At 47.1% G+C, this 72,089-nt stretch overlaps 3 protein-coding genes and 1 long non-coding RNA gene across 4 annotated transcripts; 1 reads left to right on the forward strand and 3 right to left on the reverse strand.

The window, feature by feature from the left end:
- The first annotated feature begins 14,934 nt into the window (after positions 1-14,934).
- Positions 14,935-17,558, forward strand: LOC139838501 (uncharacterized). Its single transcript, XR_011755521.1, has 2 exons — positions 14,935-15,308; positions 16,491-17,558. It is a non-coding gene; the product is annotated as an uncharacterized lncRNA (long non-coding RNA).
- A 9,704-nt stretch (positions 17,559-27,262) lies between these two features.
- On the reverse strand, positions 27,263-29,815 carry LOC127327069 (peroxidase 72). Its single transcript, XM_051353853.2, is given in 5 exon segments — positions 27,263-27,340; positions 27,343-27,653; positions 28,114-28,279; positions 29,116-29,307; positions 29,385-29,815. Coding segments are annotated over 5 exon segments (945 nt in total). The 5' UTR covers positions 29,598-29,815; the 3' UTR covers positions 27,263-27,277.
- Positions 29,816-44,505: 14,690 nt separating this feature from the next.
- Positions 44,506-47,310, reverse strand: LOC127327071 (peroxidase 72-like). The gene is made up of 4 exons (XM_071828225.1): positions 46,859-47,310; positions 46,590-46,781; positions 45,587-45,752; positions 44,506-45,127 (listed from the first exon to the last, which is right to left on the reverse strand). Exons 1-4 carry the CDS (start codon positions 47,069-47,071, stop codon positions 44,712-44,714), a joined length of 987 nt encoding a protein of 328 aa, XP_071684326.1. The 5' UTR covers positions 47,072-47,310; the 3' UTR covers positions 44,506-44,711.
- A 14,684-nt stretch (positions 47,311-61,994) lies between these two features.
- LOC127327070 (peroxidase 72-like) lies at positions 61,995-64,771 on the reverse strand. Its single transcript, XM_071828226.1, has 4 exons — positions 64,346-64,771; positions 64,077-64,268; positions 63,077-63,242; positions 61,995-62,616 (listed from the first exon to the last, which is right to left on the reverse strand). The coding sequence occupies exons 1-4, from the start codon at positions 64,556-64,558 to the stop codon at positions 62,201-62,203; spliced, it is 987 nt and encodes a 328-aa protein (XP_071684327.1). The 5' UTR covers positions 64,559-64,771; the 3' UTR covers positions 61,995-62,200.
- Positions 64,772-72,089: the final 7,318 nt, after the last annotated feature.

Genomic DNA, 72,089 nt, shown 5'->3' on the forward strand with positions numbered 1-72,089 from the left:
TATTTCACTCTTTAATGACTTCACAAAGAACTTGGCTATGAGTGCTCATTTTATATCATTTGCATCTTCAAGCACTCATAGTTGATTTTGGCACATGCTTTGAGTGGTCTTGTGGGAGTAATGATGCCATGCTTGTGCACCATATTCTTCAATGCAAATTGTTTATCTTGTGCACAAACTTTGGCGAGCTTTCACATAATTACTTAGAGCATTGTGTTGGTTCATTGATTGCTTGCTTCATAGTGTCTCAACTTCATATCCTCTTGCAATCTTTGATCCTCAATATAGTTTGATTTCCTCCGAATATTCGTCATTGAATATGTGCATTTGATTTCACTCACGATTATGAGAAATGCACAACTTATGGAGGAACGCTCACTATATTGGCCTTCCAAACCTTTTGTCCATTTTGGCAATTAATGCCAATGGGGGAGAAGTTTGAAGGGTTTCGATGCCTTGCATGTGTTCCTTTGCATGGTTGAATATTTAGAGGATACTCCGCTAGGCTTTAATTGCCGGTATATGCAATGAAATTCAAGTTCATTCACACATGCATATATTATGGGGGAGTTTGTTCTAAATATTCAACTTGGGTTGTTCGCTAAATTCCATATCTAAACCCTCTCAAAGAGATTGTCATCAATTACCAAAATGGGGGAGATTGTAAGAACATGTCCTTTACCCCATGTGTGGTTTTGGTAATTGATGACAATCCCTATGGACTAACGGTTGCACTGAGAATCAATCTTAGGTCAAGTCCATAGTCATGTTGGACTCAAGGTTGTAAGATGGAGAAGACGGAGTACATAATGGAGATGGTGTCGAAGAGAGACAAAGATGATGTTGAAGATGAAGAGAGAAGACGGCGTAGAAGATGAAGAGAGAAGACGGCATTGAAGATGGATGACGACGGTGGTGTGCGTACAAGATGGAAGAAGACGGTGGCGTGTATGTTGGAGGAAGTCGGTGGCATGGACAATGATGAAGACGGAGCTTGCCAACTCGAGAAGAACGCGCAAGGACTAGGTTTGTGCTCGATAAGATAGTGGGTCGTATCATCGGAGAGAGCTCAAACCTTGCATGCATTGCATCGCGTTCTCGGTTCTTCTTGGTTCTTATGCATGGAACAGATTTCGGTTGCATCGCATGTTGCACGCGCAAGGGTGATGATTTTCCCGATATACCATATTGAGAGGTTACACCTCTATGACCATGAGAAAATCATCATCTACTCTTTTCCATGATTTCATCATGTGAGAAGGTAGCTCTTGTCGCCCTCTTTCCAACGAAATTGGTTTCACATCATTCCGATCTTCCTAGCTCAAGATATTGCGTTTTCCGTTGCATCTATTTGAAAAAGAAAAGAGAACTGCATATTGGGCCGGGCGGTACTACCGCGAGCGTTACCGGCCTAAGTACCGCTCGGACAGTATTTCCTTACTGGATCCAATCCGCTACCAAACCGGTACTGGGCCGGTAGTACCGTAACCTAGTTACGGTACCAGGCCGGTACCGGGCTCGGTACTACCGGCCGGCCCATCCTCCACGCCCAGCTTTTTCCAACCACCACCGTCCCCAGATCCGCTCGCCTTGGGCCGCCCCGCGCCAAGCAGCCTGGCCCAGCTCCACCGCCCACGTCGCCTCGCTCGCCCACCACGTACGCCTCGCGCCACGCCCTCGCTCGATCCGCGTGTGCATGCGCTCCCGTGCGGGAGACGCCCAAGCTTCGATGCTGGCGTACGGCTCCCGCCCGCGCCTCAACTGCCGGGTCGCTGGCCCCACGCCCGCCCATGCACCTGCATGCGCAGCGCTGCTGCAGCGCTGTCCTCTCCACCTGCCAGCTGCTCTCTCTCTCGCCCCTTCTCTGATTTGGATTTGCTCTGATTTGCACAAGTGGTAGTACCGCCCCAGATAGCGGTACTACCGGTTTTGGCCCGATCCAGATCTGTTTTCTGCGCAGATCATGCGCGAGTGGTAGTACCGCTCCGACAAGCGGTAGTACCGCTTTGGGCACGAATCTGACCGTTTTCTCAGCCCCAACAGCTATATTTTGTAGCCCCTATTTATACCTCTCTTCCACCTCCGCCCAAACTAACCCTGCACCTCCACTATCTCTCCTCCATTGTTGACCTTGGGTTCTTTCTTCCTCCTCTTGATCCCCCCACTATCTGTTGCATATTTTTGGGGGAAAGGAGAGAGGAGATCTAGATCTAGAGCTTCACCAATTGAATCCTCCTCTAAGTGAGAGGATCTTGCTAGATCTAGATCTTGGAGTTTCTTGGTGTTTCTCCTCCTTTGTTCTTCCTCCCTTATTCCCCCAATTTCTTCTTCTAGCTTTGTTCGAATTTGGGAGAGCAGAACTTGGACATCCTAGTGGTGTTCTTAGCCATTGCATAAGGTGCATGGGTTGTTTTCTCTCCGGGGTTACGATCTCGTAGGGTGTGTGTGTGTTCTTCCTTAGTGGATCTTGGTGATAGGGTTCCTTTAGTGGAGCATTGGAAGAGCTCCTCTTGTGGGGCATTGGACGGGTTCCTTCATGGGGAATTGGATGGGTTCCTTCGTGGGGCATTGGTAGCGTTCCTTTGGTGGAGCATTGGAAGTGTTTCTTTGGTGAAGCATTGGATGAGTTCCTATAGTGGGACATTGGAGATGTGCAGCTATGGAAGCTAGCTTGGTGATGTGCTAGCTCCATAGGGTGTTGGGAGCATCCTTGTGTGTGGAGCTCGCCCCAACCTTGTGAAGGAATCACCGCCTCGACCGGTGCCTTAGTGGAAGAGGGAGAGCACCTCCGTGGAGCTCTCTCGAGGAAGAAGGTGAGGCCTTCCTTCGTGGTGTGGCCGTCTAGTCTCTTGTGTGAGACTAGCACCTCCTCAACGCAGACGTACTTCCTGTTGTGGAAGGAACTGCGGTAAACAAACCTCGCCTCGCCTCCGCGTCCTCCGGTTATCTCGCACCTTACTCTTACTATCTTTTTGATTCCTTTACTTGTTGCACTTGTCCTAGTATCATCGTAGGAACATCACCTTTGCTAAAGCTATCATATTTACCTTCCGTTGCGCTAAAATTGGAAAAGGCTAAAACTTGCCACACCGCCTATTCACCCCCCCTCTAGGCGACGTCCTCGAACATTCAATGCATGGCGCATGCCAACTTTGGTGCGCCATAGAATATTTACACTTGGTGAAATAGTCGCGAACACCCTTTCTTCCCCACCCTTCCCCAGTTCTTATTCGCGCACGAACCCTAGCTAACTGCCACCGTCACCACTGCCTAGCGTCGTCGCCACCGCCTAGAGCCACCGGCTAGCGCCGCCGCTACTGAGGAGGAGGACGCCCGAGCCGCCGCCGCCACCGAGGAGGAGGACGCCCGAGCCGCCGCCGTCGCCGAGGAGGAGGAGGAGGATAGCGCCACCACCACCGCTTGATCCCCGCCACCGCCACCCGTTCGGTGAGAGCTCCTCTCCCCTGTCTTCCCCACTCCCCTGTCCCCTGCTCCTCTCACCTCCCAAGTGAATGCTCTCCTTGCAATGCTGCTTCGAATTCCCTCTCTGGCTAGCCTAGTTGCTATGGATTGCTTGCAGTACCAAGCTGTGTTGGTATTTCTAGTGTTCTAGAGATGGTTTGAGCTTGCTCAAATGTGCATCTCCATTAGTAATTTGGTTGGTTCAATAAAATGCATCAGTAGCAAATGAATGCAGTAGTGCTGCTGTAGTCAAATAGAATTTCAAGAAAAACTAGGTTGTAGTGCTGCTGTAGTCAAATAGGTTGTAGCAAAACAAAAAAAAATAGGTTGTAGTGCTGCTGTAGTCAAATAGAATTTCAAGAACACCTCAATTTGCTTTGTAAGAGAGAGTCAAAAGAGGGTTAGTATGAATGCAGTAGCAAATAAAAATGAACAAGCTAATGTTGTAGCAAATGAATGCAGTAGAAACTTAGCAGATAAAAAGCTACTTGCTATCAAGAATAATGTTGTAGCAAAATAAATGTAGAAACAAATGACCTATATCTACTTTGGTGGCATGCTGTAGTGTAGTATGTATATGTTATTGCTAGGATTTGTTAGCAATTCTTGGTGAAAGCTAATGATGCTACTGGTTTAAATGGAAATGATGAAATGATGCTCTGATGAAATGATGAAATGTACAAGCTAGAAATTGATTTAGGTTCTCTTGTTCATGCAAATGATGCTACTGGTTTAAATGTAAATGCAAATGATGCAGTCAAATGCTATTTAATTTATTGCTTGCTATTTTTTTTTAATTCATTGGTTGTTGTTTTTTAAATTCATTGCTTGCACTAGAGCTAATAAAGTTCTTGCTATTTTGTTGGCAGTAGAAAATTTAGGTTTAGAAAATGAAAATGCTTGGGTTAATAAAATGAAATGCTACTGCCTAGGATTTGTTAATAAAATGAAATGCTACTGCCTAGGTTTAGAAAATGAAAATGCTTGGGTTAATTCACCTCTGGCCACCTCTGCCCTAGCAAGAATATTCCTCTGAACCAAAAATGCCTCTACCTAGCAAGAATGGACAGGCTCTCCTGACCCATTTTGGGGAATATTCCCAATGGCTTGTCTCTGACCCATTTTGGAGAATATTCTCCCTCTTGTGGATTGACATCACAATTCAAAAAAAGAAACTGATGACATTGTCATATGTAACACAACTGTTCAGTTTGTGTTCTCATACCCTCTGTGCATGCCCTCCATCCTATATAAATGCCTAGTGTAGTGAACCTGAAAACCACACCAAACATGGACAACCTGTCCTGGAGTGCAAAGAGGAGGAGCACTGGCTCCCTTGGTGCCTCTAGCTCTAGGGATGCCACTCTTTCCAAGACTTTTTCTATGGGTAGGGCAGATAAGGAGTTGCTAGTGTATCGTAGGAGAAGTGTGCAAGAGAGGGAAGCTTCTACTGCCAGGTTCAGGGAAGAAGAAGCAGCAGATGGCTTGAACCAGCTAGGTGTGTTCACATACACTACACAAGTTCTCCCAGTTCCAAAATCCAGACCTAAGGGCATGATCAAACTGAAAAAGTATAAGCATCAGTTGAGGGAAGGAGGACCCACAGAGGTGTTGCCCTACTATGGAGACCCAAATCTTGAAGAAAAGGTTAAAGCTGGAGTTATCTTGTGCTGGCTGAGGAAGGGCATGAAAAAAATCAAAGATTTGGTATCCTAGTTTGTTGTAGTTAGTTGTAGTTTCAGCCATCTAGTTTTAGTGTGTCCTAGGTTGTCTGAATAATTATGTAATGTAAGGGTTGATGTAATGCTTCCATGCAATGATGAATAAAAGGGTTTATATAATGTATGTAATGTAAGGTTAAATGATGCTCATGCTCACATGTTGGCGGTAGCTCTTTTGGTTGGCTTGCTCTATAAGCTTGTATTCTTGGTTATGAAGAAGCATATACTGCCTTTTTAAATTTAAGTAATTATCTACCAAAAATTTAAGTAATTATGAGTAATAGAATTTTCATTTGAGGTCACTAGCATTTCCATATGATGCTCAAGCTTCTGCTATTTAATCATCTCTGGAATTTTATATGTTGATGTTCTTTATTGCTACTGGTAGCTAGGATTTGTTAGGTTTTTTAATACAAATGAAAAAATGAACAAGCTAATCATGAAATGATACTGCCTAGTTGATTTTGAATGAAATGCTACTTCCTACTATTGAAGTCATTTTTCTAAGTCATTAGCTACTGCCTTGGCTGCACTAAATATGCTAACATTTGGTTAAAAAGATGCTCCAGGTTTGTTGTAGTGCTCCAGGTGATTGCTCCAGGTTTTGTTTGATGTATTGTAGATTCTCCAGGTTAATTTGTTGTAGATGCTCCAGGTTAATAATATCTGTTGTATTGATGCTCTAGGTTAATAATGCATGCTGTATTGATGCTCCAGGTTTTGTTTGATGTATTGTAGATGCTTCAGGTTAATTTGTTGTAGTGCTCCAGGTTAAAAAAATAGGAACTATATATGTCCAGCAATATATGTCCGGGTTTTCTGGTTTATGGTGGATATGGTGGATATATGGTGTATATGGTGGATATATGGTGTATAGGGTGGATATTTTTGCAGGGATTTCATTGAGTTGCCCATTTCTCCCGAAGCGTTGATTAACTTCCGTTTCGGTTGAGAAATGGGCACTCCTACGTAGTAAAAATAGCAAAGGTCATGCCGAATTTTTTGGTTGACTTTTGTACTAACTTTTTGCCTCTTTTTAACGAAGTGCAAATAAACATGTCGGGCAGCACTTCTAAGCCCAGGAGCCAGAACGAAGAAGCGAGAGAGGCCAACAAGGACTTCTGGGAGGGCTACGAGCAGCCCCGGAAGGCCGCCGCCGAGTCGCCCGGCGATGAGGAAGAGGGCCGGGATGCCGCCTCCGAGGGAGAGGGCCGGGAGGCCGCCGACGACACCGACGAGGGCCGGGACGCCGCCTCCGAGGGAGAGGCCCGGGGGGCCGCCGACACCGGCGACGATGACGATACCTGGGACGCCGCCGTCGAGACCGGTGAAGAGACGACCGGTGAAGAGAACGCGGCCAACCGCATGAAGGTGATAGCGGCGGCAACCCTCAGGAGGGTAAGAAGAAGAGGACGGCGAGGAGGCCAAGGAGGGATCGGAGGCCGCAAGTGCTCGCCAACGTCACCGATCATTTCACGGTAGTCTCCGAAAGTGGCCTACCCTTGGAGCCTTCGTGGGTTGCCAAAGGGTACGGCATGCAACTAGGGTGCATCGTCCATGAAACCGTGCCGATCCTAACTCAGGACCTCAGAAGCAAGGAGAACGAGGCTCTCGCCCAATCCCTCCTCCAGAAGCTTCACCAATGATACACGTTCCCGGAGCCGTTCAATAAGAAGGTGGACTCTTTAGCTCTCACGAAGATGAGCACCGCCTTGAGCAGCTGGAAGAACCGGCTGAAGAAAAAGATCGATGCCGGTGAAAGCTGGGAGAGGATAAGTACCAAAGACCCGTCGATCTCCTTAGAAGACTTTAATGCAATCAAGTCTTACTTACAGACTGACAGTGTTAAAAAATGGACCGCCTGGGGGAAGAAAATCCGAGACTTGAACTTAGGGACCCACCATTGCGGAAGCGGCGGTTACCGAGGAAAACAGCCCACTTGGGACAAGGAGGATGCCGAGATGGTACGTCTGGGGAAAGAAAACCCCTGGCACAAAATCCAGGATGAACAGGCTAGGAACTTTGTCCGGTCCCGCTACTACTTAGACTGGAAGACGGGGGAATTTATTACGGATCACGAAGACGTGAGGGATTTCGAGAAGTACCTGGTAAGGATAGTTCTATATTATTTCGCTCATCTTATCAGGCAATGAAGCCAAATGGGCTAACCTTAAGTTCCTTTGTCTGAAGGATGAAGAGTTGACGAAGGCTGGCCCGTCGTCCCAGGGGTCGACGGAACCGTGGGACACGCCTTTCAACAGGGCGATGAACAAATACAAGGAGAGGGAGCTGGACAAGCCACCGACGTCGGGTGGCCGTGTGTCCGGCTTTGGCACAAGTATGAAGCTATCCGAGTACTACGGATCGGATGCCAAGACGAGAAAGCTGGAGAGGAGGTCGTCGGCTAAGGATAAATCCGAGGTTCAGGAGCTGAAGAAGAAGGTGGAGTCACTAGAGAAGCTGGTGGCCAAAAAGCCTGTGGAGAAGACGGAGATGATGAACAAGTTATTGGACGAGAAGATCCGGCAGATCATCCCCCCTGGGTTGATGGAGGGGTTAGCTGCTTGGAATGCGGGAGGTCAAGTGGGGCCGATACATGTGCCCAGCATCAGCGGCAGCAACTCAAGCTTCCACGTGTCGCCGACGGTGCCGCTCCACCCGACGCCGGCGTCGGGGCTCCACCAGACGCCGCCGCTCCACCCGACGCCGCAGCTCCAACCGCCGCCGCAGCTCCAACTGGTCGCATCGACGCCCCCAACCGCTGCCCTTGTATCGACAGTAGCCGAGATCGACGCCATCAAGGAGGTAAACTCATTAGTTACTCCTTCGCGTCATCTTCTTTAACTATATATGCCTTTCGTGACTGCCATCTCACGATACCCAACATGGCGCCCCTGACTCAGGATGAACAATGCATATTTCTGCAAGCGGTGGAGCCCGGCGGTAAGTTGGTGGAAGTTGCTAGCGGCCATGTCATGGCTTCCCGCACTATGCACGGCGCTAGATTGGCGGAAGACGTGGCGAAGGTCAAGTTGGTAATGGTAGTGCCGGAGTACCGCTACGCCATGCCCCCCTTTCAACCTCCGGGCACAAACGAAGGCGATGTTTTGCCCCTTGGGGATTGCACCTCATGGGTTATGAAATGGCCGAAGAACCAGATTCGTCTGGGGGGGGGGGGGGGGTCTTCCGAGTGCTAAGAAAAGCACCGGCGCCACCTCCCCTATCATCCGGCCCAAGATCGCCAGCGCCGACGACACCCTGAAGGAACCGACGGTCGCCGCCCCCACTACCCTGAAGGACCGGCGGTCGCCGCCGCCACCCGGAAGGAACCAACGATCGCCGCCACCACCACACGCCACAAACTGTTGTTGGGAGCGCTACCGCAACGACCGTCAACTAGACGCACGGTACGCCAAGCGGCGGCATCGCAACCGCCACCACCTAAGGTCCAAGACATGGCGCCACTTGATGGCAACGATGCAGATGATGATGATGACATCGATGCCTACATCAACACTGGCGCCTGCTGCCAAGATATGTACATGCCTCCTATGGATGAACAAGCCTTCCGCACACACGGCGATCAACTTGGTCGTCCCCCTACAGTGACGAAGCAGCGCCTGGTCTTCACGGGTCTTTCTCAAGACACTCCTCCGGAGGCTGGCAATCCAGCTCAAGTCAAGCCTACTACAGTTTTCAGCCCTAACACGCTGCGTAAGACGATCATCGGGGAGCCACCCAAATCAACCCCGGCGACCTCAGAAGCACCACCAGCACCCGAAGCACCACCATCAGCACCACCAGCACCCCTAGTAGGTCAGGTGAAGAAGGCAAGGAAGAGAGGAGCCAAGAAGGGCGCATCTTCGAGCCAGCCTGCTCCTAAGAGGATCCGGGCCGACGACATGGTACCACCTACACCGGATGGCTTGCCCCGGTGTCATGAAGCTGTTAAACCGATACTGCCTCCGGACATGGAACACCTCGCAAGTGGACCAATGCAGCCTTTGCAGAACACTATAACTTATCTAGAGAGCGTCCTTCTTAAAGAAAAGGATCCAAATTACCCGGTGTTCTCGGTCAAGGTGCCGTCCGACCAGAACTTCGTCAATGAAGACCCCGCGGATATCTTCTTCATAGCGTTCGAGGACGTCTTCAACCTATTTCACTCGAAACGGCTCGACTATAACTTGGTCCGCCTATACGCGATCAATCTTCAGATGAAGATCAACAGAGAGAGACCCCGCCACATCGCGGTAGCGGATCCCTACTACATGCGCGATAGCCAGCTCCAGGACGGCTCAAGGACACGGACCAAGGCGGTGCGATACCTCCAGAACTTCATGCTCATGTACAAAGAGAGCAACACCATTCTTCTGCCTGTCTTTCCCGAGTAAGTACACATCCGCTCACGGCCGTCGTAACTTATGCTTTCTTATATATTTCTTCCATTTCCGATCATTTCCAACATTCCATTTCAATTGCATGTGTTGAGCAGGGACAAATACTGCACACTCATCATCCTAGATCCGAAGTGGTCACTAGCCCAGTATTTCGACTCGTCGAGTACGACGACGAAGAAAGACTACAAGAGAATAAGGGGTGTTCTCGATGAGGCTATCCTTGGCTACTCCAAAAATGGAGGCACCTTCGACAAGAATGGGCAATATATCAGGCCGGACACTAAAAAGCCCGGGTTCAAGCACGTGATCGACTTCCCTTGTGTCAAGCAGCCAGCTGGCAGCATTAAGGAGGCCTTCTATGTCCTCCATCACCTTAAAGGGTTTGTCGAGGATGCAAAGATGATGTCTTTGCCACCTAGTAAGCGAGACCCCATTAAAATGTCGAGGCAAATCAATGATGATGATCTTAGAGAAGACTTCCATCGCATCCAAGTAAAGCTCTCGGAAATTATCTTACAAGATGTATCCAACGCATCGGGGCTCTTACACCAACTCAGAGGGTTGTCTAAGAGGGATATCGACGAACGCCTACATAGGCAGGGTGATGGAAGGACGTGGACGACGAAGGACTTGTACAAGCCGTTCCCGGAGCCGCTCAAGAAGACGTCTCGTTGACCGAGGCCGGTGTGCCTAGCATTACTTTGAATCGATGGACAATTTGTACCGTGTTGTAAACTAAACTTGCTTAATTTGCTCGAAACGGTGGTCGTCGTTGTTGGACTTCAATTACTATTGTAGTCGTTATCGTTGAACCATATTACTTATGTGATACCGATGCTATATGTCTTTTATGTTTATTATTATTTCCTTGCTTTAATTCTTGTGAATATGTATGCATGTGAACCCTCTAACTCTTTCCATTGCGTTATATACTAATATGCCTTGTGTCCAAAGAGATGACGTACTACGTCGTGTTCGAGGGGCGGGTTCCAGGAGTGTACGAGGAGTGGGAGGAGTGCAAGAAACATGTGCACAAGTTCAGCGGCAACTGCTACAAAGGGTACCCGACTAGACACGAGGCGGTTGCCAAGTGGAGGGCGCACCAAGCGAACAAGAGCAAGATGAAGACCTTCCTTGTGCTCTCGCTCTTGCTCACCATCGTCGCGGCGGTACTCTATTTCATCCTAGTGTAGGCGGCGGCCGGTGTCACTTCGTTTGTATCTAGAGATGATGAGAACTTAATTAATTTGCATGGATTATGAGTTGTATGGAGCTATATGTATAACTCGATCGGGCTCTAAGTAATGTGATGATGATGTGATGATTATATATGTCCATATTATATCTGTCTATATTATATCAGTATATAACCTGTATACGGTGTATAAAACCAGTATAAAACCTGTATAATACACCAGGGAGCACAAAATCGACTATACCTGTAGATTGTTCTGTGGCGCACCAAAACATAGTTCTGTGGCGCACCTATTTCTATGGCGCAGCTACATCTCATGCGCCACAGAACTACTTATTTCTGTGGCGCACCGGACCTAGTGCGCCACATAAACCTTAATTCTATGGCGCACTGCCAGATGCGCCACAGAAACCTTATTTTTGTGGCGACATTTCTGTGGCGCACCTCCCGTGCGCCACAGAAGCCCATTTTCGTGCGCCACTGATGAGGCTTTTCCTACTAGTGACGACCCAAAATGAAGAGCGGACGCCAGCCACTGTCCGTGCATCCACGCGCCCATCCAAAGGAACGTGTGGGCCTCCATTTAGGTCGCAGCATTGGAAATGGCCGAGCATCACCAACCGCGTCCCCCAAAGGGATTTGGGGTGAGCCGAACAAAAAAACGTTCCCAGCCGCGTGCCCCAAAGCCTCTTTTTGTCTGGCGCGGCCCAATATGGTGTCCAGCGCCCCGAGCCCATTCCCGCCACACAGGGGACACTCCGGTCGCACCGGACACAACGAAATGTGAGTCGAAGAGACGCGGGCCCGATGTGTCAGCAGCACAGGAAAAATCCGTCCCCCTCTCCCGCCAAATCGCGCCTCTCCCGCCACATGGCGCCTCTCCTGCCGCGCATTTCTGCCCTCCCAACATATTTCACCTCCTATCCCGCCGATTCACTTTCCCCCCTCCCGCCGTCGCCGCCGCTACCTCTCCTCATCCATGGTGCCACAGATAGGCCCCAAAAAATGCCAAAGAAAGCGGCCACCAAGCCATCGGGCATTGAGACAAAAGGGGCAAAGGCGCCCTTCGCAAAGCCGCGGAAGGCGCTGGCTCCGAAGAAGAAGCCGGAAGGCTGGACCGACGATCAATGGTAGCAAGACTGCCTGCACCGCAAGATGTCGACGGCGGAGCGGAGGGGACAGAGGGCGGCGCAACAGCAGAAGAAGATGGTGGCGGCACGCGCGCTAGACGCATGTATCGCCGCCACCAACGCGAGCCCATGGAGTACGTCGGGGCCAGCGTACATTCCGGGAGTGATGTCCCCGTGGACATCCGAGTTCTACAACGACGGCCCCTCCGCCACTCCCGGGTGTGTGACGCCAAACTTGTCGCCGCAGTACCAGGATACGCTGCAGCATAACGGCTTCAACCCCAACGCCGTCTTCTACTCCCTGACGTACGAGCAAGCGCCCCAGCGCGAGCCAGGGCCCGATGCGGATGGCGCCCCGTTCACTGGCCCGCAGGTGCCGGTGCTGAGGAGGAGGAGGGGGAGGGGGAGGGGGTGGAGGATGACAACGACGAGGACGAAGAGGGCGGCGATTAAGAGGACGACGAGGACGCGTGTACCGCGGAGGATGTAGATGATCTCGTGGAGCTTGACGCGGACGAGGTGAGGAAGAAGAGGAAGAAGAAGGCCTCGGGCACACGAGGCCCCAAGTGGACAGTTCTGGAGGATCAATGTCTCTGCGAGTTGTGGTCAACGGTGAGCCATGGCTCCATCATCGGCGCCAACCAAAAATACGGTAAGTATTGGACGAAGATCAAGGCCGAGTTCGATGAGCGCAAGCAATTCAGCAACGATTACGGCAAAGTGACAATGAAGAGGAGCCAAAAGGCAATATCGACGCGATGGGCTATCATCCAGGCGTCGGTGAACATGTTCCATGGGTTCCATAGCGAGGTCGAGACCAGAGGCGACAACGACATCGACGTCAGCGGCGTGGTATGACTCTTTCTTAGATAATCTGTAGCGCCTAGATTTTGTTTGATGATCTGATTGTGTTTCCTTTGGCTAGTTCGACAAGGCCATGGATATGTACCGGAAGCACTCAGAAGGTAATAAGTCGTTCGCGCTGATGCATTGCTATATCAAGCTCAAAAAGAACGAGAAATGGCGGTTGACGCGCCATTCGTTGTCGAAGGGGAAAGACGCCATTGATCTGGATGCGCCGCTGGCAACATCAGTAGGGCGTCCTATCGGCAACAAGGATGCCAAGGCCGCCTTGGCCAACGCTGCATCGACCGAGAAGACGCAGGCGTCGATCATGCAGTGCCTCGCTGAGGTCTCCTCGACCCCGCTCTTTCGTGACAAAAAGACCGACGAAAGATGGGTGGCACTGCTCAAGAGGCAAGAGGAGAAGATGGAGCTCAAGAATCGCAAGGACGACATGTCCCTGCTGACAGCGTCAACAGAAGGAATGTCTCCCCGGACGCGGGCGGCGCACAACTTATTCAAAGGATAGATCCTCGACGATATCGAAGCCAAAATGGCGGCGGCCGAGGCAGCGGCAGCGGCAGCAACCCCCAACCCCGGAGCAAGAGTCAGCAGACGCTTATGTGACAACATCTGCTAGTACACCTGCGTCGGCCTCTGCCTCGGTGTCGGCGACGGAGCATGCACACCGGGCAGATCACGACGAGTTCTCGTGATGAACGGGCCTACGTCGACTTAGGATGCGTCGTTGGTGTCGCCGTCGCCCAACCTCTTCCCCTTCTTCTAATTTTTACGTCGGCTTGTAATATGATCGCGCGCCCAGTACTTTGATCGCAGCTACTCTGATCGCGACGACTTCGGTGGGAACGATCTCTTTTGAATGCAAACTATTTGAATTTCTGTTTGGGGACAACATTTGGGGGACACGGCTGGGAAGCGATGTCCCCCAAACGCGGCACGAACAAAACACGTCTCCCAAATACTCGATCCGACACCGTTTAGGGACACTTTCGGAGATGCGGCTGGAGATGCTCTTAGAATCCTGCAGACATTAGGTTTTGCACTCCTGCATGGCATATCCGGTAGAGATAGTCAGGGGAAATGATAGCTTGCTCTGTTGTGGAAGCGAAATGGTTTACTGAGGATGGCACGAGCATTATTTAATGTTGCATCTTTTCTACGTATTATAGTTCATGTTTCCGGACTGAGATCTAGGTGCCTCGCTGTTGGCAGGCACGCAGCGCCTTGAGGCAGAGAATGTGCTGCTCAATCCTCATACAACGCACAACCTCGCAAGCTGGGGGACGAGATCCTCTGACGTAGCCGTCCTCTACTGCAGAGGGACGTCCATCGCTTCGGTTTGTTCGCTCAGCATCGAACGGTAGCGCCTGGTAACGCAGCGTCGGGTACGTCTGCCCAAGGCCCAATTTGACGAGGCGGAACGTCGGTGGCCGTCGCTGTTTGCTCGCCGGCACGCTAACTCCACGGTGGTGGCCGGCTGCACCACGCCGTCGAGGAAGCTCTCCAGAGCCCGATCCCGTGCCGGCCTGGCGGCCTGGTCGCCGAGCTCGACCGCTGCGTTGCTGCAGCCCCGTGCACATCAGCTTCGTCCTCCATTAGTAGCAGCAGGCATGTTGGGCTGGTCACCGTGTTTGACATCTGCCCTGCCGCACGCTGCCCACCGCACCGCTGTTGCAATGCATGCTGGCTAGGTCCTCCGACTCCAATTTGGTGTTGTTTGACTGAATAAAAACAACAATGGCAAAGGGTTGCTTCTGTTTACTTGAAGGCTATGAATAACTGAGTGTCCAAAGCAAGGCATTGAGGAGCAAAGCTGTTCGCATTGCGTAGCAAAGCCGTTCGCATTGAGGGCTGCAGCAACGCAACAGTCGAGCTCGGCGACCAGGCCGCCAGGCCGACACGGGCACGGGCTCTGGAGAGCTTCCTCGACGGCGTGGTGCAGCCGGCCACCATCGTGGAGTTGGCGTGCCGGCGAGCGAACAGCGACGGCCACCAACGTTCCGCCTCGTCAAACTGGGGCTTGGGCCGACATACCCGACGCTGCGTTACCAGGCGCTACCGTTCGATGCTGAGCGAACGAACCGGAGCGATGGACGTCCCTCTGCAGTAGCGAACGGCTACGTCAGAGGATCTCGTTCCGCAAGGGGCGGGTCAGAGACGAGTCCACGCTAAAAAAACGCATATGTCTCTTCATCCTCACGCGCGGGCGACTCTTCCCGGGCAGAGCTCTTCCGCCGCCCGCCGCCACCGTGGGAAACGAGTCGTCCTCCTCCGCCCTCGCCCTCTTCCTCCGCGTCGACGCACCTCCCTCTGCCCTCTTGCTCCAGCAGGCCCTCCGACCCATCCGACGGCTTGCTCTGCCCCTCCGCCCGCCGCCGAGGAGAGCCCATCCGACGGCTAGCTCTGCCCCTTCGCCGGCCACCAAGGAGAGCCCATCCGACGGCTAGCTCTGCCCCTCCGCCAGCCACTGGAGATAGCCCATACTCCGCGTCGTTGGGGGTTCTATCGCTGGAGGCCATCAATCTCGTCGGATTATGTAAGAGGAGCCCCTTACTTTTCTGCCCGTATAACGCTCGAATTTCGCCCCGTATAAAAAATATGGTCGATCAGACACCGCTCCGTCTAGCAGAACCCGTATTTGACCCCGTATATTTGTAAATTTAAAACCCCGGGAAACTTTCATTCATAGTTCGTCGATCATACATAGAAATCGACGTACCTACATATATACAAAATGCGCGATCGGATCGCGACTTCTAGTCGGAGAGGTCGACGATGAACCCATCGGCCTCCGCCTCCGCCTCCTTCACGGCGGCGATGGCCGCCGCCCTTTCTTCCTCCTCCGCCTTGTCCTTCTCGGCGGCGTCCTTGAGGGAGTCTTGAATCGCCTTCAAGAAGGCGGGGTCCTTGTCCTCGTCTTCCTCCTCCTCCTCCCGGCGAGCGGGGCACCTCCGCCGCTGGTGCTCCCGATGGTCGCCCTCCACGCCTCGCTCACCCGGCGTTGGCGCTCCCACTCAGCGAGCCACGCCGAGAACTTCGGGCCGCTCATCGGCTTGAGCGGCGGGTCCTCGTGGTACCAGCGGCCGCCCCGCGTGAAGTCGAGGAGCTTTTCCGGGACGAACTGCCCGCCGTCGTACTTGCAGGCCGCGCGATGGCTGCCGGCGGCGGATCTTTTGCATAAAAGCCGCCAGGCATCCTCCACGTTGTCCGGCGAGCGGGATCGTTTCGATCCGCTCGCCGGCGAGGCGGTACTACGGCGGCGGGGGTCCATGCTTGAGATTGGGTGGAATGCGGCGCGGGGTTGGGACGAATTGCTCGCCGGAGCAAGAGGAGGAGGCGGCGGCGCACGACGGAGCTAGGGTTGCGAGTGAGGGGTTAACCCCTCACTCGGACCTGCGCCCGGTATAAGTAGGGGGCGGAGGGGCCGATTTCCTGGGCCCCGTATTCCGCCGAAACGGGGCGGCCCGAATACGGGGCCTGCTAGACGGCCCAAACCGCGCCTGCCCCGTATCTCGCCGGAATTTTACGGGGTGGGCGGGTTATAAGGGGCCTGTTAGACATGCTCTAAGAGCAGATTTGAATGTGAAATTCCACAAAGTTTGTCTATTGTTCAATTCATATAATGTATGCATCAAGTTTCTGCTAAAACATGAGTTCCTTTTTTCAGTTCATTTTCGAGTATTACACGAAGTTTACTGAATCTCAACTCTATCTGCAGTAGTTCATTTGCCTTTAGTAAACTGAAACTGTTGTGAGCTCCAGTACGCACGCCCGTGATGGTCAGAGTGGGTCGTCGGAGGGAGGAGGGGCCCGTCGGGGCGGGCCGAGGAGGGCGCCGTATGGGAGGCGGACGGAGCAGCCGGAGGTGGGCGGCCGTCGGCTCGTCGAGGTCGTCTCCTCCCGTGTGGACGCCGCCGGAGCTCACCATGGAGGAGCAGCGAACCGGATCCTCTCCCTTTCCCACGGCGCGTGACGCGAGCAGCCGGACTGGATCCCATCCCTTCCTTGCGGCGCCGGCGCGGCGACGTGAGCTGCAGCGCTGGCGTCGATGGTTTCGTTGAGCCCGCGAGGAAAGAGGCCTGTTTGGCGTTGACTGCTGTTGAATCCCCTGAGTTTTGATCGCTGGGCACTGTTAGCCGTTGGATGAAGATTGAGCGGCAGATTCCCCGCTTCAAGGCGCTGCGTGCCTTGCCAACAGCGAGGCACCGGATCTCTTTTTTTTTTTTTTTTTTTTTTTTTGAGGCCCCTCGATCTGTGTTACAGCTGTAGTATCTGAACTTATGCACTAACTTAACACCACACTCACACCACACACACGCACACCACTAGTGCACAAGTTAGACTCTAGAACTATACACACAGCACACATAATTTGAGTGTCCCTAGGAGCTAGTAGTTGTGGCACATATGTGTGGAGGGGATTTTATTAGGGACCCAGAGCCCCCGGTGAGACACCCGCAAATTCGCTCCCCCTGGGAGTCGAACACGGGCGGGCTGGCTGGCCACTGCCGAGCACAGCCACTGCGCTGTCATGCGCGTCTCCGAGGCACCGAATCTCAGTCACATCCACGGGTCATCCCTGTGAAACTCTTACTTTGGGTGATGCTTGCTTGCCGTAAAGTAATCACAAGCAGTAGAGTTTGCACACATGTGGCTAGGTTTCTTATGTTTGTGGAGGTCATATTAGTTTAAATTATTTTAAGCAATGTTATCAGTTCGGCAGACATGTTGATAGCTACATGTGTGAATATTTTGGGTGTATTAATAAATAAACTATTTTTTGTTGTCCCAGGATTATTATTGTTGTTCGAGATACAAAGTAAATTTCGCTGAAGTAGTATTGTTGCTACGTTTTGGTCAGTACGATCAGAACTCACAATACCAAAAACATAAAAAATGACGTTGTCACCTGATATGCTACTCTCTATGCTCGTTCTTGTGTAATGTGTATTATGAGTTCTTCTGATGATTCCAAACTACGAGGAAAATAAAAGTTATCCTTTGCCGACATGATGCACGTAACCGACCTAGGAAAAGCGAAAGTGCCCTGTTCAGGACAATAAGATTGCTCGTAGTGGGAGTAACATAGGTAGTAACATCACATATTTCAAGGCATTTTGGTGACATGGCATGCTAATAAATGAAGAAAGAGAGTGAGGTGGTAACTTAGACTAGTAACTTAGTGATGTAGCCCTACCCAAGGTCGATACTACATCAAGACCGATAAGCCCTCCTCGTGGTCCAATGACACGAGCTCGAGCCCAAGCCCTACACCAAGAGGTGAATTCGCTCCTCTCCACGTATGCTTTTGACACCCCTTTGGATGGCCTGCTACTTCATGCCAATACCCTATGTTCAATCAGGTACATCGACCAAGAAGCGAGCCATGGAGACCAAGCCAATGGAGAGAGAGCTGAAAATGATGAAGATGGAGCTACAACGCCCAGGCCGGAACTTCCGCCCCCCAGGACCGTAACTTCCGGCCAGATGCCCTCAAGATGCCTTCCAGCGCCCAGGGAAAAGGATCCAGCCGGAACTTCCGCCCCAGAGGACCGGAACTTCCGCCCGCCGGAACTTCCGCCCAAGTTCCGCCCAAGTTCCGAAAGTCCGCGAAAACCATACCGGATGTTACTGCGGGACAATGGCGGAATTCCGGAACAAGGCCGGAACTTCCGCCCCGACCGGAACTTCCGGCGCGCAAGACCGGAACTTCCGCCCCTGACCGGAACTTCCGCCCAAGATGACCGGAACTTCCGCCCCATCGAACTTCAGCACAACAGCACTTTTCAGCGTGTAACTTACCCCTTCGCCCCCACCTATAAATAGCCTTGTTGGCTCAGATCTGAGATTATACTTGATGTGAAATTAAACCTGAGCTTAGCTCACCCTTGTGGGAACCCTACCTAGATCTTTGATCTTGTACCCACCCGGGCTCCTTATCGACTCGTGAAGATCTCTTTGGTGACTTCTACCGTTTGTTTGATCTTTTGCTTGCACTTCTACCTATTTGGTCTTTTGCTTGCACTTCTATCAACCTTCCGGTCTTTTCACCCTTCTAGATCTTGCGAGCTTCGATTTGTCGATCTCTTTGCGGGACTTCTACAAGAAGGTCTTTTATCGCAACCTCTATCGAGTTGGTGGTTCGGGCCAAAGAGGGAAAACCGATTTGTGTGCGTGTGTGTGTGTTGTATCCCCACGATTCCCCTACGTGTTCTTCGTGTTCATCGCGTTCATCCACCTCCCCCCCCACGAATTCCACCCAAATCCGTGAAGATCGGGCACATCCTTGGGCTTAGCCCTTATCATATGGTATCAGCAGCTCTTTGGTTGCCACGGATTTGACCCCCACATCACCCAATTCCACCAATTTCGCCCAAAAATATTCCAAAAAAATTTCCCCAAAAATAGCCCCAAATTGGCCTTGGATCGATCTCTCGATTTGTTGAGTTTTTGGTGGTTTTGCTCCAATAGAAACTTGTCTTTGGTGTTGATCTGCAATTCCCCCACCTTCCCACAGCTTCTAGTGCCAAAATTTCCTCGAATTCGAAGGATTTCGGCCCGGATTTCCGCCCAAATCGACGAACAGCCCGCAGATCTGATTGCGACCGGAAGTTCCGCCCGGCAGGACCGGAAGTTCCGCCCGGGACCGGAAGTACCGCCCCTCAGGACCGGAAGTTCCGGCTGGCCGAAATTTTGACAGCAACCTTCGTTTTTCGTTTTGGTACTAACCCCCTTGTGTTTGGACTTCGGTTTGAGTGCCATTTCAGCTACCACAAAGCTTCCGCAACATCGACAACGACGACGGCACCCCGAGGATCCAAGCGGTTCATTTGACACCTCCACCATAGCAAGTTCAAGATCGTCGGCCACCATCATCAAGTGGTATAACTTGCTCCTAACTTGTAGCCCTAGTCTCTTTTGCGTACCTTTCCTATCGAGAGTGGCTTTCTAGTGTTGCGAAGCATTGCGCAAGCGTCCCGACCGTGAGGGTGTGCGTGTGTTGAGCAAAGCTTCGAAACAAGCTCGTGTGAAAAGATAAGCAAAAGAAGTGTGACATACTTACATAGATAGTAGTATCCTTACATAGTGAGAAAAAGAAAAAAATACAAAAAGAAAAAGAAAAAGTGTGTGAGTGACACCTATACACAAAAGAGTCCAAAGCTTTTAAGCAAAAGAGAGAAAAAAGAGAAGAGATGCGTCTTGCACAAATCTTGTTGCTTCGCAATTTTGCAACCAAGCCACGGTCTCTCTTGCGTTAGCGTGACACCGAGCTAGTAGTCTTCGTTAGGACCTTTTTGTTCTTGCTCATTTTCCAAGTGGCGCTAACCCCATTTTGTCCCACGCATGTGTCCCTCTTTGTGTATGCCTTTTGTGATCACCGCCTTTGACTTGTGACTTTTGGATCTTACCCACTTTTGACAATAGACTTTTCGTTTGGTTCTTCCATTTGGCTTTCCACATCCATACCTAACACCATATAGAGTTTTTGTTTTTGTGTGTGTGCATACATATCGGTTGCCCTCCGCCTTGAAACACCTTTTCGATTTTGGTTTGCAAGTTTTGACATTCTTGGTAGTCTTTCCTAACCACCCACCACATAGTTCTTGTTTTAGTTGTAACCATGTCTAGTGGAGAAGGGAATTAACTACCGATGACGCGGCACCAACATTGGATAGCTACTCAAGCCGTCCACACCAAGCTCAATCAATTTGAAGCAATGCTCAAAGATACCAATGTCCGCTATGAAGAAAGAGCTCAAGTGCAAAGGAATGACCTCAACAATCAAGTTCAAGACCTCAATGAGAAGATTGAAACTCAAGGCAATGAGTTGAAGGCAACACTTGCCATACAAGGTCAAGAGACAAGGGAAATGAAGACGGCGTTGGACAATATCCTCCATACACTCAACCGTCAAGAAGATAGAAGACACCACTCAAGGTCTTCGCGCTCTCATAGCTCAAGGTCACGAGCTCCTACACCGTCTCACCATGATTCCAATGAAGACCCACGCCACCATAATGTGGATGTTCAAGTGCTTCACCAACAAGCTCAAGAAGCGGAGCAAGCTCGACTTCGACTTGTCCAAGAACGTCAACGCCTTGAAGAAGAGCACCTTCACCAAGAGAACCTCAATGCTCAATTCCAACAAGAGCAAGAACGCCTTCGACATGATCAAGAGCTAGTTCGAGCAAGGGAACAAAAGCGTCTCCGCAATGAACAACAAGCACTTGAAGAACAGGAGCATCAACGACAAGTACAAGAAGCTCAAGCTAGAAGACAACGCCTTCATGAAGAGGAACAAAGGCAAGCGCGCCAAGAGCGCCAAATCATCAATGTTGTTCATCCTCAACGCCCTCAAGGTCAAGACAATCGCCGCCATCATGATGATCGACCTCATGCTAGGAGACCACCTCCAAGGGCAAGAAATGAAGAATCAAGTCATCACCAAGCATCAAGTGAAGAAAGTGCGATGCCTCGACGACGCCACAACAATGATGATCAAGATGAAGGTCATGGAAGACCACCTCCTCGTCAACAACATAGCAACAACAATAGAGATGCTCAAGGTCCACAACATCCACCTCAACAACGTCAAGACCTTGGTGAAGAAAGACCACCTCCTAGGCGCAATGACCGCAATGAAGAGGAAATCTTTGGGAAGCTCAAGTTCACCATGCCCAAATTCCACGGAGAAGAAGACCCCGATGCATACCTATCTTGGGTTTTCAAGGTTGACAAGATTTTCCGCATACACAACTTCTCCGAAGCAAAGAAAGTGGCCATGGCATCACTAGAGTTTGAAGGGTATGCAAATGTTTGGTGGAAAGAAGTGAACAAGAAGCGTGACAAGGAAGAGCTAGAGCCCATTGCCACATGGGAAAAGATGCAAGAAGTCATGCACAAGCGCTTTGTGCCCAACCACCAGAAACACGACCTCTTCAACAAGCTTACTCAACTCAAGCAAAGCTACAAGTCCGTTGAGGAATACTACAAGGAGATGCACATGACAATGATGAGTGCCAATGTGGATGAGCGAGAAGAGCAAACAATGGCAAGATTCTTGAATGGATTGAACATTCCCGTCAAGAGGATAGTGGAGTTCTTGCCTTACACCAACATGGTTGAATTGCTTCATCAAGCTACAAGAGCCGAGCGCCAATTGCGAGAAGACTTAGCAAGTGCAAAAACAAAGTCCTTCTTCGCCGCAATAAATGCAACAAACACCTCCTCAAGGATCAAGAACACAAGTGCTATTGCTCCCAAGGATCCTCCTAAGCAAACGAAGAGTGCCTTCAAGACAACAAGCTTCAAGCCGGATCAATCAACTATGTCCTCCAAAGCTTCCACGGGACCTAGTAACATCACTTGCTTCAAGTGTGGGGCTCAAGGACATAAATCCTTTGAATGCAAGAACACAAAAGTTATGATAACTCGAGATGATGGAGATGTGGAGTACTTGAGTGAAGGTGAATATGAAGCCTTGGTACAAGCCGCAACCAATCATGAAGATAATGACTTGGAAGACCAAGAGCAAGTTCTATGTGTGCATGATGCAAGCCCATCCCTTGTGGTGACCAAAGTGTTGACAACCAATGCACTTCTCAATGAGGATCAAAGACGCAACATCTTCCAAACAAGAGCCGGAATCAATGGCAAATCAATAAAGGTTATCATCGATGGAGGGAGTTGCCACAATCTTGCAAGCACCGAACTATGCTCCAAGCTCAACCTCACGCTCCGGAAACACCCCCACCCTTACCATGTGCAATGGCTAAGTGACAATGGAAATGTCAAGATACAACACACCGTCTCCGTATCCTTCAAGATTGGCGCCTATGAAGACACCGTTGATTGTGATGTAGTACCCATGACGGTGTGCCACATGCTACTTGGTCGCCCTTGGCAATATGACAAAAGAGCAAGCCATGATGGCTACACAAATGCCTATAGCTTCAAGGTCGGCGACAAGACATTCATCATACGCCCAATGGCTCCTAGCCAAGTAATTGCGAACAATGCAAAGGCTTTAGCGAGGGCTAAGGAAGCTACCATCACTAGTGAGATGAGTGGTGAGAGAGTGAACCACCAAAAAGAAAGTGAGCGCCACAAGCCATATATGAGTGAGATGAAGAATGTCCTCATAGCTACCAAGAGTGAGATGAGATAATTGCACCACAACCCATCCATCATATTGCACTATGTGCTCATTTGCAAGGGGCCATCCTCGGAGACTAACAACTTAACAACACTTCCTTCGTCTTTGTTGTCTCTTTTGAAGGAGTTCCAAGATGTCTTCCCCGACGAGCTTCCTCATGGACTACCACCGCTTCGAGGGATTGAGCACCGCATCGACCTCATACCCGGCGCTCCTCTACCAAACCGCGCCGCCTACCGCACCAACCTCGAAGACACAAAGGAGATCCAACGCCAAATACAAGACCTCCTCGAAAAAGGGTATGTTCGTAAAAGCTGGTTCCCGTGATTCTTGTTCCTAAACCGGATGAGATGCAACGAATGTGTATGGATTGTCGCCCCATCAATGCCATTACCGTTCGATACCGCCATCCCATTCCGCGTTTAGATGACATGCTTGATGAATTGAGTGGTGCCACGATTTTCTCTAACATTGATTTGCGTAGTGGCTACCACCAAATTCGCATGGCAATAGGTGGTGAATGGAAGACGGCATTCAAGACCAAACTTGGTCTCCATGAATGGCTTATCATGCCATTTGGTCTCTCAAATGCTCCATCTACTTTCATGCGTCTCATGAATCACATCTTGCGACCTCTCATTGGCAAGATTGTGGTTGTCTATTTCGATGATATTCTCATTTATAGCAAAAATCTCGAGGACCATGTGCAACATGTGAGAGAAGTCTTATGCATCTTGCATCATGAGAAGCTTTATGCAAACCTTCCCAAGTGCACCTTTGCACAAAACAAGTTGGTTTTTCTTGGATTTGTGGTTTCCGCCAATGGTATTGAAGTTGATTCTTCCAAGGTTGAGGCCATCCACAATTGGCCCACTCCTACCAATGTTGGTCAAGTTCGAAGTTTTCATGGACTTGCCGGTTTCTACCGCCGCTTTGTGAAAGATTTTAGCACCATTGCTTGCCCTTTGAATGAACTTACCAAAAAGAATGTTCCGTTTGTGTGGGGCAAAGCACAACAAAAAGCTTTTGATGAGTTGAAAAAGAGACTTACCGAGGCACCACTTCTTGTTCTTCCAAACTTTTCCAAAAATTTTGAGATTGAATGTGATGCGAGTGGACTCGGTATTGGTGGAGTTCTTATGCAAGATGGAAAACCCGTGGCATACTATAGCGAGAAGTTGGATGGCGCACGCCTCAACTATCCTATATATGACAAGGAACTTTATGCTTTGGTTCGTGTTCTTGAAGTTTGGCAACACTATCTTTGGCCAAAAGAGTTTGTTATCCACTCTGACCATGAGTCTTTGAAGTATTTGAAAAGTCATCACAATTTGAACAAAAGACATGCAAAGTGGGTTGAGTTCATTGAGTCCTTTCCATATGTAATCAAATACAAAAAGGGCAAGGACAATGTAGTGGCGGATGCTCTTTCCCGCAAACTCACCTTATTACTCACTCGTTTGGATATCCATGTTTTGGGTCTTGATGAAATCAAAGATTTATATGCTTCCGATACTTTCTTTGGCCCAATCTTTGCAAAGTGTTCTAGTGAGAAGGGCATCGATGATTTCTATTTGCACCAAGGATTCTTGTTCAAGGGCAACAAACTTTGTATTCCCATGTCTTCGCTTCGCCTTTTGCTCTTACAAGAATCGCATGGTGGTGGTCTTATGGGACACTTTGGACGAGAGAAGACATATGCCATGCTCTCCACTCACTATTATTGGCCAAGAATGTACCGCGACGTGGAGCACCTTTGCCGACGGTGCACAACATGCTTACAAGCTAAGTCAACTTCCAACCCCTATGGTCTTTATACACCATTGCCTATTCCTCATGCTGCTTGGTCCGATATAAGTATGGATTTTGTGCTAGGATTGCCTAGAACCAAATATGGTCATGATTCCATTTTTGTAGTGGTTGATCGATTCTCTAAAATAGCTCATTTCATACCATGCTCCCGAACGGATGATGCTTCACACATTGCCTCCTTGTTTTTTAGGGAAATTGTGAGACTCCACGGTGTACCAAGAAGCATTGTGTCGGATCGAGATGTCAAGTTCATGAGTTACCTTTGGAAGACACTAATGGTCAAGTTCAACGTCAAGCTTTTATTCTCGTCATCCTCGCACCCACAAACCGATGGGCAAACCGAAGTGGTGAATCGAAGCCTTTCCACACTACTCCGCGTCCTTGTCAAGAAGAATTTGAAGTCATGGGAAGATTGCATCCCGCATGCGGAGTTTTCCTACAACCGCGCAAAGCACTCTACAACAACGAGAAGCCCATTCATGGTTGTCTACGGGTTTGGACCACCTACGGCGATTGACCTCCTTCCTCTTCCACTACACGAGCAAGTAAACATGAACATCGACAAGCGAGCACAATACATGAAGAAGCTACATGAAGATACAAGGGCAACAATCGAGCAACAAGTTCTTCGTCAAGCAACACGCCTCAACATGAAGAAAAAGGCACGGATCTTCAACGAAGGGGACCTAGTGTGGATACATCTTCGCAAGGACCGTTTCCCTCAAGAAAGAAACTCCAAGCTCAAGCCCCGAGGCGATGGTCCCTTCAAGGTCCTCAAGCGAATCAACGACAACGCCTACGTCATCGACATACCAACATCCAAGTACTTGGTGAGCAACACATTCAATGTGTCCGACCTCTCACCATACCATGAAGATGACGAGACGTTAGAGTCGAGGACGACTCTTTCCCAAGGGGGGAGATGATGTAGCCCTACCCAAGGTCGATACTACATCAAGACCGACAAGCCCTTCTCGTGGTCCAATGACACGAGCTCGAGCCCAAGCCCTACACCAAGAGGTGAATTCGCTCCTCTCCACGTATGCTTTTGACACCCCTTTGGATGGCCTGCTACTTCATGCCAATACCCTATGTTCAATCAGGTACATCGACCAAGAAGCGAGCCATGGAGACCAAGCCAATGGAGAGAGAGCTAGAAATGATGAAGATGGAGCTACAACGCCCAGGCCGGAACTTCCGCCCCCCAGGACCGGAACTTCCGGCCAGATGCCCTCAAGATGCCTTCCAGCGCCCAGGGAAAAGGATCCAGCCGGAAATTCCGCCCCAGAGGACCGGAACTTCCGCCCGCAGGAACTTCCGCCCAAGTTCCGCCCAAGTTCCGAAAGTCCGCGAAAACCATACTGGATGTTACTGCGGGACAATGGCGGAATTCCGGAACAAGGCCGGAACTTGGCCGGAACTTCCGCCCCGACCGGAACTTCCGCCCAAGATGACCGGAACTTCCGCCCCATCGAACTTCAGCACAACAGCACTTTTCAGCGTGTAACTTACCCCTTCGCCCCCACCTATAAATAGCCTTGTTGGCTCAGATCTGAGATTATACTTGATGTGAAATTAAACCTGAGCTTAGCTCACCCTTGTGGGAACCCTACCTAGATCTTTGATCTTGTACCCACCCGGGCTCCTTATCGACTCGTGAAGATCTCTTTGGTGACTTCTACCGTTTGTTTGATCTTTTGCTTGCACTTCTACCTATTTGGTCTTTTGCTTGCACTTCTATCAACCTTCCGGTCTTTTCACCCTTCTAGATCTTGCGAGCTTCGATTTGTCGATCTCTTTGCGGGACTTCTACCGGAAGGTCTTTTCTCGCAACCTCTATCGAGTTGGTGGTTCGGGCCAACGAGGGAAAACCGATTTGTGTGCGTGTGTGTGTTGTATCCCCACGATTCCCCTACGTGTTCTTCGTGTTCATCGCGTTCATCCACCTCCCCCCCACGAATTCCACCCAAATCCGTGAAGATCGGGCATATCCTTGGACTTAGCCCTTATCACTTAGACTAGTAACATGACATATGTTACTAGTCTAAGTTACTCTCCACTATGAGCAGCCTAACAAGTACATCAGAACATTGAAGTTGATAACTTAAATTTCAATTCATTGAACAATTTTTTTTTCTTGGCATGAAACTGACAAGAACCAACACATGTCTTCAAACACTACATAGATGTATTCCTCTAAATTCTGAGACCAATCCAAACGGTGGAAATTGACTCTAAATTCCAGATTCCGTGATTCCAAGACCAATTCCTTACATTCAAACACAGTGTAAAAGGAAAACAACAGTTCATTTCATTTGGAAACAACGTACACATGGACGAGTCGTACATACAAATTAAAATGGAAGCAAGAAATCGCAGCAAAACACACGGGCTACTTGAATCGACGAATAATAATTAACCTGCAGAAACAATCAGACTGAAAAGGTTCAACGATCAAGCAGACCCTTTGCACTAGCGCACGACAGGATCCTTCATCGATTGCGGTTGACCCTCCTGCAGTTGCTACTGATCTCGCCCTATCCGCCGTTGAGCGGCGAGACGTTGCCCATCTTGACCATGGACCGCGCGAAGTGCTTTGGAAGAAGATGGCCTGGTTGGAGGCGTAGAGCTTGACGAGCCCGGCCGTGGCGGGGCTGCCGGTGAGCAGCACCTCGTCAGAGCTGAGCAGGCCCTGGCGCAGCAGCAGGTTCTTGTAGTACTGGTTGTCGAACTTGAAGGGCGTAACGTGGTCCAGGAAGAAGAGGTTCTGGTCGCCGCCGGAGCGCGGGCACCCCGGGCGCAGTATCGCCGCCGCCGCCGGGTCCAGGGTGAAGTCCGGGAGGCCGTTGCCCGTCTGGTTGTACAGCCGCTGCCGGAAGCTCGTGCACCGTGCGTTGCCGATGGTGTGGCTACCTGTAAATTAGAAGCAGGGATCGGTCGTCAGTTCAGGATAAGATTCATTCTTACTTAATTACGGGAGCATTGGTTGGTCTCGCAATTTTGCAGTGTGCAGGGGAAGATGTGATGTGCTAGTACAGTCGGGTACGTTGATGCATGAATCCCGCGACCTGACTAGTGAAGAACCTAGGTTTCGTACCAATCATGAGCAGCGACCTCACCTAGATAGCTTAGAACCAGCACTCATATAGTACATGTCTGGTAGCGCAATTTAAACGATCGGTCGCTTGTCACGTATTACTACAACTGCACGCATTAACATTGTCGGTACATGTACATATATACTCTGTGAGGCGCCCTATCCATGCATCCATCCTAGTGCACGAGCTGTTCATTATTGCCCTGCACGCTGATTTGAACGAACGGTTGATGTAACGATGATGTGCCAATGTGACTTGTTGTGTAGTAGACGTACCGAGGAGGGCGACGAGGTCGACGATGTCAAGGCCTTGGAGCTTGAACTTGGTGATGATGGTGGGGAGGGTGTTGTTGGGGGCAGGGATGTCGTTGTTGGAGCCCTGGATGCTGGCGCCCAGAGAGTCCCTCCTGCCCAGCGGCACGATCCACCCTGGTCCTCCGGTCTGCACAAGGTTGCGAAAAATCTCAATCTCATGTGAAAAGATTTCCAGAGTAGAAAATATTCAGATTGGATTGTCTGAAACAAAACGTAGCAGTTAAAGTTTTCATCTTATATTTACTAGTAGCCAGTCTCTCTCTGGGCGAGCCTAGGTTAACAGACTGAACTTAGCACGAGATAAGACAACACTACTAAAAATGCTCGTTTTTCGGTAAAGGAGCTGAACTGAACAATAGGATAAGCGCGTTTTACCAAAAAAAAAAAAAGTTACCGTCAAACCGTTGGCTAACTATAGTCCGAACGATGCTGCACATCATTTTCTACTGTTTCATGAACTAACTTTAGCAGGTTAATTTGTTACCTGTTTTCGTAAAACCAACTTTAGTATCTAGAGTAGGTTTGTTACTCGGTATGTGTAGTCAAGAAAACACAGGCCGGCCGGGTGCTGTGCAGCTTTTACCCTGTTCTTGTTCCGTCGACATGGGATGCCATGCCATATTGTTACTTTGCACTGATGAGGTAGCTTTGCTGGCCACTGCTTTACCGAGCAATGTGCTCCCGTTTTGTTTTATTGGTGAATTCTTTCTTTTACCATGTGTTTCGTACGTGTGGCACAAAATTCATTTACCATGCCAACATCACTCGTGCGTATAGCTTGGCAGATAATACAGATGAACAATGTTCTGGATGTGACAGAAAAGAATGGACGGTTAGGAGCGTTTGCAACCAAATCGCTGGTGCTTGGCTTGACGACTAGCCAGCAGAATCGGATTCCTGCGGCGCTGGAAGCAAGCACTAGCAGATCATAGAATAATAAGCAAAGAGCAAATGTATAGGTACCACGACGGTGGAGTCGCGGGCGGCGAGGGCGAGGACGTCGGCGCAGGAGACGGTGCGCGGGCAGGCGGCCTCCAGCGCGGCCTTAATCTCGTCCACCACCTCGAACCCTCTCGCCGAGTCCTTGTTCGGGATCGACCGCTTCTCGCTCGTTACGGACGCGCTGCTGTCCAGCAGGATCGACGCGTCGCAGCCCTGCAGGTAATTACTCCGGTCAGTCCATGTATCCGGCAATGCACACGAGCACGCACGCACCTCTGCATGCGACGTACCTTGACGAAGCAGTCGTGGAAGTGGAGGCGGAGGAGGGAGGCAGCCATGCGCGGTTCACGGTAGTGCGCCTTGCCGACGATGGACGCCACGATCTGCTGCGCCTGCGGGCACGAGTGGTCGTAGAAGTGGGGGTCCAGCTGACCGCCCCAAGGAAACGCAGAGGAGACGGAGAAGAGGAGGGAGGCGACCAAGGCGACGGCAAACATCGCCATTGCTGATCACAAATGCCAAGCAAACACTGGGACTAGATAGCCGTAGTTGCTTCGTGTTGCAGTGATCGATGGTGGTGGTGAGATGTATATGCAGCCGGCGGGCGGGTTTATATAACGGAGGCTTGGCGCTTGGGGAGGTAATTAGCTAGGCTCAGAGCATTGCCTTGCTTAGATAGCTTGAACAACATGAGGGCATGCATGCGCGTTAATTATTGGGGAAACATACTCTGTGGGGGCGTTAACAAATTAACAAAAGGGTTGCTAGCTCATGGCAACTTCTTAGCTAGTTCTTTTTCACTTTAATTAAGCTGCCATACTACTACTTCATCATCAAGGAAAAATTATATATCATTGCTTCAGCGGCTGTAGGTATACGGTTGGCCCTTCTAGCTAGCTAGGTGTAGTTGATCTGCTAGATCTTTTGCTGTGCAATAACGCTGTATGGGCTCTCAAGGCGCCAAATACCTTTAATTTGTTTTCCCGCCGCCAGGTTTGGTATATAATTCTATGTACAAGCATCTGCTTTCTGTAAATTCGATATGTGCATGGATGTAAAGCGGAAAGGGCTAATCCAAAGGCACACACCAAAAAGAAAAGAGACAAAGCTATAGCCACGAACTAGCTAGCTAGAGTCTATAGCATTGCCGTGTCCGGTAACACCCATATTTCTAGTATGTAGCAATCATGCAGCTCTTGTGCTACTTCTTTGCTCGTGTCCTTTGACGAAAGCCAACCACGCTGAGGTAGCACTTAGCATACCTTCATTTTTCAATTATTAGGCAGATTACAAAATAGAGGTAACCATGGCCGAGCTCTTATTCAGTTGTTGTGACTAGATACATTTTTCTCCCTCCCGTGCCGCCCCTGCTTGGGCGACACCGGAGGCTCCCACTGAAACCCTAGCCACCACATCCTCATGCCGCACCCCTGGCCGCTTCCGCGGCCGGTGGCGGCGCCCCCATCTCGCCAAAACAATAGAGGGATAAGGATGCATGCAACGGCGGTGAGGCGGATCGGCGACTCATGGCGGCGAGTGCGCGCGGTTGGCAGCGCGTGGAGGTGGAGGTGTCGTGGTTGCGGCGCTAGTGCGGATATACTAAGATATCCTCAGTGGCGCGGGTATGCTGCTGCCATGGCAGGCGGCTGCTGCAGTGGGTCTTGCTTGGATCCGATCTAGGCCTGCGGCTGCGGCAACAGCTACGTGCTTTGATCCTCTCGGGTTGCTTCGGTGGCAGGCATCTTCTCCTCTACTTCTAGTTGGTGGCGAAAAAAAAAAAGAAGATCTACGATGCATGTCTTCATTGATCTAATTAGAGGGGGCGTGTTCGGAAGGCTCCATCGGCGAACTCCATTGTACGATTCATGTCTGGAAATTGCTCGATCGGGTGAAATTCGATCGTGCACACCCGCGTTTTACTCTGACCGTTTGGGTTTAGAGGGATCGCTCCGAAACTCTGTTAGCTGTTCATATCACGGAGTACATTCTATTTATATGGTGCCGGCGGAGAATGTCATGGATGCCAAGATCTGAGGACTAGAAAGGGTGGTCCAAATGAGGGTGGAGATGAGGAATATGCTCGGTGATTCGTGAATTGGAGCAGTGACATGCAAGTGGAAGCGATTGCACATGAGAAATTTGTAATCTTATCTTCAGGGTGAAAATACAATGTCTGACATTAATTGGTTGTGTCTAGCATTATCTTTGTTGAAGGCAATGTTTTGAGAGTGAGGACTTTCTTTAGGGTGAAAACCTTAGATTGAGCAACGATGACGCTTGTGCATTGTTTCCTTCTTGGAGGCGTCTCTTATGGAGAAGCCGAAATTTTGGTGTTGTCTTGGTGGGGTTAGTACTGATGTTTCAGGGAATGGATCAATGTAGCGATATACGATCTGGGTATCTTGTATGGCTAGCCAATGAAAACTAGACCAACACCAATAGACAACACCTTCAAGAAGGTAACAACACAAGTTCATTGTCGCTAAGCCCATCCTATAAGGCCAAGGCATGGGTTTTCACGCCAGATATGAAGCGGTTTTTGCCAACTTCACCTTAAACGAGCTTAGTTGGTGTTACTCTATTGCCATATTTTTTACATCCTTCAGAAAATTCAGGTAAAAATGGACAAAAATGGCTCTTTTTGAAAACTTAAGTACAAAATGAACTTGATGTGTAAAATTTTCACAAAAATGGCCTCTTTGTATGATACCTTGAGTTAGGGCACATGTTAGATAGCATGATGCTATGGGGCGACATGCTCGATAGCATGATGCCCTGGCCAGGGGAGGCATGATGTGTTGTGCGTCAATTGTCTCAACCGCGCCATGCTATCTAACATGACGCCCCAGGGTCAGAGCGTCATCCGGGAATCATGCAAAGATACCATTTTGTAATAAAAAACAGATCGAGTGTTTTTTTACTAAATAGGAGTATTTAGGAAAAATAAAGCCCTTTTTTGCGATTTTCATGCAATCCATATTAATCCGCCTAGGCTTCCCCGTGTAACAGTTTGATCCACACACGCACTCCTAGTTTTTTTTCCTGGAAAACAGGATTACCTGACATCGCCATCAGCTGAACAAAATCAATTCGGAAAGTACACCACATAATCTCATCAGATGATTACTGAATTACTTGAGCTAGTAAAACTTCAGTAGTATTATTTTTATTATCTGTTTATACGATTTATGTGTCTAGTTCTACTAGTTTTTCTGTGTGTATTCTGTCCTAGCACTTCCGCATTTTTTTCGTTTAGGAAGAGTGAACTTAATTGTAGGAGGAATTAGTTTCCAAAATAGATTACGTCTAGGAAGTCGATACTCTCATATTGCATTTTATATTGTGATCCAAATTCATATACTAAAGGAAGGCTAACTTCTGACGAGCGGAGCGAGGTCCGTTGCCGGTAGCCCGCGGTACGATACGGATCGTTGACATCGCCTATATATACATCTTGTAAGCCACCGGCTAGGGTTTATCAGATTATAAGATAACCCACGACGTTTGTAAACACTCCCCGATATAGTGAAATTTTGCTGGCTGGCGTCCGTGGTTTTTCCCCTTCTGTGTTGGAAGGGGTTTTTCACGTTAAATCTTGTGTCTCCGCTGCGTTTATCTTTATCGTTCTTCGTTATTTGCTTGTCACTTTTATAACATTGCACATTAAAACATTCGCGATAGGATCTCTTTGATTGTTGTTTGAACCACAGAAAAAAAGATTTGCTTGCATCCATTAATTAAGAAGATAGTTTTTGACATGTGATCAAAAGAGAGAAAACAGAGGACAAGAGGAAATGAGGATGTAAAAAGGACTACTTTACTGGCATGATGGAGCTCAAGTGTTTTCTGTCCCCAATCACCCGCGAAGCTTTAAATCGTTCTTGATGGAAGCCAGGAGAATTGACGTCGGAGCTGATTTGTAGTGAAACACCCTCGCCTTGATCCCTCTCATTTAAGGTGCAACAAATAAAACTACCTAAAGCCATTTTTTACATAAGGATATGTGTAGCTCTATATTTTCCTTGCGTTAGTATGTACCATGGCCGCTCGAAGTGAAACGTTACGTATCTGAAAGCCTGTTATGTTATAGAAAGAAGCGCGCTCTACCGTTTATACTGAACATTATTATCCTTTTAAAAAACACTGAACATTATTAAAGAGAAAAAAAGGCACATCCGCTTATTCCATACACGTTTTCTCTCTGCAAACAATCCCAAAGGTAACCATTAGTGTGCCACATAGTGGTATGTTATAAAAATGCGTTTGCCACATTTCTCGTTAGTTGCTCCTCATGGGGAACTAAATTAGCCCCAAACCCATCTTACTTAGATGCCAAGAATCTATCTTTTATTCCTTAAAAACGTATCTAAAACATGCACCTCCTTTAGGAATACTTTTTGTGGTTGTATTATAGGGGTGACAAGGATTGAAGTTGGTAGACCGACAACACTCATCAAACATACCTACAAACCTCCGGTGGTTGTGTATTTTGGGGAGATACAATAAATAAAGGTATAAAGTTGCGAGCATTCTCGGTCGAACCATAACCAAGTATACAGTACTTACTAGTAAATTGCAATGGAGTTGTTACTCGTGTAGAAACATATACCATCATAATATATTTGCTTGCACTAGTTGTACGTTGGAGAACAATTTACTTAGGACCCATTTGGTAGCCTGCATGTTCCTTTTTTACATGGGTTGAGAAGCGAAAGCGATCTGTTTGGTTGCTTGAAAGGGCTCCGCGTTGTGGTCTAACTGGTTCTGCCTGGAGATAGGTCCAGGAGCAATGGCTGATACGGGTGTTTCCAGCCGGCTTGTCCCGTTGTCGTCACTCCTTTGCTCGATGGATTCAACCTATGCATGTAGACTCGCTTACACTCACTCTCCCTTACATTACTCCACACACCCTCTCTTCAAATCAACACAACCATACTTTGAATCAAAATAAGTTGTACATAAAAAAGATGCGTAACGATGATATGAATTAATTCCGACAATCGGTTTCGGGTTTTGTCAGACGAAAATCTTCAATTTCGTGTATGAAGTTTTAAGCAAATTTTGCCAAATTCGTCGCACATGCTCAACCGTTTGAATTTCCTTTGAGGAGTAGGTTCACCTCACCACTCCGCATGACTTTCATGTTGACAAATTTTTGTTTTGGTGTAAATAGACGGATAGATAAATGACTCGCTAGTATACTGTAATCTGTACGTATGTGTGAGTATAATTTGGAATACTCTTCCTCAACTTATCGCTTGACATCTTCATGGATGGCGAGTGGTGATGTTAGGTGAGAAGTGAGAGGTGATAATCCATGGTGGTGGCGGCATGGTGATGTTATTCTTTGTGGTCGGCGATGTGGCGATGCTTATGACCGGCCTGACCGGCGGTGTCATGGTGGTATTTAGCTTCATGGTCGGCGACGTGGTGGTGTTCGTCTTTGTGGTCGGCAACGTGGTGATGCTTGTGACCGGCGGTGTCATGGTGGTGTTCGTCTTCGTGGTCGCATTTACATGTTGATGCTTGTGACGGGCGTGAATAGTGATGTCATGGTGGTGTTCGTCTTCGTGGTCGGGGACGTGGTGATGTTTGTGACCGGCGTGACTGGCGGTGTCATGGTGGTGTTCGTCTTCGTGGTCGATGACATGGTGATGCTTGTGACGGGTGTGAACGGCGGTATCATGGTGGTGTTCGTCTTTGTGGTCGGCGACTTGGTGATGCTTGTGACTGTCATGACCGACAGTGTCATGGTGGCCTTCGTCTTCGTGGTCGACGATGTGGTGATGCTTGTGACCGGTGTGAACGGCTGTTCCATGGTGCTCCTCATCTTTGTGGTCGGCGACATGCCCATGCTTGTGACCGGCGTGACCGGCGGTGTCGTGGTGGTCTTCGTCTTCGTGGTCGGCGATGTGGTGATGCTTGTGACCAGCGTGAATGGCGGTGCCATGGTGGTCTTCTTCTTAATGGTCGGCGACGTGCCCATGCTTGTGACCGGCAGTGTCATGGTGGTTTTCATCTTCGTGGTCGAAGACGTGGTGATGCTTGTGACCGGTGTGACCGGCGGTGCCATGGTGGTTGCTTGTTTCGTGGTCGGCGACGTGCTCATGCTTGTGATGGGTGAGGTAAGATCACAATGTTGCAATATAGGCGAGGCTAGGAAAAGCATGCGAGGAACCAAACAATGGAAGCTCGCTTCCCTACCCGGTGCAGAAATGAGCGGCCCGGGCGACCAAACAACATGACTTTTCTAGCCTATGGCCCGTCTCGAATACATAGGTCCTTTGTTCCCACTGACGCAGTAGTGCAAAATATTGGTCGAGACTACCAAATGGTCCCTTAGCTTCACACCCTCGGCGGAGAGGGGATATTCCGCAACTAGTTGTGGGTGCACCTTATTTTTTGTGACACTTTCACGTTTCCAAAAAATGTAAACTAAAATTCTGGATTTACATTATGTTGGATCTTATGCATCTGTGAAGTTTCATCCAAACATATGTCAATATGTGATCTGTGTAAAAAAAGACATATGTAAACAGTGTCACGTACTATTTACATATAATTTTTTTTTGTGTAGATCACATACTGTTATATTTTTAGATGAAACTTCAAAGATGCAGAATATACAACACAATGTATGCCCATAATTTTAGTTTGTATTTTTTGGAAACTTGGAAGTGTCATAAAAAATAGGATGCACCTGCAACCAGTACAAGAAAAGTTCACATCTGCAACGTCAAATTTTCGTCAGGTATAGGTCCCTTTTCTCGCCTATGAACCTAACCCAACAATCTGGCTTCTATGGTGCATACTGCATCAGGTAAGGGCCTACCACAGATTTTTTGGTATGTCGCGTTTGGGCGCTCTTTGGCCACGAAAAATCGGACTGTTGCAGAGTTTTCGGGAGGCTGTTGACTGCTGACGTCATGCAAACCGACACGTGGCAGATGTCGTTAACTGTTCGTTCACGCCGTTAACCGGCTGAAAACCTGTGGTAGATGGTAGGCCCACACAAGGCCCGCCACGCCTTAAGCAGGTAGGCCCATTTAGTTGGCGGGCTGGGCCATGTGACTTAGTTTGACCGGTCGGTCCTAACTTCTCAGGTTGACTGGTCAAAATCTAAATGGGCCGGCCCACTAAGCACGTGGGCCAGGCCAAATGTCTTTGTTTGACCGGTCAACATGAAAACTAGGCGGGCCCACTAAGCAGGCCGGCCGGGCCGAATGTCCTCATTTGACCGGTCAACATGATAACTGGGCCAACCCAATAATCATGTGGGCCAGACCGAATGTCTTCGTTTGACCGGTCAACCATGCCGGCCCAATAAGCATGTGGGCCAGGCCGAATGTCTTCGTTTGACCTATCAACAACATAACTGGGCTAGCCCATTAAGTACCTGGGCCGGGCCTAATGTCTTTGTTTGACCAACAAGATGATAAATGAGCTGGCCCAATAAGTAAGTGAGGCCCACTTTAAAGTTAGCCGACCAATAAGTCAGTGGGGTCCACTTTAAAGCAAGTGGGCTAGCCCAATAAGTAAGTGGGCCGGCCTAATAAATAAGTGGGGCCCACTTAAAGTAAGTGCGCCGAACCAGTAAGTAAGTGGTAGGGCCCTAGTCGTTTGACTAGTCAACTTCCATTCTGGGCCGACCCAGTTAGGATTATTAGAAGGCCCATTAAATTTCATGGGCCTGCGAAACTAATTACAAAAGCCAATTATAGTTAAAAGCTGATATCAATGATACACCCAAGTAAAGACACACTGTAGCATTGTGTCCAATTCATTTAAACAAATAAAATAATAAGGAAAATTACAAGGTAATTAATGTGCCCAAATAAAAAAATTACATATAATCATGAAGGGCTTCTATTAGCATCATCAATACCACGCTGATATTTGGCAATCGCGTTGATTGAATCATGTGTACTCTTTTTCAAGATATCAACTACAGATCTTAGAGCAGCAACACCGGCCATGTCTTTCATGCAGTACAACATTGAGATATTTACTATTTTAAAGGAATTGTCTAGGTTGACCGCTATGTGAGAATGCATCATAAGAAAGGTCAGAACTTTTTGGGGTCCTCTCTTCTGATGAGGATTGCTTCATTACAATTGCATTCGGGATAATATTGCAAAAAGAATTAAATGATGAACTATGCAAACATGTATTAAGAATTTTCGATACCAGATAGTCACAAGTAGCAGAAATAAGGACAAGATAATGTATGAAACATGTACTAAGCACAGACTTACATTATATCATTGCATAGGCTCACGACGGATCTTTTTTTGCCCTCTATCTTTTACTGAGGAATGCTTCATTACAACTGCATTCTACTAATATTGCAAACATAGTTACAACACTAAACTATTCAAGCATGTATTATGCAATGTAGATATAAGATAATAGCAAGTTGCAGAAATAAGCACATGATAATGTATGGAACATTTACTAAGCATAGACTTACATTATAATGTTGCACATGCTCGTTACAGATCTTTTTTTGCGCCTATGTTCTAACGATGACTGCTTCATTACAAGTGCATTCTAGTAATATTGCAAACATATTTACAATAATGAACCATTCAAACATGTATTATGCAATGTAGAGATCATATAACAACATGTAGCAGAAATAAGCACAAGATAAGATATGAAACATGTACTAAGCACATACTGGCTTGTTGCAGCTCCTTCTCTTGCGTGCACTAGTCGTGGTCAATATGCCTATCATTTTAGACTCAACCATTAGGTGAAATGCTAATCCTCCTGCTCCATTGTCCTTAATCTGTGTTTAGATATCACATTTAAGACCAAGTCAGCTGATTTCAAATAACAAAAAACATGAGCTACCAAATGAATACGCTAATATTTACCAGATATCAGATTGAAACCAACTAGATGTTTCTTTGCATGAGATAAGAATTTTAGATATTCAGATTTAGAGTAGGGAATGAATATAACTATAATGCCAAGGTTTTCCACTTAACTTAAACTGGCATTAAGAATGACCAGATGTCAGGTTCAAAGCACCTTCACAGTTGCTCCTAGACAAGCATATCAAGTAGGCAGAAACATAGTAATGCGTGAATGGCATAGCTATGGCAGGGTTTTAAGTATTAATCTCTAGCAGAAGGAACAGTGCATACATGTTATAGATGATAACAGAAATAAACTACCAAAATTACCAACCAAGAACTCAGATTCCAACCTTCCCTGGCGTCATTGCTATTAATGTTGGATGTTCTAATAAGCGGTTCGCACGATCAATCCCTAGGAATAATAACATTGGCAAGTTAGTCTACGATAATACAAAGACCAGACATGCATGCAACAATAACTATACAAGTTGTGTGACAAGAGCATTCATGGAAAAATAGCTATAAGCTAATGATGTGGTATAAGAGCAAGCAGATTGGAAATGCACATAGCATGATTATAAAAGCAGTGTGACAATAGCAGGCAGGAGAAAACAACTAGCAGCTAGCGGTGAGCTAATTACGTGGTATAAGAGCAACCAGATTGGAAATACCCATATCATGACTATAAAAGCAGTGCGACAATAGAAGGCAGTAAAAATAGCTGGCATCAAATGGAGGGGTATATGGCTATCAATATGTGGATGCACACAGGTGTCAGTAGAATGAAAAGGATGGTAGCGACCGGATAATGCTTTTGTACAATATTAAAACAAACTTCATTAGAACCAACACATCAAGAAAGTTAATGGCATATGAGATCTGCAAATAACTATACAAAACATGACTAAAGAAACACCGTGATCAAACACGACAGAGTACTTACCAAGCAGCGACGGGGTGGACGGGGGCGACAGCTTGCATTCCAGCGGCGGCGAACGCGGGAGACGATGATTCAACCCTGTTTCAGGAGAAGCGGGCGTTGGTGAAACAGATCTGGTTGGCTGGCAAGGGCTTCAGTGAAGTTGATACAGCCGCTGCGTCGAGGTAGTCGCTGGAATAGATCGGCTGATGTGGAGGGGCCCGCGGTGAAGTAGATCCGGTTCCGTTGGAAAGGGTCTGGTGCGTCGACAGGAAAGGCGTTGATTGCTACAATTGTGGATGATGTATGAAGCAGATCCGTCGGTGGCGAGGGCAGTGAGGGAGCAGATCTGGTGGGTGGACAACCATCATGATCAAGGCTACTTTGTGGAGGAGTATGCAGGTGGCGAAGCAGATCTAGTACTGTGGAGAGTCGGAGCTTTAGCGTGTGAGAGTATTTTTGAGAAAATGGGGCGAATGGTGGGTTGGTGTGGGCCTATGGGGAGGGTTGGGAATCTAAGCAAGACATTTCTTGTTACCGAATTTGCCCTCCATGGTCAGAGGGTTGTAGCTTCCAGTCTAGGGTTAAAAGGGTAAAATTGGTCACGGGATTTTTGAATTGATGTGGTGGGATGCTTGGGCGTGCGGCCGAAATTTTGAGTTTCAAGCTACGAGCAGAACGACAACAATAATGTTCTTCCCCAGGGAGCTCTCATTTCTTCCTCTTCTCTCTCTCTCCAACCCCTTTAGAGTCTCTCCCACGCCCCCGGCTCCTCTCCCCCGACGGCCTTGCCAGCCGAAGACGACAGCGGAGAGGGGGACGACTTCTCTCTGTATATCATACACCCTCCAATCTAAATTAATTGATTCAACTTTTCCTAGACGTGTATGTATTTAGAGTAAAAAACATGTCTAGATACATCCATATTTAGATAAGCAAGTTAAATCAATTAATTTGGATCTAAGGGAGTAGTAGTTGTTGTAAGCTTAGATCTAGTGTTTCCCATGTGGAGAATGGCGTGATGCAGTCGGGGATATCATCATCAGAGCTCATGAGCAGCGGCCGGTGGCTGGTGGTGGTGCTGTTGCTGTCTGCGGCGCTCCAGAGGATGGAGTCGGATGTTGCTGGCGATGCTATCACTGCATCCCCTTTCCCTCCCCCAATAAAGCTCGGTTGCAGCTCAGATCTGGCGGATCTTGGCGGCCAAACCCCGATCTGCTGCCATCAAGGTGATGGCTCAATCAGTGAGGTTTGCTTTGGTTAGTGCTTCAGATCTGGCCGATGGGGAAGTCAAGCTGCGGATGTTCCTAGGATTTCACAAGCTCGGGATATAGGACGACCCTGTCATCCGTCTTGCCCGTGCACATCTTGGCCGTTCAGCGGCCCTCCTTAGAGCCAATATGCCGTTGCGGAGGCCCTTCTTTTTTTTCGTCCTGGTGACTACCGACGACATTGTTCCAAGTGGTGCGTCCCCGACGACGGAGTTGCTGGCCAGGATGTGGAGCAGACCTCCGATGTGTGGTCGAGAAGGACTCGATGGCTATTCTTCTATATGTTTTGGGGTCTATTTTGTAAAGTTGCAGGTCCTATTAGTTATTATCTAGTTCTTTTGGACCTCTATATAATTTTTTGGACTAGTTTCCATTGGCACCGACAAACTTGAATTTTGACAAGTTCACGGGAAAAAAATCCCTTCACACATATGGCCTGTCATGTATGAACATTATTGGGATTTAAACTATATGTAACGGCCAACACTTGCGCAAGGGGGTCCTCTAGTGTGCACTAATTTTCATTAGCATCGGTAAATTCGAATCTTGACAAGTTCTCGGAAAAAAATTGATTCACATATGGCCTATCATGTATGAACATTATTGGGATTCAAACTATACATAGATGGCCAATACTTGCTAAGGGGGTCCTCTAACATTCACTAGTTTCCATTAGCATCGACAAATTTGAATCTTGGCAAGTTCTGAAAAAATTGCTTCACACATATGGCCTATCATGTATGAACATTAGTGGGATTCAAACTATATATAGAGGGCCAACACTTGCGAAAGGGTGGGGGGTCCTCTAATTAATGTGCACTAGCTAGATTCCATTAGCACGGATAAACTTGAATTTTGACAAGTTCTCAAAAAAACTTGCTTCACAATATAATATGGCCTACAACATGTGTATAAACATTCTTGTGATTCAATCTATAGATGGTGGAAAACACACTTGCGCAAGGGTCGGGATCCTCTAATGTGTGCAGTAGTAGTTTCGATTAGCATCGATAAAGTTGTATTTAATTTTGAAAGTTCTCAAAAAAACTTGCATATGGCCTATCATGTGTATGAACATTCATGGGATTCAAACTAGATGTCCAACAATTGTGCAACAAGGTGGGTCGTCCATAAATATGTGCACTAGTGTACATTTAGCACATATAAACTTGAATATATATTTCGATGAGTTCTCGAAAAAACTTGCTTCCCGATATATGGCCTGTAGCAATATATATACCATGTGTATATGAACATTCTTTGGGGTTTAAGTTAAACTATATAGATGGCCAACACATGCACAAATTACAAGGGATCCTCTAATATTAATTAATGCATATGCATGCACTAGCTAGCTACGTACTTTAGAGTAATTAGCATCGATAAACTTGAATTTTGACAAGTTCTCAAAAAAACTTGATTCACGATATATATATGGCCTTGATCTATATATCATGAATGAACATTCTTATGATTCAAATAATATGGCCAACCCCTGCATATATGCGCATATGTAAATGGGTCGGGTCCTCTAATTAATGTATATGAGCTAGCGCTAGTTTTCATTAATTAGCACCGATAAACTTGAATTTTGACAAGTGTTCTCTCAAGAATGAATATTAATTAATTCTTGGGATTCAAGCTAGCTAGCTAGGCCACCGACACTTACGTGTCAACCCTAAACCCTAATAAACCCTAACCCCTAAACCATAATTGAACCCTAAACCCTATAGTTAGGCCAACAACACTTAGTTGCGCATCAAGCAGGCCGAGTGTCCTTTAAATGTGCACTAGCTAGTTTCTGTTAACCCTAAACCCTAAACCATATATATATATATAACCAACACTAGCTAATTAAACACTAATTAAAATGCATAACCCATGGCTAATAACCCAATCTAGCTAATAAAACCCTACTATATAACTAGTAAACCCTAGATTAACCCCAATTAATATATATATGGCCTATATCATGTATGTACATTATTGGGATTCATTAATTATATAATTAGCATAGATAAATTTATTAACTTGAATTTTGACAAGTTCTCGATTGAAAACAAACTTTAATTTGCCTCACAATATATATATATACACAATTAATATGCATGCATGGCCTACCATGCATGCATATATATATGTATATATGAACATTCTTGGGGATTTCAATCTCTCTCTAGCTCTCTCTCTCTATATATATTTATCGATAGTGGCCAACAATACACATGCAATTTATGCGCAAAGGCGGGTGCCTCTAATAATGTGTGCGCACTCGATCGATCTAGTTTTGATTAATTATATATAGCACACAAATAAAGAAATTTATTTTAATTCACAACAAGTTCTAAAAAAATTGCTTCGCCATGCCATGCACATCAAGCAGCGGCGATACTGTCGCCATGGGCAAACCGAAGTGGTGAATCGAAGCCTTTCCACACTACTCCGCGTCCTTGTCAAGAAGAATTTGAAGTCATGGGAAGATTGCATCCCGCATGCGGAGTTTTCCTACAACCGCGCAAAGCACTCTACAACAACGAGAAGCCCATTCATGGTTGTCTACGGGTTTGAACCACCTACGGCGATTGACCTCCTTCCTCTTCCACTACACGAGCAAGTAAACATGAACATCGACAAGCGAGCACAATACATGAAGAAGCTACATGAAGATACAAGGGCAACAATCGAGCAACAAGTTCTTCGTCAAGCAACACGCCTCAACATGAAGAAAAAGGCACGGATCTTCAACGAAGGGGACCTAGTGTGGATACATCTTCGCAAGGACCATTTCCCTCAAGAAAGAAACTCCAAGCTTAAGCCCCGAGGCGATGGTCCCTTCAAGGTCCTCAAGCGAATCAACGACAACGCCTACGTCATCGACATACCAACATCCAAGTACTTGGTGAGCAACACATTCAATGTGTCCGACCTCTCACCATACCATGAAGATGACGAGACGTTAGAGTCGAGGACGACTCTTTCCCAAGGGGGGGAGATGATGCAGCCCTACCCAAGGTCGATACTACATCAAGACCGACAAGCCCTCCTCGTGGTCCAATGACACGAGCTCGAGCCCAAGCCCTACACCAAGAGGTGAATTCGCTCCTCTCCACGTATGCTTTTGACACGCCTTTGGATGGCCTGCTACTTCATGCCAATACCCTATGTTCAATCAGGTACATCGACCAAGAAGCGAGCCATGGAGACCAAGCCAATGGAGAGAGAGCTGGAAATGATGAAGATGGAGCTACAGCTCCCAGGCCGGAACTTCCGCCCCTGACCGGAACTTCCGGCCAGATGCCCTCAAGATGCCTTCCGGCGCCCGGGGAAAAGGATCCAGCCGGAAATTCCGCCCCAGAGGACCGGAACTTCCGCCCGCAGGAACTTCCGCCCAAGTTCCGCCCAAGTTCCGAAAGTCCGCGAAAACCATACTGGATGTTACTACGGGACAATGGCGGAATTCCGGAACAAGGCCGGAACTTGGCCGGAACTTCCGCCCCGACCGGAACTTCCGCCCAAGATGACCGGAACTTCCGCCCCATCGAACTTCAGCACAACAGCACTTTTCAGCGTGTAACTTACCCCTTCGCCCCCACCTATAAATAGCCTTGTTGGCTCAGATCTGAGATTAGACTTGATGTGAAATTAAACCTGAGCTTAGCTCACCCTTGTGGGAACCCTACCTAGATCTTTGATCTTGTACCCACCCGGGCTCCTTATCGACTCGTGAAGATCTCTTTGGTGACTTCTACCGTTTGTTTGATCTTTTGCTTGCACTTCTACCTATTTGGTCTTTTGCTTGCACTTCTATCAACCTTCCGGTCTTTTCACCCTTCTAGATCTTGCGAGTTTCGATTTGTCGATCTCTTTGCGGGACTTCTACCGGAAGGTCTTTTCTCGCAACCTCTATCGAGTTGGTGGTTCGGGCCAACGAGGGAAAACCGATTTGTGTGCGTGTGTGTGTGTTGTATCCCCACGATTCCCCTACGTGTTCTTCGTGTTCATCGCGTTCATCCACCTCCCCCCCACGAATTCCACCCAAATCCGTGAAGATCGGGCATATCCTTGGACTTAGCCCTTATCACTTAGACTAGTAACATGACATATGTTACTAGTCTAAGTTACTCTCCACTATGAGCAGCCTAACAAGTACATCAGAACATTGAAGTTGATAACTTAAATTTCAATTCATTGAACAATTTTTTTTTCTTGGCATGAAACTGACAAGAACCAACACATGTCTTCAAACACTACATAGATGTATTCCTCTAAATTCTGAGACCAATCCAAACGGTGGAAATTGACTCTAAATTCCAGATTCCGTGATTCCAAGACCAATTCCTTACATTCAAACACAGTGTAAAAGGAAAACAACAGTTCATTTCATTTGGAAACAACGTACACATGGACGAGTCGTACATACAAATTAAAATGGAAGCAAGAAATCGCAGCAAAACACACGGGCTACTTGAATCGACGAATAATAATTAACCTGCAGAAACAATCAGACTGAAAAGGTTCACTGATCAAGCAGACCACTGCACTAGCGCACGACAGGATCCTTCATCAGTTGCGGTTGACCCTCCTGCAGTTGCTCCTGATCTCGCCCTTTCCGCCGGTGAGCGGCGAGACGTTGCCCATCTTGACCATGGACCGCGCGAAGTGCTGGAAGAAGATGGCCTGGTTGGAGGCGTAGAGCTTGACGAGCCCGGCCGTGGCGGGGCTGCCGGTGAGCAGCACCTCGTCGTAGCTGAGCAGGCCCTGGCGCAGCAGCAGGTTCTTGTAGTACTGGTTGTCGAACTTGAAGGGCGTAACGTGGTCCAGGAAGAAGAGGTTCTGGTCGCCGCCGGAGCGCGGGCACCCCGGGCGCAGTATCGCCGCCGCCGCCGGGTCCAGGGTGAAGTCCGGGAGGCCGTTGCCCGTCTGGTTGTACAGCCGCTGCCGGAAGCTCGTGCACCGTGCGTTGCCGATGGTGTGGCTACCTGTAAATTAGAAGCAGGGATCGGTCGTCAGTTCAGGATAAGATTCATTCTTACTTAATTACGGGAGCATTGGTTGGTCTCGCAATTTTGCAGTGTGCAGGGGAAGATGTGATGTGCTAGTACAGTCGGGTACGTTGATGCATGAATCCCGCGACCTGACTAGTGAAGAACCTAGGTTTCGTACCAATCATGAGCAGCGACCTCACCTAGATAGCTTAGAACCAGCACTCATATAGTACATGTCTGGTAGCGCAATTTAAACGATCGGTCGCTTGTCACGTATTACTACAACTGCACGCATTAACATTGTCGGTACATGTACATATATACTCTGTGAGGCGCCCTATCCATGCATCCATCCTAGTGCACGAGCTGTTCATTATTGCCCTGCACGCTGATTTGAACGAACGGTTGATGTAACGATGATGTGCCAATGTGACGTGTTGTGTAGTAGACGTGCGAGGAGGGCGACGAGGTCGACGATGTCAAGGCCTTGGAGCTTGAACTTGGTGATGATGGTGGGGAGGGTGTTGTTGGGGGCAGGGATGTCGTTGTTGGAGCCCTGGATGCTGGCGCCCAGAGAGTCCCTCCTGCCCAGCGGCACGATCCACCCTGGTCCTCCGGTCTGCACAAGGTTGCGAAAAATCTCAATCTCATGTGAAAAGATTTCCAGAGTAGAAAATATTCAGATTGGATTGTCTGAAACAAAACGTAGCAGTTAAAGTTTTCATCTTATATTTACTAGTAGCCAGTCTCTCTCTGGGCGAGCCTAGGTTAACAGACTGAACTTAGCACGAGATAAGACAACACTACTAAAAATGCTCGTTTTTCGGTAAAGGAGCTGAACTGAACAATAGGATAAGCGCGTTTTACCAAAAAAAAAAAAAAGTTACCGTCAAACCGTTGGCTAACTATAGTCCGAACGATGCTGCACATCATTTTCTACTGTTTCATGAACTAACTTTAGCAGGTTAATTTGTTACCTGTTTTCGTAAAACCAACTTTAGTATCTAGAGTAGGTTTGTTACTCGGTATGTGTAGTCAAGAAAACACAGGCCGGCCGGGTGCTGTGCAGCTTTTACCCTGTTCTTGTTCCGTCGACATGGGATGCCATGCCATATTGTTACTTTGCACTGATGAGGTAGCTTTGCTGGCCACTGCTTTACCGAGCAATGTGCTCCCGTTTTGTTTTATTGGTGAATTCTTTCTTTTACCATGTGTTTCGTACGTGTGGCACAAAATTCATTTACCATGCCAACATCACTCGTGCGTATAGCTTGGCAGATAATACAGATGAACAATGTTCTGGATGTGACAGAAAAGAATGGACGGTTAGGAGCGTTTGCAACCAAATCGCTGGTGCTTGGCTTGACGACTAGCCAGCAGAATCGGATTCCTGCGGCGCTGGAAGCAAGCACTAGCAGATCATAGAATAATAAGCAAAGAGCAAATGTATAGGTACCACGACGGTGGAGTCGCGGGCGGCGAGGGCGAGGACGTCGGCGCAGGAGACGGTGCGCGGGCAGGCGGCCTCCAGCGCGGCCTTAATCTCGTCCACCACCTCGAACCCTCTCGCCGAGTCCTTGTTCGGGATCGACCGCTTCTCGCTCGTTACGGACGCGCTGCTGTCCAGCAGGATCGACGCGTCGCAGCCCTGCAGGTAATTACTCCGGTCAGTCCATGTATCCGGCAATGCACACGAGCACGCACGCACCTCTGCATGCGACGTACCTTGACGAAGCAGTCGTGGAAGTGGAGGCGGAGGAGGGAGGCAGCCATGCGCGGTTCACGGTAGTGCGCCTTGCCGACGATGGACGCCACGATCTGCTGCGCCTGCGGGCACGAGTGGTCGTAGAAGTGGGGGTCCAGCTGACCGCCCCAAGGAAACGCAGAGGAGACGGAGAAGAGGAGGGAGGCGACCAAGGCGACGGCAAACATCGCCATTGCTGATCACAAATGCCAAGCAAACACTGGGACTAGATAGCCGTAGTTGCTTCGTGTTGCAGTGATCGATGGTGGTGGTGAGATGTATATGCAGCCGGCGGGCGGGTTTATATAACGGAGGCTTGGCGCTTGGGGAGGTAATTAGCTAGGCTCAGAGCATTGCCTTGCTTAGATAGCTTGAACAACATGAGGGCATGCATGCGCGTTAATTATTGGGGAAACATACTCTGTGGGGGCGTTAACAAATTAACAAAAGGGTTGCTAGCTCATGGCAACTTCTTAGCTAGTTCTTTTTCACTTTAATTAAGCTGCCATACTACTACTTCATCATCAAGGAAAAATTATATATCATTGCTTCAGCGGCTGTAGGTATACGGTTGGCCCTTCTAGCTAGCTAGGTGTAGTTGATCTGCTAGATCTTTTGCTGTGCAATAACGCTGTATGGGCTCTCAAGGCGCCAAATACCTTTAATTTGTTTTCCCGCCGCCAGGTTTGGTATATAATTCTATGTACAAGCATCTGCTTTCTGTAAATTCGATATGTGCATGGATGTAAAGCGGAAAGGGCTAATCCAAAGGCACACACCAAAAAGAAAAGAGACAAAGCTATAGCCACGAACTAGCTAGCTAGAGTCTATAGCATTGCCGTGTCCGGTAACACCCATATTTCTAGTATGTAGCAATCATGCAGCTCTTGTGCTACTTCTTTGCTCGTGTCCTTTGACGAAAGCCAACCACGCTGAGGTAGCACTTAGCATACCTTCATTTTTTCAATTATTAGGCAGATTACAAAATAGAGGTAACCATGGCCGAGCTCTTATTCAGTTGTTGTGACTAGATACATTTTTCTCCCTCCCGTGCCGCCCCTGCTTGGGCGACACCGGAGGCTCCCACTGAAACCCTAGCCACCACATCCTCATGCCGCACCCCTGGCCGCTTCCGCGGCCGGTGGCGGCGCCCCCATCTCGCCAAAACAATAGAGGGATAAGGATGCATGCAACGGCGGTGAGGCGGATCGGCGACTCATGGCGGCGAGTGCGCGCGGTTGGCAGCGCGTGGAGGTGGAGGTGTCGTGGTTGCGGCGCTAGTGCGGATATACTAAGATATCCTCAGTGGCGCGGGTATGCTGCTGCCATGGCAGGCGGCTGCTGCAGTGGGTCTTGCTTGGATCCGATCTAGGCCTGCGGCTGCGGCAACAGCTACGTGCTTTGATCCTCTCGGGTTGCTTCGGTGGCAGGCATCTTCTCCTCTACTTCTAGTTGGTGGCGAAAAAAAAAAAAGAAGATCTACCTGATGCATGTCTTCATTGATCTAATTAGAGGGGGCGTGTTCCGGAAGGCTCCATCGGCGAACTCCATTGTACGATTCATGTCTGGAAATTGCTCGATCGGGTGAAATTCGATCGTGCACACCCGCGTTTTACTCTGACCGTTTGGGTTTAGAGGGATCGCTCCGAAACTCTGTTAGCTGTTCATATCACGGAGTACATTCTATTTATATGGTGCCGGCGGAGAATGTCATGGATGCCAAGATCTGAGGACTAGAAAGGGTGGTCCAAATGAGGGTGGAGATGAGGAATATGCTCGGTGATTCGTGAATTGGAGCAGTGACATGCAAGTGGAAGCGATTGCACATGAGAAATTTGTAATCTTATCTTCAGGGTGAAAATACAATGTCTGACATTAATTGGTTGTGTCTAGCATTATCTTTGTTGAAGGCAATGTTTTGAGAGTGAGGACTTTCTTTAGGGTGAAAACCTTAGATTGAGCAACGATGACGCTTGTGCATTGTTTCCTTCTTGGAGGCGTCTCTTATGGAGAAGCCGAAATTTTGGTGTTGTCTTGGTGGGGTTAGTACTGATGTTTCAGGGAATGGATCAATGTAGCGATATACGATCTGGGTATCTTGTATGGCTAGCCAATGAAAACTAGACCAACACCAATAGACAACACCTTCAAGAAGGTAACAACACAAGTTCATTGTCGCTAAGCCCATCCTATAAGGCCAAGGCATGGGTTTTCACGCCAGATATGAAGCGGTTTTTGCCAACTTCACCTTAAACGAGCTTAGTTGGTGTTACTCTATTGCCATATTTTTTACATCCTTCAGAAAATTCAGGTAAAAATGGACAAAAATGGCTCTTTTTGAAAACTTAAGTACAAAATGAACTTGATGTGTAAAATTTTCACAAAAATGGCCTCTTTGTATGATACCTTGAGTTAGGGCACATGTTAGATAGCATGATGCTATGGGGCGACATGCTCGATAGCATGATGCCCTGGCCAGGGGAGGCATGATGTGTTGTGCGTCAATTGTCTCAACCGCGCCATGCTATCTAACATGACGCCCCAGGGTCAGAGCGTCATCCGGGAATCATGCAAAGATACCATTTTGTAATAAAAAACAGATCGAGTGTTTTTTTACTAAATAGGAGTATTTAGGAAAAATAAAGCCCTTTTTTGCGATTTTCATGCAATCCATATTAATCCGCCTAGGCTTCCCCGTGTAACAGTTTGATCCACACACGCACTCCTAGTTTTTTTTCCTGGAAAACAGGATTACCTGACATCGCCATCAGCTGAACAAAATCAATTCGGAAAGTACACCACATAATCTCATCAGATGATTACTGAATTACTTGAGCTAGTAAAACTTCAGTAGTATTATTTTTATTATCTGTTTATACGATTTATGTGTCTAGTTCTACTAGTTTTTCTGTGTGTATTCTGTCCTAGCACTTCCGCATTTTTTTCGTTTAGGAAGAGTGAACTTAATTGTAGGAGGAATTAGTTTCCAAAATAGATTACGTCTAGGAAGTCGATACTCTCATATTGCATTTTATATTGTGATCCAAATTCATATACTAAAGGAAGGCTAACTTCTGACGAGCGGAGCGAGGTCCGTTGCCGGTAGCCCGCGGTACGATACGGATCGTTGACATCGCCTATATATACATCTTGTAAGCCACCGGCTAGGGTTTATCAGATTATAAGATAACCCACGACGTTTGTAAACACTCCCCGATATAGTGAAATTTTGCTGGCTGGCGTCCGTGGTTTTTCCCCTTCTGTGTTGGAAGGGGTTTTTCACGTTAAATCTTGTGTCTCCGCTGCGTTTATCTTTATCGTTCTTCGTTATTTGCTTGTCACTTTTATAACATTGCACATTAAAACATTCGCGATAGGATCTCTTTGATTGTTGTTTGAACCACAGAAAAAAAGATTTGCTTGCATCCATTAATTAAGAAGATAGTTTTTGACATGTGATCAAAAGAGAGAAAACAGAGGACAAGAGGAAATGAGGATGTAAAAAGGACTACTTTACTGGCATGATGGAGCTCAAGTGTTTTCTGTCCCCAATCACCCGCGAAGCTTTAAATCGTTCTTGATGGAAGCCAGGAGAATTGACGTCGGAGCTGATTTGTAGTGAAACACCCTCGCCTTGATCCCTCTCATTTAAGGTGCAACAAATAAAACTACCTAAAGCCATTTTTTACATAAGGATATGTGTAGCTCTATATTTTCCTTGCGTTAGTATGTACCATGGCCGCTCGAAGTGAAACGTTACGTATCTGAAAGCCTGTTATGTTATAGAAAGAAGCGCGCTCTACCGTTTATACTGAACATTATTATCCTTTTAAAAAACACTGAACATTATTAAAGAGAAAAAAAGGCACATCCGCTTATTCCATACACGTTTTCTCTCTGCAAACAATCCCAAAGGTAACCATTAGTGTGCCACATAGTGGTATGTTATAAAAATGCGTTTGCCACATTTCTCGTTAGTTGCTCCTCATGGGGAACTAAATTAGCCCCAAACCCATCTTACTTAGATGCCAAGAATCTATCTTTTATTCCTTAAAAACGTATCTAAAACATGCACCTCCTTTAGGAATACTTTTTGTGGTTGTATTATAGGGGTGACAAGGATTGAAGTTGGTAGACCGACAACACTCATCAAACATACCTACAAACCTCCGGTGGTTGTGTATTTTGGGGAGATACAATAAATAAAGGTATAAAGTTGCGAGCATTCTCGGTCGAACCATAACCAAGTATACAGTACTTACTAGTAAATTGCAATGGAGTTGTTACTCGTGTAGAAACATATACCATCATAATATATTTGCTTGCACTAGTTGTACGTTGGAGAACAATTTACTTAGGACCCATTTGGTAGCCTGCATGTTCCTTTTTTACATGGGTTGAGAAGCGAAACGATCTGTTTGGTTGCTTGAAAGGGCTCCGCGTTGTGGTCTAACTGGTTCTGCCTGGAGATAGGTCCAGGAGCAATGGCTGATACGGGTGTTTCCAGCCGGCTTGTCCCGTTGTCGTCACTCCTTTGCTCGATGGATTCAACCTATGCATGTAGACTCGCTTACACTCACTCTCCCTTACATTACTCCACACACCCTCTCTTCAAATCAACACAACCATACTTTGAATCAAAATAAGTTGTACATAAAAAAGATGCGTAACGATGATATGAATTAATTCCGACAATCGGTTTCGGGGTTTTGTCAGACGAAAATCTTCAATTTCGTGTATGAAGTTTTAAGCAAATTTTGCCAAATTCGTCGCACATGCTCAACCGTTTGAATTTCCTTTGAGGAGTAGGTTCACCTCACCACTCCGCATGACTTTCATGTTGACAAATTTTTGTTTTGGTGTAAATAGACGGATAGATAAATGACTCGCTAGTATACTGTAATCTGTACGTATGTGTGAGTATAATTTGGAATACTCTTCCTCAACTTATCGCTTGACATCTTCATGGATGGCGAGTGGTGATGTTAGGTGAGAAGTGAGAGGTGATAATCCATGGTGGTGGCGGCATGGTGATGTTATTCTTTGTGGTCGGCGATGTGGCGATGCTTATGACCGGCCTGACCGGCGGTGTCATGGTGGTATTTAGCTTCATGGTCGGCGACGTGGTGGTGTTCGTCTTTGTGGTCGGCAACGTGGTGATGCTTGTGACCGGCGGTGTCATGGTGGTGTTCGTCTTCGTGGTCGACGACATGTTGATGCTTGTGACGGGCGTGAATAGTGATGTCATGGTGGTGTTCGTCTTCGTGGTCGGGGACGTGGTGATGTTTGTGACCGGCGTGACTGGCGGTGTCATGGTGGTGTTCGTCTTCGTGGTCGATGACATGGTGATGCTTGTGACGGGTGTGAACGGCGGTATCATGGTGGTGTTCGTCTTTGTGGTCGGCGACTTGGTGATGCTTGTGACTGTCATGACCGACAGTGTCATGGTGGCCTTCGTCTTCGTGGTCGACGATGTGGTGATGCTTGTGACCGGTGTGAACGGCTGTTCCATGGTGCTCCTCATCTTTGTGGTCGGCGACATGCCCATGCTTGTGACCGGCGTGACCGGCGGTGTCGTGGTGGTCTTCGTCTTCGTGGTCGGCGATGTGGTGATGCTTGTGACCAGCGTGAATGGCGGTGCCATGGTGGTCTTCTTCTTAATGGTCGGCGACGTGCCCATGCTTGTGACCGGCAGTGTCATGGTGGTTTTCATCTTCGTGGTCGAAGACGTGGTGATGCTTGTGACCGGTGTGACCGGCGGTGCCATGGTGGTTGCTTGTTTCGTGGTCGGCGACGTGCTCATGCTTGTGATGGGTGAGGTAAGATCACAATGTTGCAATATAGGCGAGGCTAGGAAAAGCATGCGAGGAACCAAACAATGGAAGCTCGCTTCCCTACCCGGTGCAGAAATGAGCGGCCCGGGCGACCAAACAACATGACTTTTCTAGCCTATGGCCCGTCTCGAATACATAGGTCCTTTGTTCCCACTGACGCAGTAGTGCAAAATATTGGTCGAGACTACCAAATGGTCCCTTAGCTTCACACCCTCGGCGGAGAGGGGATATTCCGCAACTAGTTGTGGGTGCACCTTATTTTTTGTGACACTTTCACGTTTCCAAAAAATGTAAACTAAAATTCTGGATTTACATTATGTTGGATCTTATGCATCTGTGAAGTTTCATCCAAACATATGTCAATATGTGATCTGTGTAAAAAAAGACATATGTAAACAGTGTCACGTACTATTTACATATAATTTTTTTTTGTGTAGATCACATACTGTTATATTTTTAGATGAAACTTCAAAGATGCAGAATATACAACACAATGTATGCCCATAATTTTAGTTTGTATTTTTTGGAAACTTGGAAGTGTCATAAAAAATAGGATGCACCTGCAACCAGTACAAGAAAAGTTCACATCTGCAACGTCAAATTTTCGTCAGGTATAGGTCCCTTTTCTCGCCTATGAACCTAACCCAACAATCTGGCTTCTATGGTGCATACTGCATCAGGTAAGGGCCTACCACAGATTTTTTGGTATGTCGCGTTTGGGCGCTCTTTGGCCACGAAAAATCGGATCATTGCGAGTTTTCGGAGGTCATGACTGCTGACGTCATGCAAACCGACACGTGGCAGATGTCGTTAACTGTTCGTTCACGCCGTTAACCGGCTGAAAACCTGTGGTAGATGGTAGGCCCACACAAGGCCCGCCACGCCTTAAGCAGGTAGGCCCATTTAGTTGGCGGGCTGGGCCATGTGACTTAGTTTGACCGGTCGGTCCTAACTTCTCAGGTTGACTGGTCAAAATCTAAATGGGCCGGCCCACTAAGCACGTGGGCCAGGCCAAATGTCTTTGTTTGACCGGTCAACATGAAAACTAGGCGGGCCCACTAAGCAGGCCGGCCGGGCCGAATGTCCTCATTTGACCGGTCAACATGATAACTGGGCCAACCCAATAATCATGTGGGCCAGACCGAATGTCTTCGTTTGACCGGTCAACCATGCCGGCCCAATAAGCATGTGGGCCAGGCCGAATGTCTTCGTTTGACCTATCAACAACATAACTGGGCTAGCCCATTAAGTACCTGGGCCGGGCCTAATGTCTTTGTTTGACCAGTCAGCATGATAAATGAGCTGGCCCAATAAGTAAGTGAGGCCCACTTTAAAGTTAGCGGGCCGACCCAATAAGTAAGTGGGGTCCACTTTAAAGCAAGTGGGCTAGCCCAATAAGTAAGTGGGCCGGCCTAATAAATAAGTGGGGCCCACTTAAAGTAAGTGCGCCGAACCAGTAAGTAAGTGGTAGGGCCCTAGTCGTTTGACTAGTCAACTTCCATTCTGGGCCGACCCAGTTAGGATTATTAGAAGGCCCATTAAATTTCATGGGCCTGCGAAACTAATTACAAAAGCCAATTATAGTTAAAAGCTGATATCAATGATACACCCAAGTAAAGACACACTGTAGCATTGTGTCCAATTCATTTAAACAAATAAAATAATAAGGAAAATTACAAGGTAATTAATGTGCCCAAATAAAAAAATTACATATAATCATGAAGGGCTTCTATTAGCATCATCAATACCACGCTGATATTTGGCAATCGCGTTGATTGAATCATGTGTACTCTTTTTCAAGATATCAACTACAGATCTTAGAGCAGCAACACCGGCCATGTCTTTCATGCAGTACAACATTGAGATATTTACTATTTTAAAGGAATTGTCTAGGTTGACCGCTATGTGAGAATGCATCATAAGAAAGGTCAGAACTTTTTGGGGTCCTCTCTTCTGATGAGGATTGCTTCATTACAATTGCATTCGGGATAATATTGCAAAAAGAATTAAATGATGAACTATGCAAACATGTATTAAGAATTTTCGATACCAGATAGTCACAAGTAGCAGAAATAAGGACAAGATAATGTATGAAACATGTACTAAGCACAGACTTACATTATATCATTGCATAGGCTCACGACGGATCTTTTTTTGCCCTCTATCTTTTACTGAGGAATGCTTCATTACAACTGCATTCTACTAATATTGCAAACATAGTTACAACACTAAACTATTCAAGCATGTATTATGCAATGTAGATATAAGATAATAGCAAGTTGCAGAAATAAGCACATGATAATGTATGGAACATTTACTAAGCATAGACTTACATTATAATGTTGCACATGCTCGTTACAGATCTTTTTTTGCGCCTATGTTCTAACGATGACTGCTTCATTACAAGTGCATTCTAGTAATATTGCAAACATATTTACAATAATGAACCATTCAAACATGTATTATGCAATGTAGAGATCATATAACAACATGTAGCAGAAATAAGCACAAGATAAGATATGAAACATGTACTAAGCACATACTGGCTTGTTGCAGCTCCTTCTCTTGCGTGCACTAGTCGTGGTCAATATGCCTATCATTTTAGACTCAACCATTAGGTGAAATGCTAATCCTCCTGCTCCATTGTCCTTAATCTGTGTTTAGATATCACATTTAAGACCAAGTCAGCTGATTTCAAATAACAAAAAACATGAGCTACCAAATGAATACGCTAATATTTACCAGATATCAGATTGAAACCAACTAGATGTTTCTTTGCATGAGATAAGAATTTTAGATATTCAGATTTAGAGTAGGGAATGAATATAACTATAATGCCAAGGTTTTCCACTTAACTTAAACTGGCATTAAGAATGACCAGATGTCAGGTTCAAAGCACCTTCACAGTTGCTCCTAGACAAGCATATCAAGTAGGCAGAAACATAGTAATGCGTGAATGGCATAGCTATGGCAGGGTTTTAAGTATTAATCTCTAGCAGAAGGAACAGTGCATACATGTTATAGATGATAACAGAAATAAACTACCAAAATTACCAACCAAGAACTCAGATTCCAACCTTCCCTGGCGTCATTGCTATTAATGTTGGATGTTCTAATAAGCGGTTCGCACGATCAATCCCTAGGAATAATAACATTGGCAAGTTAGTCTACGATAATACAAAGACCAGACATGCATGCAACAATAACTATACAAGTTGTGTGACAAGAGCATTCATGGAAAAATAGCTATAAGCTAATGATGTGGTATAAGAGCAAGCAGATTGGAAATGCACATAGCATGATTATAAAAGCAGTGTGACAATAGCAGGCAGGAGAAAACAACTAGCAGCTAGCGGTGAGCTAATTACGTGGTATAAGAGCAACCAGATTGGAAATACCCATATCATGACTATAAAAGCAGTGCGACAATAGAAGGCAGTAAAAATAGCTGGCATCAAATGGAGGGGTATATGGCTATCAATATGTGGATGCACACAGGTGTCAGTAGAATGAAAAGGATGGTAGCGACCGGATAATGCTTTTGTACAATATTAAAACAAACTTCATTAGAACCAACACATCAAGAAAGTTAATGGCATATGAGATCTGCAAATAACTATACAAAACATGACTAAAGAAACACCGTGATCAAACACGACAGAGTACTTACCAAGCAGCGACGGGGTGGACGGGGGCGACAGCTTGCATTCCAGCGGCGGCGAACGCGGGAGACGATGATTCAACCCTGTTTCAGGAGAAGCGGGCGTTGGTGAAACAGATCTGGTTGGCTGGCAAGGGCTTCAGTGAAGTTGATACAGCCGCTGCGTCGAGGTAGTCGCTGGAATAGATCGGCTGATGTGGAGGGGCCCGCGGTGAAGTAGATCCGGTTCCGTTGGAAAGGGTCTGGTGCGTCGACAGGAAAGGCGTTGATTGCTACAATTGTGGATGATGTATGAAGCAGATCCGTCGGTGGCGAGGGCAGTGAGGGAGCAGATCTGGTGGGTGGACAACCATCATGATCAAGGCTACTTTGTGGAGGAGTATGCAGGTGGCGAAGCAGATCTAGTACTGTGGAGAGTCGGAGCTTTAGCGTGTGAGAGTATTTTTGAGAAAATGGGGCGAATGGTGGGTTGGTGTGGGCCTATGGGGAGGGTTGGGAATCTAAGCAAGACATTTCTTGTTACCGAATTTGCCCTCCATGGTCAGAGGGTTGTAGCTTCCAGTCTAGGGTTAAAAGGGTAAAATTGGTCACGGGATTTTTGAATTGATGTGGTGGGATGCTTGGGCGTGCGGCCGAAATTTTGAGTTTCAAGCTACGAGCAGAACGACAACAATAATGTTCTTCCCCAGGGAGCTCTCATTTCTTCCTCTTCTCTCTCTCTCCAACCCCTTTAGAGTCTCTCCCACGCCCCCGGCTCCTCTCCCCCGACGGCCTTGCCAGCCGAAGACGACAGCGGAGAGGGGGACGACTTCTCTCTGTATATCATACACCCTCCAATCTAAATTAATTGATTCAACTTTTCCTAGACGTGTATGTATTTAGAGTAAAAAACATGTCTAGATACATCCATATTTAGATAAGCAAGTTAAATCAATTAATTTGGATCTAAGGGAGTAGTAGTTGTTGTAAGCTTAGATCTAGTGTTTCCCATGTGGAGAATGGCGTGATGCAGTCGGGGATATCATCATCAGAGCTCATGAGCAGCGGCCGGTGGCTGGTGGTGGTCTTTATTCTTTGTCTGCGGCGCTCCAGAGGATGGAGTCGGATGTTGCTGGCGATGCTATCACTGCATCCCCTTTCCCTCCCCCAATAAAGCTCGGTTGCAGCTCAGATCTGGCGGATCTTGGCGGCCAAACCCCGATCTGCTGCCATCAAGGTGATGGCTCAATCAGTGAGGTTTGCTTTGGTTAGTGCTTCAGATCTGGCCGATGGGGAAGTCAAGCTGCGGATGTTCCTAGGATTTCACAAGCTCGGGATATAGGACGACCCTGTCATCCGTCTTGCCCGTGCACATCTTGGCCGTTCAGCGGCCCTCCTTAGAGCCAATATGCCGTTGCGGAGGCCCTTCTTTTTTTTCGTCCTGGTGACTACCGACGACATTGTTCCAAGTGGTGCGTCCCCGACGACGGAGTTGCTGGCCAGGATGTGGAGCAGACCTCCGATGTGTGGTCGAGAAGGACTCGATGGCTATTCTTCTATATGTTTTGGGGTCTATTTTGTAAAGTTGCAGGTCCTATTAGTTATTATCTAGTTCTTTTGGACCTCTATATAATTTTTTGGACTAGTTTCCATTGGCACCGACAAACTTGAATTTTGACAAGTTCACGGGAAAAAAATCCCTTCACACATATGGCCTGTCATGTATGAACATTATTGGGATTTAAACTATATGTAACGGCCAACACTTGCGCAAGGGGGTCCTCTAGTGTGCACTAATTTTCATTAGCATCGGTAAATTCGAATCTTGACAAGTTCTCGGAAAAAAATTGATTCACATATGGCCTATCATGTATGAACATTATTGGGATTCAAACTATACATAGATGGCCAATACTTGCGCAAGGGGGTCCTCTAACATTCACTAGTTTCCATTAGCACTGACAAATTTGAATCTTGGCAAGTTCTGAAAAAATTGCTTCACACATATGGCCTATCATGTATGAACATTAGTGGGATTCAAACTATATATAGAGGGCCAACACTTGCGAAAGGGTGGGGGGTCCTCTAATTAATGTGCACTAGCTAGATTCCATTAGCACGGATAAACTTGAATTTTGACAAGTTCTCAAAAAAACTTGCTTCACAATATAATATGGCCTACAACATGTGTATAAACATTCTTGTGATTCAATCTATAGATGGTGGAAAACACACTTGCGCAAGGGTCGGGATCCTCTAATGTGTGCAGTAGTAGTTTCGATTAGCATCGATAAAGTTGTATTTAATTTTGAAAGTTCTCAAAAAAACTTGCATATGGCCTATCATGTGTATGAACATTCATGGGATTCAAACTAGATGTCCAACAATTGTGCAACAAGGTGGGTCGTCCATAAATATGTGCACTAGTGTACATTTAGCACATATAAACTTGAATATATATTTCGATGAGTTCTCGAAAAAACTTGCTTCCCGATATATGGCCTGTAGCAATATATATACCATGTGTATATGAACATTCTTTGGGGTTTAAGTTAAACTATATAGATGGCCAACACATGCACAAATTACAAGGGATCCTCTAATATTAATTAATGCATATGCATGCACTAGCTAGCTACGTACTTTAGAGTAATTAGCATCGATAAACTTGAATTTTGACAAGTTCTCAAAAAAACTTGATTCACGATATATATATGGCCTTGATCTATATATCATGAATGAACATTCTTATGATTCAAATAATATGGCCAACCCCTGCATATATGCGCATATGTAAATGGGTCGGGTCCTCTAATTAATGTATATGAGCTAGCGCTAGTTTTCATTAATTAGCACCGATAAACTTGAATTTTGACAAGTGTTCTCTCAAGAATGAATATTAATTAATTCTTGGGATTCAAGCTAGCTAGCTAGGCCACCGACACTTACGTGTCAACCCTAAACCCTAATAAACCCTAACCCCTAAACCATAATTGAACCCTAAACCCTATAGTTAGGCCAACAACACTTAGTTGCGCATCAAGCAGGCCGAGTGTCCTTTAAATGTGCACTAGCTAGTTTCTGTTAACCCTAAACCCTAAACCATATATATATATATAACCAACACTAGCTAATTAAACACTAATTAAAATGCATAACCCATGGCTAATAACCCAATCTAGCTAATAAAACCCTACTATATAACTAGTAAACCCTAGATTAACCCCAATTAATATATATATGGCCTATATCATGTATGTACATTATTGGGATTCATTAATTATATAATTAGCATAGATAAATTTATTAACTTGAATTTTGACAAGTTCTCGATTGAAAACAAACTTTAATTTGCCTCACAATATATATATATACACAATTAATATGCATGCATGGCCTACCATGCATGCATATATATATGTATATATGAACATTCTTGGGGATTTCAATCTCTCTCTAGCTCTCTCTCTCTATATATATTTATCGATAGTGGCCAACAATACACATGCAATTTATGCGCAAAGGCGGGTGCCTCTAATAATGTGTGCGCACTCGATCGATCTAGTTTTGATTAATTATATATAGCACACAAATAAAGAAATTTATTTTAATTCACAACAAGTTCTAAAAAAATTGCTTCGCCATGCCATGCACATCAAGCAGCGGCGATACTGCTTCGCCATGGGCAAACCGAAGTGGTGAATCGAAGCCTTTCCACACTACTCCGCGTCCTTGTCAAGAAGAATTTGAAGTCATGGGAAGATTGCATCCCGCATGCGGAGTTTTCCTACAACCGCGCAAAGCACTCTACAACAACGAGAAGCCCATTCATGGTTGTCTACGGGTTTGAACCACCTACGGCGATTGACCTCCTTCCTCTTCCACTACACGAGCAAGTAAACATGAACATCGACAAGCGAGCACAATACATGAAGAAGCTACATGAAGATACAAGGGCAACAATCGAGCAACAAGTTCTTCGTCAAGCAACACGCCTCAACATGAAGAAAAAGGCACGGATCTTCAACGAAGGGGACCTAGTGTGGATACATCTTCGCAAGGACCATTTCCCTCAAGAAAGAAACTCCAAGCTTAAGCCCCGAGGCGATGGTCCCTTCAAGGTCCTCAAGCGAATCAACGACAACGCCTACGTCATCGACATACCAACATCCAAGTACTTGGTGAGCAACACATTCAATGTGTCCGACCTCTCACCATACCATGAAGATGACGAGACGTTAGAGTCGAGGACGACTCTTTCCCAAGGGGGGGAGATGATGCAGCCCTACCCAAGGTCGATACTACATCAAGACCGACAAGCCCTCCTCGTGGTCCAATGACACGAGCTCGAGCCCAAGCCCTACACCAAGAGGTGAATTCGCTCCTCTCCACGTATGCTTTTGACACGCCTTTGGATGGCCTGCTACTTCATGCCAATACCCTATGTTCAATCAGGTACATCGACCAAGAAGCGAGCCATGGAGACCAAGCCAATGGAGAGAGAGCTGGAAATGATGAAGATGGAGCTACAACGCCCAGGCCGGAACTTCCGCCCCCCCAGGACCGGAACTTCCGGCCAGATGCCCTCAAGATGCCTTCCAGCGCCCAGGGAAAAGGATCCAGCCGGAAATTCCGCCCCAGAGGACCGGAACTTCCGCCCGCAGGAACTTCCGCCCAAGTTCCGCCCAAGTTCCGAAAGTCCGCGAAAACCATACTGGATGTTACTACGGGACAATGGCGGAATTCCGGAACAAGGCCGGAACTTGGCCGGAACTTCCGCCCCGACCGGAACTTCCGCCCAAGATGACCGGAACTTCCGCCCCATCGAACTTCAGCACAACATCACTTTTCAGCGTGTAACTTACCCCTTCGCCCCCACCTATAAATAGCCTTGTTGGCTCAGATCTGAGATTAGACTTGATGTGAAATTAAACCTGAGCTTAGCTCACCCTTGTGGGAACCCTACCTAGATCTTTGATCTTGTACCCACCCGGGCTCCTTATCGACTCGTGAAGATCTCTTTGGTGACTTCTACCGTTTGTTTGATCTTTTGCTTGCACTTCTACCTATTTGGTCTTTTGCTTGCACTTCTATCAACCTTCCGGTCTTTTCACCCTTCTAGATCTTGCGAGTTTCGATTTGTCGATCTCTTTGCGGGACTTCTACCGGAAGGTCTTTTCTCGCAACCTCTATCGAGTTGGTGGTTCGGGCCAACGAGGGAAAACCGATTTGTGTGCGTGTGTGTGTGTTGTATCCCCACGATTCCCCTACGTGTTCTTCGTGTTCATCGCGTTCATCCACCTCCCCCCCACGAATTCCACCCAAATCCGTGAAGATCGGGCATATCCTTGGGCTTAGCCCTTATCACTTAGACTAGTAACATGACATATGTTACTAGTCTAAGTTACTCTCCACTATGAGCAGCCTAACAAGTACATCAGAACATTGAAGTTGATAACTTAAATTTCAATTCATTGAACAATTTTTTTTTCTTGGCATGAAACTGACAAGAACCAACACATGTCTTCAAACACTACATAGATGTATTCCTCTAAATTCTGAGACCAATCCAAACGGTGGAAATTGACTCTAAATTCCAGATTCCGTGATTCCAAGACCAATTCCTTACATTCAAACACAGTGTAAAAGGAAAACAACAGTTCATTTCATTTGGAAACAACGTACACATGGACGAGTCGTACATACAAATTAAAATGGAAGCAAGAAATCGCAGCAAAACACACGGGCTACTTGAATCGACGAATAATAATTAACCTGCAGAAACAATCAGACTGAAAAGGTTCACTGATCAAGCAGACCACTGCACTAGCGCACGACAGGATCCTTCATCAGTTGCGGTTGACCCTCCTGCAGTTGCTCCTGATCTCGCCCTTTCCGCCGGTGAGCGGCGAGACGTTGCCCATCTTGACCATGGACCGCGCGAAGTGCTGGAAGAAGATGGCCTGGTTGGAGGCGTAGAGCTTGACGAGCCCGGCCGTGGCGGGGCTGCCGGTGAGCAGCACCTCGTCAGAGCTGAGCAGGCCCTGGCGCAGCAGCAGGTTCTTGTAGTACTGGTTGTCGAACTTGAAGGGCGTAACGTGGTCCAGGAAGAAGAGGTTCTGGTCGCCGCCGGAGCGCGGGCACCCCGGGCGCAGTATCGCCGCCGCCGCCGGGTCCAGGGTGAAGTCCGGGAGGCCGTTGCCCGTCTGGTTGTACAGCCGCTGCCGGAAGCTCGTGCACCGTGCGTTGCCGATGGTGTGGCTACCTGTAAATTAGAAGCAGGGATCGGTCGTCAGTTCAGGATAAGATTCATTCTTACTTAATTACGGGAGCATTGGTTGGTCTCGCAATTTTGCAGTGTGCAGGGGAAGATGTGATGTGCTAGTACAGTCGGGTACGTTGATGCATGAATCCCGCGACCTGACTAGTGAAGAACCTAGGTTTCGTACCAATCATGAGCAGCGACCTCACCTAGATAGCTTAGAACCAGCACTCATATAGTACATGTCTGGTAGCGCAATTTAAACGATCGGTCGCTTGTCACGTATTACTACAACTGCACGCATTAACATTGTCGGTACATGTACATATATACTCTGTGAGGCGCCCTATCCATGCATCCATCCTAGTGCACGAGCTGTTCATTATTGCCCTGCACGCTGATTTGAACGAACGGTTGATGTAACGATGATGTGCCAATGTGACTTGTTGTGTAGTAGACGTACCGAGGAGGGCGACGAGGTCGACGATGTCAAGGCGTTGGAGCTTGAACTTGGTGATGATGGTGGGGAGGGTGTTGTTGGGGGCAGGGATGTCGTTGTTGGAGCCCTGGATGCTGGCGCCCAGAGAGTCCCTCCTGCCCAGCGGCACGATCCACCCTGGTCCTCCGGTCTGCACAAGGTTGCGAAAAATCTCAATCTCATGTGAAAAGATTTCCAGAGTAGAAAATATTCAGATTGGATTGTCTGAAACAAAACGTAGCAGTTAAAGTTTTCATCTTATATTTACTAGTAGCCAGTCTCTCTCTGGGCGAGCCTAGGTTAACAGACTGAACTTAGCACGAGATAAGACAACACTACTAAAAATGCTCGTTTTTCGGTAAAGGAGCTGAACTGAACAATAGGATAAGCGTGTTTTACCAAAAAAAAAAAGTTACCGTCAAACCGTTGGCTAACTATAGTCCGAACGATGCTGCACATCATTTTCTACTGTTTCATGAACTAACTTTAGCAGGTTAATTTGTTACCTGTTTTCGTAAAACCAACTTTAGTATCTAGAGTAGGTTTGTTACTCGGTATGTGTAGTCAAGAAAACACAGGCCGGCCGGGTGCTGTGCAGCTTTTACCCTGTTCTTGTTCCGTCGACATGGGATGCCATGCCATATTGTTACTTTGCACTGATGAGGTAGCTTTGCTGGCCACTGCTTTACCGAGCAATGTGCTCCCGTTTTGTTTTATTGGTGAATTCTTTCTTTTACCATGTGTTTCGTACGTGTGGCACAAAATTCATTTACCATGCCAACATCACTCGTGCGTATAGCTTGGCAGATAATACAGATGAACAATGTTCTGGATGTGACAGAAAAGAATGGACGGTTAGGAGCGTTTGCAACCAAATCGCTGGTGCTTGGCTTGACGACTAGCCAGCAGAATCGGATTCCTGCGGCGCTGGAAGCAAGCACTAGCAGATCATAGAATAATAAGCAAAGAGCAAATGTATAGGTACCACGACGGTGGAGTCGCGGGCGGCGAGGGCGAGGACGTCGGCGCAGGAGACGGTGCGCGGGCAGGCGGCCTCCAGCGCGGCCTTAATCTCGTCCACCACCTCGAACCCTCTCGCCGAGTCCTTGTTCGGGATCGACCGCTTCTCGCTCGTTACGGACGCGCTGCTGTCCAGCAGGATCGACGCGTCGCAGCCCTGCAGGTAATTACTCCGGTCAGTCCATGTATCCGGCAATGCACACGAGCACGCACGCACCTCTGCATGCGACGTACCTTGACGAAGCAGTCGTGGAAGTGGAGGCGGAGGAGGGAGGCAGCCATGCGCGGTTCACGGTAGTGCGCCTTGCCGACGATGGACGCCACGATCTGCTGCGCCTGCGGGCACGAGTGGTCGTAGAAGTGGGGGTCCAGCTGACCGCCCCAAGGAAACGCAGAGGAGACGGAGAAGAGGAGGGAGGCGACCAAGGCGACGGCAAACATCGCCATTGCTGATCACAAATGCCAAGCAAACACTGGGACTAGATAGCCGTAGTTGCTTCGTGTTGCAGTGATCGATGGTGGTGGTGAGATGTATATGCAGCCGGCGGGCGGGTTTATATAACGGAGGCTTGGCGCTTGGGGAGGTAATTAGCTAGGCTCAGAGCATTGCCTTGCTTAGATAGCTTGAACAACATGAGGGCATGCATGCGCGTTAATTATTGGGGAAACATACTCTGTGGGGGCGTTAACAAATTAACAAAAGGGTTGCTAGCTCATGGCAACTTCTTAGCTAGTTCTTTTTCACTTTAATTAAGCTGCCATACTACTACTTCATCATCAAGGAAAAATTATATATCATTGCTTCAGCGGCTGTAGGTATACGGTTGGCCCTTCTAGCTAGCTAGGTGTAGTTGATCTGCTAGATCTTTTGTTGTGCAATAACGCTGTATGGGCTCTCAAGGCGCCAAATACCTTTAATTTGTTTTCCCGCCGCCAGGTTTGGTATATAATTCTATGTACAAGCATCTGCTTTCTGTAAATTCGATATGTGCATGGATGTAAAGCGGAAAGGGCTAATCCAAAGGCACACACCAAAAAGAAAAGAGACAAAGCTATAGCCACGAACTAGCTAGCTAGAGTCTATAGCATTGCCGTGTCCGGTAACACCCATATTTCTAGTATGTAGCAATCATGCAGCTCTTGTGCTACTTCTTTGCTCGTGTCCTTTGACGAAAGCCAACCACGCTGAGGTAGCACTTAGCATACCTTCATTTTTTCAATTATTAGGCAGATTACAAAATAGAGGTAACCATGGCCGAGCTCTTATTCAGTTGTTGTGACTAGATACATTTTTCTCCCTCCCGTGCCGCCCCTGCTTGGGCGACACCGGAGGCTCCCACTGAAACCCTAGCCACCACATCCTCATGCCGCACCCCTGGCCGCTTCCGCGGCCGGTGGCGGCGCCCCCATCTCGCCAAAACAATAGAGGGATAAGGATGCATGCAACGGCGGTGAGGCGGATCGGCGACTCATGGCGGCGAGTGCGCGCGGTTGGCAGCGCGTGGAGGTGGAGGTGTCGTGGTTGCGGCGCTAGTGCGGATATACTAAGATATCCTCAGTGGCGCGGGTATGCTGCTGCCATGGCAGGCGGCTGCTGCAGTGGGTCTTGCTTGGATCCGATCTAGGCCTGCGGCTGCGGCAACAGCTACGTGCTTTGATCCTCTCGGGTTGCTTCGGTGGCAGGCATCTTCTCCTCTACTTCTAGTTGGTGGCGTGCGCCTACTAGCTTGGATCGAATAAAGAAGGCGGTCCTAGGATTTCTCTCACATCAAGACGAAGATCTACCTGATGCATGTCTTCATTGATCTAATTAGAGGGGGCGTGTTCCGGAAGGCTCCATCGGCGAACTCCATTGTACGATTCATGTCTGGAAATTGCTCGATCGGGTGAAATTCGATCGTGCACACCCGCGTTTTACTCTGACCGTTTGGGTTTAGAGGGATCGCTCCGAAACTCTGTTAGCTGTTCATATCACGGAGTACATTCTATTTATATGGTGCCGACGGAGAATGTCATGGATGCCAAGATCTGAGGACTAGAAAGGGTGGTCCAAATGAGGGTGGAGATGAGGAATATGCTCGGTGATTCGTGAATTGGAGCAGTGACATGCAAGTGGAAGCGATTGCACATGAGAAATTTGTAATCTTATCTTCAGGGTGAAAATACAATGTCTGACATTAATTGGTTGTGTCTAGCATTATCTTTGTTGAAGGCAATGTTTTGAGAGTGAGGACTTTCTTTAGGGTGAAAACCTTAGATTGAGCAACGATGACGCTTGTGCATTGTTTCCTTCTTGGAGGCGTCTCTTATGGAGAAGCCGAAATTTTGGTGTTGTCTTGGTGGGGTTAGTACTGATGTTTCAGGGAATGGATCAATGTAGCGATATACGATATGGGTATCTTGTATGGCTAGCCAATGAAAACTAGACCAACACCAATAGACAACACCTTCAAGAAGGTAACAACACAAGTTCATTGTCGCTAAGCCCATCCTATAAGGCCAAGGCATGGGTTTTCACGCCAGATATGAAGCGGTTTTTGCCAACTTCACCTTAAACGAGCTTAGTTGGTGTTACTCTATTGCCATATTTTTTACATCCTTCAGAAAATTCAGGTAAAAATGGACAAAAATGGCTCTTTTTGAAAACTTAAGTACAAAATGAACTTGATGTGTAAAATTTTCACAAAAATGGCCTCTTTGTATGATACCTTGAGTTAGGGCACATGTTAGATAGCATGATGCTATGGGGCGACATGCTCGATAGCATGATGCCCTGGCCAGGGGAGGCATGATGTGTTGTGCGTCAATTGTCTCAACCGCGCCATGCTATCTAACATGACGCCCCAGGGTCAGAGCGTCATCCGGGAATCATGCAAAGATACCATTTTGTAATAAAAAACAGATCGAGTGTTTTTTTACTAAATAGGAGTATTTAGGAAAAATAAAGCCCTTTTTTGCGATTTTCATGCAATCCATATTAATCCACCTAGGCTTCCCCGTGTAACAGTTTGATCCACACACGCACTCCTAGTTTTTTTTCCTGGAAAACAGGATTACCTGACATCGCCATCAGCTGAACAAAATCAATTCGGAAAGTACACCACATAATCTCATCAGATGATTACTGAATTACTTGAGCTAGTAAAACTTCAGTAGTATTATTTTTATTATCTGTTTATACGATTTATGTGTCTAGTTCTACTAGTTTTTCTGTGTGTATTCTGTCCTAGCACTTCCGCATTTTTTTCGTTTAGGAAGAGTGAACTTAATTGTAGGAGGAATTAGTTTCCAAAATAGATTACGTCTAGGAAGTCGATACTCTCATATTGCATTTTATATTGTGATCCAAATTCATATACTAAAGGAAGGCTAACTTCTGACGAGCGGAGCGAGGTCCGTTGCCGGTAGCCCGCGGTACGATACGGATCGTTGACATCGCCTATATATACATCTTGTAAGCCACCGGCTAGGGTTTATCAGATTATAAGATAACCCACGACGTTTGTAAACACTCCCCGATATAGTGAAGTTTTGCTGGCTGGCGTCCGTGGTTTTTCCCCTTCTGTGTTGGAAGGGGTTTTTCACGTTAAATCTTGTGTCTCCGCTGCGTTTATCTTTATCGTTCTTCGTTATTTGCTTGTCACTTTTATAACATTGCACATTAAAACATTCGCGATAGGATCTCTTTGATTGTTGTTTGAACCACAGAAAAAAAGATTTGCTTGCATCCATTAATTAAGAAGATAGTTTTTGACATGGGATCAAAAGAGAGAAAACAGAGGACAAGAGGAAATGAGGATGTAAAAAGGACTACTTTACTGGCATGATGGAGCTCAAGTGTTTTCTGTCCCCAATCACCCGCGAAGCTTTGAATCGTTCTTGATGGAAGCCAGGAGAATTGACGTCGGAGCTGATTTGTAGTGAAACACCCTCGCCTTGATCCCTCTCATTTAAGGTGCAACAAATAAAACTACCTAAAGCCATTTTTTACATAAGGATATGTGTAGCTCTATATTTTCCTTGCGTTAGTATGTACCATGGCCGCTCGAAGTGAAACGTTACGTATCTGAAAGCCTGTTATGTTATAGAAAGAAGCGCGCTCTACCGTTTATACTGAACATTATTATCCTTTTAAAAAACACTGAACATTATTAAAGAGAAAAAAAGGCACATCCGCTTATTCCATACACGTTTTCTCTCTGCAAACAATCCCAAAGGTAACCATTAGTGTGCCACATAGCGGTGTGTTATAAAAATGCGTTTGCCACATTTCTCGTTAGTTGCTCCTCATGGTGAACTAAATTAGCCCCAAACCCATCTTACTTAGATGCCAAGAATCTATCTTTTATTCCTTAAAAACGTATCTAAAACATGCACCTCCTTTAGGAATACTTTTTGTGGTTGTATTATAGGGGTGACAAGGATTGAAGTTGGTAGACCGACAACACTCATCAAACATACCTACAAACCTCCGGTGGTTGTGTATTTTGGGGAGATACAATAAATAAAGGTATAAAGTTGCGAGCATTCTCGGTCGAACCATAACCAAGTATACAGTACTTACTAGTAAATTGCAATGGAGTTGTTACTCGTGTAGAAACATATACCATCATAATATATTTGCTTGCACTAGTTGTACGTTGGAGAACAATTTACTTAGGACCCATTTGATAGCCTGCATGTTCCTTTTTTACATGGGTTGAGAAGCGAAACGATCTGTTTGGTTGCTTGAAAGGGCTCCGCGTTGTGGTCTAACTGGTTCTGCCTGGAGATAGGTCCAGGAGCAATGGCTGATACGGGTGTTTCCAGCCGGCTTGTCCCGTTGTCGTCACTCCTTTGCTCGATGGATGCAACCTATGCATGTAGACTCGCTTACACTCACTCTCCCTTACATTACTCCACACACCCTCTCTTCAAATCAACACAACCATACTTTGAATCAAAATAAGTTGTACATAAAAAAGATGCGTAACGATGATATGAATTAATTCCGACAATCGGTTTCGGGTTTTGTCAGACGAAAATCTTCAATTTCGTGTATGAAGTTTTAAGCAAATTTTGCCAAATTCGTCGCACATGCTCAACCGTTTGAATTTCCTTTGAGGAGTAGGTTCACCTCACCACTCCGCATGACTTTCATGTTGACAAATTTTTGTTTTGGTGTAAATAGACGGATAGATAAATGACTCGTTAGTATACTGTAATCTGTACGTATGTGTGAGTATAATTTGGAATACTCTTCCTCAACTTATCGCTTGACATCTTCATGGATGGCGAGTGGTGATGTTAGGTGAGAAGTGAGAGGTGATAATCCATGGTGGTGGCGGCATGGTGATGTTATTCTTTGTGGTCGGCGATGTGGCGATGCTTATGACCGGCCTGACCGGCGGTGTCATGGTGGTATTTAGCTTCATGGTCGGCGACGTGGTGGTGTTCGTCTTTGTGGTCGGCAACGTGGTGATGCTTGTGACCGGCGGTGTCATGGTGGTGTTCGTCTTCGTGGTCGACGACATGTTGATGCTTGTGACGGGCGTGAATAGTGATGTCATGGTGGTGTTCGTCTTCGTGGTCGGGGACGTGGTGATGTTTGTGACCGGCGTGACTGGCGGTGTCATGGTGGTGTTCGTCTTCGTGGTCGATGACATGGTGATGCTTGTGACGGGTGTGAACGGCGGTATCATGGTGGTGTTCGTCTTTGTGGTCGGCGACTTGGTGATGCTTGTGACTGTCATGACCGACAGTGTCATGGTGGCCTTCGTCTTCGTGGTCGACGATGTGGTGATGCTTGTGACCGGTGTGAACGGCTGTTCCATGGTGCTCCTCATCTTTGTGGTCGGCGACATGCCCATGCTTGTGACCGGCGTGACCGGCGGTGTCGTGGTGGTCTTCATCTTCGTGGTCGGCGACGTGGTGATGCTTGTGACCAGCGTGAATGGCGGTGCCATGGTGGTCTTCTTCTTAATGGTCGGCGACGTGCCCATGCTTGTGACCGGCAGTGTCATGGTGGTTTTCATCTTCGTGGTCGAAGACGTGGTGATGCTTGTGACCGGTGTGACCGGCGGTGCCATGGTGGTTGCTTGTTTCGTGGTCGGCGACGTGCTCATGCTTGTGATGGGTGAGGTAAGATCACAATGTTGCAATATAGGCGAGGCTAGGAAAAGCATGCGAGGAACCAAACAATGGAAGCTCGCTTCCCTACCCGGTGCAGAAATGAGCGGCCCGGGCGACCAAACAACATGACTTTTCTAGCCTATGGCCCGTCTCGAATACATAGGTCCTTTGATCCCACTGATGCAGTAGTGCAAAATATTGGTCGAGACTACCAAATGGTCCCTTAGCTTCACACCCTCGGCGGAGAGGGGATATTCCGCAACTAGTTGTGGGTGCACCTTATTTTTTGTGACACTTTCACGTTTCCAAAAAATGTAAACTAAAATTCTGGATTTACATTATGTTGTATCTTATGCATCTGTGAAGTTTCATCCAAACATATGTCAATATGTGATCTGTGTAAAAAAAGACATATGTAAACAGTGTCACGTACTATTTACATATAATTTTTTTTTTGTGTAGATCACATACTGTTATATTTTTAGATGAAACTTCAAAGATGCAGAATATACAACACAATGTATGCCCATAATTTTAGTTTGTATTTTTTGGAAACTTGGAAGTGTCATAAAAAATAGGATCACCTGCAACCAGTACAAGAAAAGTTCACATCTGCAACGTCAAATTTTCGTCAGGTATAGGTCCCTTTTCTCGCCTATGAACCTAACCCGACAATCTGGCTTCTATGGTGCATACTGCATCACGTAAGGGCCTACCACAGATTTTTTGGTATGTCGCGTTTGGGCGCTCTTTGGCCACGAAAAACCGGACTGTTGCAGAGTTTTCGGGAGGCTGTTGACTGCTGACGTCATGCAAACCGACACGTGGCAGATGCCGTTAACTGTTCGTTCACGCCGTTAACCGGCTGAAAACCTGTGGTAGATGGTAGGCCCACACAAGGCCCGCCACGCCTTAAGCAGGTAGGCCCATTTAGTTGGCGGGCTGGGCCATGTGACTTAGTTTGACCGGTCGGTCCTAACTTCTCAGGTTGACTGGTCAAAACCTAAATGGGCCGGCCCACTAAGCACGTGGGCCAGGCCAAATGTCTTTGTTTGACCGGTCAACATGAAAACTAGGCGGGCCCACTAAGCAGGCCGGCCGGGCCGAATGTCCTCATTTGACCGGTCAACATGATAACTGGGCCAACCCAATAATCATGTGGGCCAGACCGAATGTCTTCGTTTGACCGGTCAACCATGCCGGCCCAATAAGCATGTGGGCCAGGCCGAATGTCTTCGTTTGACCTATCAACAACATAACTGGGCTAGCCCATTAAGTACCTGGGCCGGGCCTAATGTCTTTGTTTGACCAGTCAGCATGATAAATGAGCTGGCCCAATAAGTAAGTGAGGCCCACTTTAAAGTTAGCGGGCCGACCCAATAAGTAAGTGGGGTCCACTTTAAAGCAAGTGGGCTAACCCAATAAGTAAGTGGGCCGGCCTAATAAATAAGTGGGGCCCACTTAAAGTAAGTGCGCCGAACCAGTAAGTAAGTGGTAGGGCCCTAGTCGTTTGACTAGTCAACTTGCATTCTGGGCCGACCCAGTTAGGATTATTAGAAGGTCCATTAAATTTCATGGGCCCGCTAAACTAATTACAAAAGCCAATTATAGTTAAAAGCTGATATCAATGATACACCCAAGTAAAGACACACTGTAGCATTGTGTCCAATTCATTTAAACAAATAAAATAATAAGGAAAATTACAAGGTAATTAATGTGCCCAAATAAAAAAATTACATATAATCATGAAGGGCTTCTATTAGCATCATCAATACCACGCTGATATTTGGCAATCGCGTTGATTGAATCATGTGTACTCTTTTTCAAGATATCAACTACAGATCTTAGAGCAGCAACACCGGCCATG

The sequence above is a fragment of the Lolium perenne genome, chromosome 3, assembly GCF_019359855.2.
Source record: "Lolium perenne isolate Kyuss_39 chromosome 3, Kyuss_2.0, whole genome shotgun sequence".
NCBI lineage: Eukaryota > Viridiplantae > Streptophyta > Magnoliopsida > Poales > Poaceae > Lolium > Lolium perenne.

Coding starts and splice junctions, on each gene's coding strand:
- LOC127327071 (XM_071828225.1), bottom strand. CDS start 47,071: ATGGCGATGTTTGCCGTCGCCTTGGTCGCCTCCCTCCTCTTCTCCGTC. Junction 46,782..46,858: donor TCCACGACTGCTTCGTCAAG/GTACGTCGCATG, acceptor AATTACCTGCAG/GGCTGCGACGCGTCGATCCT. Junction 45,128..45,586: donor CGACCTCGTCGCCCTCCTCG/CACGTCTACTAC, acceptor TCTAATTTACAG/GTAGCCACACCATCGGCAAC.
- LOC127327070 (XM_071828226.1), bottom strand. CDS start 64,558: ATGGCGATGTTTGCCGTCGCCTTGGTCGCCTCCCTCCTCTTCTCCGTC. Junction 64,269..64,345: donor TCCACGACTGCTTCGTCAAG/GTACGTCGCATG, acceptor AATTACCTGCAG/GGCTGCGACGCGTCGATCCT. Junction 62,617..63,076: donor CGACCTCGTCGCCCTCCTCG/GTACGTCTACTA, acceptor TCTAATTTACAG/GTAGCCACACCATCGGCAAC.